A 72,089-nucleotide genomic window follows, 5' to 3' on the forward strand; every position below is an offset into this window, starting at 1 on the left:
GGTATTGGTTCTTAAGCATAAATTAAAATTTATCCTGCAAAATATGTTGCTAGTGTCTTCACGCATAGTGTGTTTAAAAAATTCGGTGTTATTTAATCATTTTTGTTTTTGTTCTGTGATCGCCATCATGCATCTCTTTGCAGGCTCGGCGCTTCGTGAGGCTAATGTGCAAGAGCTGGACGTAGAATTTGTTTGAATTCAGTCCGACAATCCTCTTGCAAGAAGAGTGCAACGATTACTTCGGATATGACAGATCACTGACAGTTCACTGGAGGACAGCTCCGTTGAACACTTTATGGATGCCTTAGCCGTGCCACAGCAGCTTGCCGAGCTGCGTGGTCCAAATTGAATTATCTGCACGCACAAAACTTGAAAATAAATTCTTTTCCCACTGCCTCTGCCACCATTTTCTTGGGCCCCCTTTCTTTACTCCCCAGGGTGGCTGGTGGTAGCGCAAGCCATCCTGTGTGTGCTAGAAGCGTGATTCCTGTAATGAAAAGCAGTAAACGTGTATTTTTCTGGAATTCTTTGGCACCCTCATTTATGAAATTTGCTAGGTAGAATGGTACATCCACAGTACCGGTCATTGGCGAGTGGATTAATTGCATATGCCAATTTTCGAAAGCTGGATACCAATGCTCGAAACCTGGATACCAATGCTCAAAAGCTGGATACCAATGCTCGAAAGCTGGATACCAATGCTCGAAAGCCGGGTATCATTATTAAAAATCTGGATACCATTATTAGAAAGCTGGATACCATTACTAGAAAGCTGGATACCATTATTAGAAAGCTGGATACAATTATTAGAAAGCTGGATACCATGATTCGAAAGTTGGGTGCCAGTATGAGATCTTCACTGGCCCATGCTGCCGAACGAACGCCGGGCCTGCGTTGGCCGCTCGAACGGGCGAACGTTGGCCCTAAATTGGCATGAAAGTAGGGCCAATGTGTTAAAATGGTAGCGCTCGGCCCAAATGCCAGCGTAGGACCGATGTTCGTGCCAGTTTTGCCAACAATTGCCCCACATTCGCCCAATGGTGTTGTGCTGCCTGTGTCCTCGGCCTTTGATCAGTCTTTAAAGATCTTCAGTGCACGGTGGCTGAAATGGTCTACAGGACTACCGTCCCTTTCACAGGCGAGTTCTTCGTTTCGACCCGCACCCAGGACATCTCTCCGCCTACCTGTGTTGAACAACTATGGCTGCTTCTTTAGGCGCCTGCAACCCGTCCCCGCACGTCCATCGACTCTCAAAGTCTTCGTGAGCAGAGACCTCGCCACTTCCACAGACGTCTTTGTGCGTCAAGACAGCATCAAGCCTTCGCTCACCCCTCCCTACGATGGCCCTCATCCCATCCTGCAGCGAGGTGAGAAAACTCTGTAGCTGTCCGTTCATGGAATCGAAGAAATCGTTGCCTTCGACCGCTTGAAACCCGCCTACATAGCGCATGTTTCTCCTTCAATCCGACAACACGAAATGTCAAGCCCGAGTTCTTCCACTGGCTCGGTGCGCGCTGTCAGCGAGAATGTTTCATGAGTGCTGTACTGTTGACTGCCATTCTCCTTATATCCGCGGGGGGGCGGGGGGGATGGGAGCCCTGTAGCATCAGCAGTGCTGCGCCGCCTCGACCCGGGACATGCGCTCGCGCTGGCTACATAGAGCCACATGCGGTGTAGAATAAAGACAGTTGATACTTGGTTTCCGGCATGTTCGATTCGTCCGCGTCGCGCTCCGTTTAATTTGTAGGGGCTAAATCCTTGTCTCTCTCCACCTACCACCTGCGCATTTATCGTACGTCGTCGTTGGACTGCGCTGCTCACGAAGAGGGTTGTGACCTGCGCTTCAGTAAGTGTAATCGGTGCATATTCATAGCTGACACGGAGTAGCAGTGAAAGAGCTTCCGCGTGGCACGAGTCAAAAACTATGCCTGAATTCTTCCTTGATTCGCAGGTGAGATCACGCAGGATCGAGTCGACTACAGTATGGAATAGATCATGCAGGACACCGGCCAGTACAGCGAGTGGGCAGCCGCCGCCTACGACCTGGCAGTTCAAGACACCCCGGGCGTCTACAACGCTGCCGCAAAGCCGTCATGAGTCCATGGGGTGGACGGATTCGTCAGGTTCGTGGAGGCCTTCCGCAGTTATTTCAGCGTCCTCTTACGACGCCTCAGTGAGTAGCTTTGAGTCTGGTTCCGCCCTATCTTCACGTCGAGACGAATGGCAAGCACTGTCGAAGAATCTGCGGCTCACTGCCGTCGGAGCCTCCAATTCACCGACTGCTGGGGGGAGACCGAGGAATGCCGTTTAAGCGCCAGTGCTCCAGAATGCGCTCTTTTTGCAAATGAGATGCGGCCGTCAACTAGTGAGATATCCTCTAGTTCCCTGGAGAACCTGGACGACGGCTGTGACCAGCTGCCTGCGGTGTTCCAACAGATAGCTGTCAACGGTACTGCCTATGCGATTTGCCCTGAACGGCAGCTCATGCGTATCTCGCGCCATCGAATCAGACGAGCGCTGGAGCTCCCAGAAACCACTGCAAAGTTACATCTCCCTCCTGGAGTCTTGGGAAGCGGCGACCAGAGCTGGGAATCCTCAGAATGAGCTGGCATTCACCTGGTAACTGCACTAAAGTTGTGAAGCGTATTTAATGCTTGCACATATTCGCGGTCGATTCTTGGCTATGGGCAGGTGCTGCTTTTTTATTATTTTTCTGTGATGTCGGGTTGATGTGTTATCCGTTGATGCGTTATCCGTTGATGCGTTATCCGTGCCAAGAATAAAACTGCGTTTTATCCTTGGCACGGGTGCTCAGGGATATTCTCAGTGAAGGAAGAGTCTATGTGGGTTATTCTATTTCAAGCCTGACGGAGTTGCTCTGTGGAAAATATCTTGCTCACACAACGGATTATGCTGTGAAGTTGCATGTTCAGTTATATGTGCTTCTCATAGAATCCTAATCAGCATGCTTTTTTTCTTCATTTTTCTATTATAGTGAGCGTTTTGTTCTTCTCCCTGCGGGACTGAAGCATGCGGCTAATCCGGGCCTGTGATGACGGTGGGCAGTGCCTCGCTTGCAGTGTACAGCGGAAGTCTTGGTGCGAAAGTAACCTCTACATTTTCCTCGTTTTTAGCAATTTTAATAAACTGCTTATTTTTTCCTTTTCACTTTGCGCCTTTGTGTATTCGGCGGCATGCTCTGTCTGCTGCGCTTCCACCTCAATCCGGCATGATTTTAACAACGGGGCTAAAAGAAAGTAACAAATGCGTTGGCGATACCAAGGATCAATGACTTTGCACATTCGTGTGGCATTTTATGATTGTACGTTGTACCCAGTGGCTAGCGGCCATTCCAGGCCGTAGCTATTAGGAGGGCTATGATGGTGAATAATCTATAGGGATGCGGAAGTCGCCTTAACCCTTTGATGCCCAACGTTCGTGGGCAAGGACTCATCAAAAATGAACTGTTCTTGGACGCTGCGCATGCTTTCAACTAGTCAGCACTGTATCATGTAAACTTGAATACGACTACGCGCCAACAACTGAAAAAAGAGCGCGGCGCTCATGCTCGACAGCACACCTTTTAGCAACGCCAGTTCTCGTACAAAATGTGATATATTGCTTTCTAGAGAAAACTGGGCGTATTTTCCAACTGATGTCTATGTACAGTGCGATTTTTATGAGACAGGTAACATTCCAATGCAGGGTACCGGAAGAAAGAATTTGTAGCGTTATTACGCACGGCATGCAAACAAAGTTGTTGCTCGGGAGCAACATCGGGCGCTTGTGGGTAATACGTAAAAACGGGTATGACAAAAGGAGGCGAGCTCGCACAAATGACCAGCCGTTACTTACTGCGAAATTGCTTTCTATTTATCTATTTACCAGTTTTTGTGCTTACATGAGGTGAATAAATGCGATGCCTTATTCTTAGACTGAGAGATCGAGATCGAGATCGTGGGGTCTACCCGCATGCGAGGAGATGCGGAAGACGATTTTTGTTTGCCAGATGAAGAAATATTTGTCGTCGACCGCGACTAACCGGAAAAAGAATATGACGCAAGATGAGACGGCTCTTTTGTTGGTCTTCGCGCTCTCAAATTCATTAGGAACATTCGCAAAAGCAACAATCCACGGGGCAAAGACAACGCGGCGGTTCTTCGAGATTGCAGTTAGGCACTTCTGAAAATTGCAGGCACGCAAAGATAGGCTAGGAAAGCCGACGTGGATTTGGCAGCACAGAGATTATATTATGGGCACTCTATTGAAAAGTCACCTGGCACCTTCAGGTGCGCTCAGTGGTGCCCCAGGAGCAACATTTTATTACTTGATAAAGAATAAAGTTTTTGTTTTGCTTGTCTTATGCTTTTTTCGTGCCAACCACATTGGTTTCTTTCGCTTCTTTCTGGATTGCAAAATAAGTTTTTGGTCATCGGACGCCTGAGAGTGGAATGCGTTAGCTTTCATGCAAGGGAGTGATTACTCATTGTCATCCACCCCAGCGTAGCTCTACGGCTACAAAGGAACGCTAGGCAGCTTTCTCACAAAATTCGTATTTTGTAAAGATTTGACCGTTAGATTTCAATCTGTCACAGCTACTGTTGCAGCTGCCGTCTGTGTTTTCGTCAGCTGGTCGGCAGTTGTCAGATCTTCAGCCGCCATGTTCGGGCTGCTAGCTGCAGTAGAAAGTATCCGCTATGCTGTTCCGGCGCCCACACTTACATGTGACAGATTTTTTCTTATATATCTAGGTCGCTCACAACATGTGGAGCAGGTTGTCATGAACTCAGGCACCCAAGCGACCTCTCTCGCCCAAACAGGGCAGTTTGTGATGGTGGCACAAGATCTCGTAACGTGTCCCGGCCATTCAGCGACTTTTTTCTCGGATATCGGGAGAGTGGTGCGGAGACAACTCTAATCCTCACGCATTGAAACGGAAGCTTCGTGCAAAGGTCGCAGCGGCCGAATTTCGATGGAGGCGAAATTATAGAGGCCCGTGTACTGTGCGATGTCGGTGCACGTTCAAGAACATCAAGCGGTCGAAATTTCCGCAGCCCTTCACTACGGCGTTTCTCATAGACCGTGTCGATTTGGGATGTTAAACCCCATAAAATAAACCAAACCGTCTATAATCCCAAAGAGGAGCTAGCGAACGCTATTGAACGTCAGGAAACGAAAGCAAGGATGACCGGTGAGCGCGCTTCTTCCTAGGGCTTAACTCGGCACCACATAAAGCATGCGTTGTTCCGCTGGAAGGGAAGCTGCTGATGACGGCCGACCCACAAGCCGCGCAAGCACCCATGATATGCATGCAAGCTGCCGATGTCATCATCATCAGCCTGAATACGCCCACTGCAGGAACTAAGGCCCCTCCCGTGTTTTTCTATTAACGTTGCCCTTGGCCAGCTGCGGCCACCGTATCCCCGCAAACTTATTAATTTCACCCGCCCACCTAGCTTTCTGCTGCCCCTGTTACGCTTTCCTTCTTTTGGTATCCAGTCTGCTGCCTTTAAAAACCAACGGTTTACTGGCCTTCGCAATACACGCTCTGCCCAAGCCCATTTCTCACTCCTGATTTCGAGTGTGATATCATTAAACCGCGGTTGTTCTGTCACCTAATATGCTTACTTCCGATCTTTTAATGTTACACCTGTTATCTTTCTGCAGATCGCTGCGTTGTCGTTAGCTTAAGCTCAGCCCTTTTCGTTAACCTTCATGTTTCTGTCCCAGAGGTGAGTACAGGTAAAATACAGCTGCTGTGTACTTTTCTCTTGTGGGATATTGGTAAACTGGTCTTCATGATCTGAGAGAACGGGCCATAAGGGCTCCACCCCATTATTATTCCTCTAGTTACTTCCCTCTCGTGATTCCGATCAGCTGCCACTACCCGCACTTCTAGCACTGCGCTACTAATTGTGAACTTCTGTTCCCTTTCGGGACTGCTGAACATTACACTAGTTTTATGCACGTTAATTTTTTTTGCCGCCCACGTAGAAGACAAGGAAGCGGGCGAGGTGTTTGGGTTGGTCTTATAGGGGTTTAACGTTCCGAAGCGACACCAGCTGTGAGGAACGCAGTCACCTGTGTGAAAACATCGGTGCAGCGGAAATGTATCTTCGGGAGCGGCATTTCTTTTTATTTACTGCAGGCTGTGCGCACATTTGCCTGCAATATACGTCGGCGTGATGAATGGGTGACTGAACACTGCCTCTAGTCATTTCGGTTTAGGTTGTGACAACATAGTATTACGCGATTACAAACAGGAATCACTGCCGCATTTAAATCACGGCTGGTTGAGAGTGTACAAAACTCTAATATGGGCCAACTCATGAGTCTGCTTTTCTTGAGCACAGAGCAAGTTGGACATAACAAGTCCTGATGAAAAACAAAAATATATTGAGAAAAACTTTGCCATTGCATTTTTTCTCTTTTTGATAGCAGTGTTAAGTCAATATTGACAAATACTTTGCAATATGAAGTTAAAGTGAGTTATTGGTGTTCACTGCAATCAGAAAAATTCAGTGGTCTTGAAGCACCTCATGAGAAATGACAGTGTTGTTGATTTTGCTCACTGGGATTTTGCAATCGGGAGGTCACCGGTACGAAACCGGATGATGTCACAATGATATTGTTGCAGAGCTGGTCACGAAATCGGCTTTATTGGTGTTAAGCGGCTGTTCACCACCACTTCCTGGGTCAGCTGCAGCAGTTTGTTTAACAAGGCATTCTCGAAGTCTTGAGAAGATGTCGTCGATGCACTTGCATATGTCTACCTGCTACCTTCATTTGCCTGTGGCTGATTGCTGCAGACATGATTACTTGAGGACTGCAAAATCAGCCCAGTGGAGCTGGTAAAGCCATGCTAGGAACAAAGATGACGAGAACAACAGCAGTGCACAGGGTAGCAATTCTTGCTCTGTCGTCGTCCCTTAGCACAGTTTCAACATGTCAACTTGCCCCCAGTTCACCCCACAGTACACTATGGTCAAGCTCTGCGAAATTTGCGGAAAGCAACAATGGGAGAGGAAACAGGGACTGTAGGCATATCTAGTGCATGCTGTGCAGATAGTTTCCTGCCTCATCATAGCTTGGCCCCTCTGTTTCTTAGCCTTAATCACCCAGCACCTATGGCGATATATGTGGCATTGGCATGTGCTGCAAATCACCAAACACATTTCATACTCTCACCCCTGCTAGATTGTTTGTCCCATTAAGTTGTTTCATCCAGATCGGCAAGCTTTTAGAAAACATTTCTGCAATAGCCCACTTCCTCTTCTTCTTCACGACATGCACCTTGACGGCAACATCCCCCTACCATGCTTTTTTCTTTGTTTGAAAAAGCATGCGACCCCCTTCTTTATCCAAGGCTGGTTTTGTCCTGCTTTAACTTGCATCCAATAGCTCTAAAATGGATCCAACCTTAAACAGGCAGCCGTCGGCAGATTTCCCTTCTGAATTGTTATGCATCCTGCCTTTTCCTGCAATCTCGGACGTCCTCCAAGGCACTCCCTTCGGCCTAAGTTCTTCATTACCCATATTATGACCTTCACATGAGTGTTTTGTCACATGCCTTCCCTGATAGCTATAAGGATTCTGCCATCTTACAATCAATATCGGCATTTCAGTTCTCCAAAACAACATTTTGCATGGTCTGGAATGGCCTGTTTACTAAAGTTACTAAGAAGCCACAAATAAATTTTTTTATTCTCAGCATTACATTTTGCCAACTCAAAAGGACTTGGGATAAAGGCATGTTTTCTGATACTGGTTCGAATACTCACCAAACAACCTCATATGCCCACCCAGAACCTAGGATATTTTAACCACGACGTGTCCTTAGTAGCACTGTCCTCCAAGTTACTTCCGCACCAGCTTGGGAATTCTAATGGCACATAGCCCAAATCTAGCTTAACTAGAATCCCAGAATTAGTTGAGACCTGAGACGCTTGTTTTATTCTCTGAAACTATTTTTGAAGCTCCAGTGTAACGGCACTAAAGGTGAATCTTCAAATTTCTTCATGTCGTGCAGAAACTGCAGTTTTTTTTTCACTGTTTACCGTGACATAACTAATTAATCTGTTCTGGCTCATGGTTCCTTCTGCACTAGTCGCACAAGCAGTGTTGCGCCTCAGTTAGCTGATGCCACTGCATTTGAAGATTCGTTTTTGTGTTTGCCACAAAAGGCTCGAATGGCCTTTCACCTCAAAGGGCTTACTAGCCTCTTGCCCTTTGAGCTAGTCCAGGCAGAAATCGATGCAGTAAATGATGATGTTCATGCACTGATTTAGGTAAATCTCCCCATGCGAAGATTTGTGGTAAGGGAGTAATTACTCATTAGAATCAACCCAAGTGAAGCCACAAGGCTACAAGGAAAACCTACAAAGCTTTCCTTTGTAGCTGTATGGCTGTGCTTGGTTGCTAATGGTTAATTTCTTCTTATTAGTAAATTACATACTCATCAAATTCCTACTTGCCATATAATGTTAGCTCATCACTGAAGTATTATCATTTAGTACTATTTAGGTATATTAAATGTCAAAATAAATTGTTCTAATCAAGTGCTTAGTCACTTGCACAGCTCAGCAAACCAATACGATGTTCTTTTTTAAACGCAAGGTCTTTCCCCACAATCTATTTAATTAATATCGGGGCAGACTTACACCATATTTTGTCGGACAGTATACGGTTGTATTTAGGCCAACTTGCACACTGCACAACTTAGGTATAGCAAGCTAAACTCGTGCACTGAAAAGCTAAGCATGCATTATTGTGCCTATCTGTGTCAGACTTTCCTTGGCGCTTGTCTTTTATCGTATCTTCAGCTAAGCAAGACATCGACTTCATAACATGGCTCAGTGAGAATGCTGCAAATGCATACATATGCATGTGACTTTTATATATTCAGGATAGTAGTTTACAGGACTGCTGGTTCATCTTAAACACAAAAGCCGTCAACTTAAAGATGCAGCAAAGAGATGCCAGAAACGATAAAAGCCATCACTGTTTTTTCTGTTTTTCTTCGACATTTGGCGGCCTAACTTCATATTGGTCTTTTCTAAATTCTGATGCCTGTCCATGCCTCAGTTAATGTCATTCTTTGAAAGCCGACTGGCAGTGATATAGGAATATTTTGCTGAATATGTTGATAGTCAGCAACTAATAGCACTCTAAAATTCAGCACATGTCAAAGTGGTATGACTAGTTCCCAAGGTAGCAAATAAAAGTGAGCATTGCTAATCGTTAACTGATGTTCACAGTTGCATTCAGCCATTCTACATTGTACTGATTAGTAAAAATAACTTTAAGCATTGCTTTAAGGCTGTATCAGAGAACACATGCATATGTGCCTGTCATGTACCTAAACGGCTTATTTTTAATTTAATTTTATTGCACGACGTCATAGCTCCTATATTGGAAATCTAATTTCACAAATTCTGCTTGAGATGTTAGTGTTAGCTTGTAATAACCAGATAATATGGCCATCGTGCCCTGTTTCCCTGGCCATACAAGTAATCTTTCTCAGCCTAAGCCAGGAGCTGTTTCCATATAAACCCTCAAAATTGGCTGTTGCATTTACTCTACCTGTAATCCAGTTTACTGGCTCCGACATCGCATTATATTTATATTAATCAGAATGGCATGTACAGTCCTTTGTGCAATAGAAAGGCACCCACTTTGTTTGGCATTCACAGCGACATTTCAGAACGGTTCCGAGTTGCACAGAATATATGCCAGCTTGTTTTCAGACGGCAACAGTGACACGGCCTGGAGCAGAACATACCGTACTTGTTTTCAACGCTGCATTCTGGGTTGTGTAACTGCAATGTCAGCTGAGGAAGGAATGCTAAAGCACAACTTGATGGTCCGCTGTCACTGTGCAGAACAAAGCCATGCACTTTAGCCCAGTGATGGACGCCTAAGCTCCTTTGCAGCCACACTGTGCTATTTCTATTTTGGTTTTAATAATGGCCTGAAAAACGTGAAAAATAATTCGCTGTTGTTGCATTATCACTCTTCTTTGAAATGTAGAACTGCTTTAGTTACCACTGATTTTACCCGTTCCAATTAGCTGCAAACATAATTTCTCATGTACATTAGCATTTATGCTTGACAGCACTGTTTTGCTAAGTTGTAAATTTTTAATGCATGCACAATTCACACACACACACACACACACACACACACACACACACACACACACACACACACACACACACACACACACACACACACACACACACACACACACACACACACACACACACACACACACACACGCACACGCACACGCACACGCACACTCACGCACGCACGCACGCACGCACACACACACACACACACACACCTTATATATTGGATAAGTAAGCATGCCTTTTACAGTAACAGTATAGGGAGCCAAGGAGAAAGCCGTATACATTTACAGTGACTGCAAAATTCTTGGGAAAGGCTGCGAGTGCAATTATTTTTTTCTCAGTCAGGAATGCAAAAATACTGCAGCGTGGTATTTTGAATAACGGGCTAAAATTTTAAGTATGTAATCTTCACTATATAAAAAATGTGATTATCAATATTATAATTACGAACGGTTGTTAGCAGCCTGTACTGCAGCCTAGCGCGAACGAAAATCCGCAGTAAGAATTGCGTCGTCGTTCCGAAATTCTCGGGGCAGCGTAACTTTCAAAGCAGGCAGCATTTTGTGATTTTGTGCCAGCAATCACACAGAGGCCGTTGTGAGAAGGTATCGTCGAACGAGCAGGAGTACTCGATAGCGATGTGGCGCGTTTTCCAGTCTCTTAAGTAAAAATGGTCCAAACACGTATCGTTTCCCACGACATCGCTTCAGATGATCAGATTCGCCTTCGATGTTGCAAAGTTATGTCGCTAATTCGTTCGTGGGCGTCCGGGTGGGTTCAACCGAGATCGGTGCCATCGCAGCCGACTACGTTTTTATGTTCGACAAAAATGCCGCGGCAATATAAACGTTCACGCAACGGATATGTTTTGAATACGCCGCAATTAATAATGTCAATTTCTACCGCAAGATATCTCTGTTTCGTTACAAACACATGCCTGTACCGCCGCACGCGATTAGACGGGAGGCACAGCCGGGAGCGCCACTTGGAACGTTCGAACCATCAGCTCGTCCGCAAGCAGCAAAGCGATCGTACAACGCCTTTCCGCCCCATGCCCGGGCGGAGGCTGAAAACGAGCGGTCCGCTTGCTGGCGGAATCCTTCCAAAAACAATCTCACGACGGCCTTAACTGAGCAACCTCCTGCTTATTTCCTTCTTCTTTCACTTCCATCTTCCTCCCTTCCCCTATGGCGTGGTTCAGGTGTCCACCGAGATGTGAGACGGATACTGAGCCATTTCCTTACCTCAAAAACGAATTTTTCAACTTCCTCTTTCGTCATTTCTTCTTTCACTCCCTCCTTTATCCCTTCTCTTACAGCGCGTGGGAGACCTCATTACTGTGTACACAGCCACCGCTGCGCACGACTAACGGAGCAAGCTCCGCCTTATTTCTCTTTTTTTTCTTTCACTCCGACGTTCTTCCCTACCCTCACGGCGCCTTTCAGGTGTCCACCGAGATATGTGAGACAGATACTGCGCCATTTGCTTACCTCAAAATCGAATTTTTCAACTTCCTCTTTCGTCATTTCTTCTTTCACTCCTCTTTTATGCCTTCTCTTACAGCGCGTGGGAGACCTCATTACTGTGTACACAGCCACCGCTGCGCACGACTAACGGAGCAACCTCCAGCTTATTTCCTTCTTCTTTCACTTCCATCTTCCTCCCTTCCCTTATGGCGTGGTTCAGGTGTCCACCGAGATATGTGAGACAGATACTGCGCCATTTCCTTACCTCGAAAACGAATTTTTCAACTTCCTCTTTCGTCATTTCTTCTTTCACTCCCTCTTTTATCCCTTCTCTTACAGCGCGTGTGAGACCTCATTACTGTGTACACAGCCTCGCTGCGCACGACTAACGGAGCAAGCTCCGCCTTATTTCTCTTTTTTTTCTTTCACTCCCACGTTCTTCCCTACCCTTACGGCACTTTTCAGGTCTCCGCCGAGATATGTGAGACAGATACTGCGCCATTTCCTTTCCTCGAAAACGAATTTTTAATTTTCTCTTCCTTCATTTATTGCTTCCTTTCCTCCTTTATCCCTTCTCTTACCGCGCGTTTCAGGTGTCCACATATATGTGGGACGGGTGCTCCGCCATTTACTTTCCACAAAAACCAATTTTCAATTAACTCTTTCATCATTTCTTCTTTCACTCCCTCCCTCATCTGTGACCTCTTACTGCGACCACAGCCACCACAGCGCAGACTAAGGAACAATCTCCCGCTTAAACAGCATGGCTGTTAAAATGTACAGAGGAAATGGATGATTTTAACTTGTACACTGGCTCGCTGGTGGGCTCTGCACCTGGCCCCGTACCTACCGGTGTGCGTGCACAGCACGCAATCCCTAATTCTGTATAGATGGCTTGCACTGACATCAGAGTAGCCGCCATGTTGTTAGACACTTATAAAAGTCCGCTTGCATATCTAAACAGCTGATCGCCATCTTCTCGGTATAGAGTCATATGCATGGCTTGCTCTTGTAACAGATTAGCTCTGCTAAAATTCTCCAGTGTTTGCATAGCTCATGTGATTCTTTCTCCTTTAATTTTCAAAGCGTTACTGAAGCCATCCATCCATATCGTAAAACGTTTTCTGCGTCTATTTGGTAATTCTCCTCCTTCACACACACAAAAATATAAAGACGCTCTTTACTCTTCTCTTCACGCCATCTTTTCCTCAATTTCCTCGTATGGCAGAGAGAGAGAGAGCTCCTCACAAGCAGCGAACTCTTATTGAGGAGCTAGTTCCGGCTGTGTTGATCCTCCGGGCCATAGCACAGGGTGCCGTTGAGCCTATAGCGAGGCATCTGACTGATGGAGAGATGCGCGGTAGCTTTGACAGGCTTTATGCTTTCCTCATTTTTGTCTATAATGGCACTCCAGCGCATCATTCTGTGTATAATACTGGAGTCACGACAGACGTGTCATGCAAATGGTCCTTTTTACTCCCGACGGTAGATTTGTTACAAACAGTTTTGCACATGTTTCCTGCTGTAATCGAATTTTCTATTCAGAGTCAAATTTCTACTTCATGCCCTTTTTCCTGCAGCGCGTTGATAAAAAAATGGGGAAAAATAAAACATTTTGCATCTTAATCTTTCCCGAAAACTCACGAAGACCGAACAACATATTTTGTGTTAGTTCGTTTTTATAAAGCATGGAAAACGGCGCAATACTACACTGAGTACACTGAAAGCTAAGACAGCTCCTGTCTACCGTCCTCTTTCAGTGTACACTGTTTGGTGTTGCGGCGATTTCTATCCAAGAACACTCCTTTTTCAGCTAACTTTTCTCCTAAAATTCCTCGAAAAAGGTTAAATGTCCCGAATGAAACGTCACTACCTCTACACCTGTTGATGGAATGCTATAAGTGCGCCGTTGAACAACTATGCGTGTTGGGAGGAATCGCAGACAGTAAGGGTTTGCTCATACTTAATTTGTTTTTGTACGCGACCCATGGAGATTATTTCCATCCATTAGTTATGCAGGTTGCACGGAAACCTCTCCGTTTAGGAGGGCAGTTGACAGTTAGTTTTACCAATGATTCAGTATACTACTTTTCCTCGTTATACGTTCGCTCTCGGTTCTTCAAGACACGTGCTGCGATTCGGCGCACAGGCCGAATGGCAGCTTAAGCCGCGTATGAATTCAGCACATCCGTCAATCAGCCCCACCCCGCCCGCCATGGCGCCTGGTTTTTCTTTTTTTGTTTATTGGCAAAATCCTGTAGTTCGGCGTTTTATGGCTTTGTTGTCGCTTGTCCGCCGGCAAAGATACGAAGGGATTTGGATTCGAAGTTGAAAGGCATTTCCCCGCCGCACTGATAAAAACTCGGGACTCTCTGATGAGGAAATTCCCGAAAAGGGATGTAAACTGCTGGCCGCGAGCGGTGCAGCCTAGCGGCACCCGGCCGGACGTTGATGGCCTCCGTCAGCCGTCGCTAGATTCTTCAGCGTCACTTAATTAACGTATGCATCAGAGTTACAAAGGACCCCGTTCCCGGTTCCGACAACGAGGCTCTCGCAAAGAACTGCGGCCTGCACTTTAGAGACTTCGACCTAACACAGAGGGCAATGCTCTTGAGGGCTGAGGCAGAATAGTTCGAGTGTCGAGGAGTCGGCAGGAAGCCAAGGTATTGTGCGTCAGTTCACACCGCCGAGCCACCGTCACGACTGGTGAGTACAGCCTGGTACGTACGGACATATTTAAAGTCTGCAATATTAGTCCTCGTAGTACTGCTGGTTATGCAGCCCAGAGTATTGGTACGCTGACGAAGCGAATATGCCGAGTGGTGCGTTTGCCAACGTGGAGGTCCATGCAACATTACCTAGCTACAGTTTTCCTCGTCGTAGGTACGTGCCGCGGCATGAACGTTGTCCGAGGAGCCCTTAAGCGGCACTGGGAGCTCCGCTGCTTCTCCGCACTTGTAAATCGACGCGCATCAACAAAGAAACCACGCAGGCACGCATAGCGCATCCACGGAACACCAAAACATACCGAAAATCAGCTGGCCGCCTGTAGGGCCGACAGTTCTAGATTTTCTTTTCCTTCAGACGTTCAGGCTGTTTCTTTTCCTGCTTTCTCCCGTGATAAAAGTGCACTAGCGATTTCAAAACAAAATTTAACTTCGGTATCCAAACGCGTATCCCTTATCCAAGTTGGTCAACCTCAGAGATCCCTTGCTTTTCAGCTATTCCGTCATCGCGCTTGTCCACTCTTAGTTGGAATGCGCTACCGCATGGCCGCACTCTTCAGAGGGCCACCGCGTGCGACACAGTCACTCATCGCAGGAAAGTGGCGCAGAAGGTGTACCTGGACGTGGTGCTTCGCGTCATCTGCCACTTCGCTTCGATGCGCCGCCACTTCGGACGCAGTGACCCTCCAAAGAGAACGGCTATGCGCTAGCGCATTCTAAGAGTGGGGGACCCTGTACCTGCGTGATTAGCCTGTGGCGGCGATACCTGTATTTTAGTTCTTGCTCCTTTCTACCTTACAAGACATTTATTTGCAGTAAGGTTGGTGTTTTTGTGATCAGGAGCTGGTATTCTATCGGTACAGCTTAAATTTCTCCTGCGTTCCTTTAAAGATATCCAGTTTAATTTTTCGTTCACGGGATGTGATAAGATAAAACAGTTTTTGGCATTAAACTTAAAATATAATTAGCATTCTGAGAACACAATGTCTCACAGCTTCACAGTTTTTGGCATTAAATTTAAAATATAATTAGCATTCTGAGAACACAATGTCTCACAGCTTCACGGTAAACAATGCAAGTGAATGCTGGTTACTTTGTGAATAAAACGTGCTGTACAAAATTGAGTAAAATTTACCCAATAAATGTCCTATATATGCTGTACAATGCACTTACACTATAAATGCGCAAAAAAACACGAAACCCAAACACCTAAACAGATACAAGGAATTTGAGATGCCTCTTCGAAAGTGCACTAAGAAATCAGAATGCCCAGTGAACGCATGGAACGGTGCCCGCAAGGTTCTTTTCAAAATGTTGTGCACACTACTGTGGTGTCCGCATTCTTCGTGATCCACGGGTGGGACAGCACCTCGTCCAAGGAAATTCGGTCTGCCGGACGTTTCTGGACCAGCTGCGACAAAAAGAGAACATGTTGCAACCCTTGGCATATTCAAATTTAAACAGCATGTCCATCTCCCTACTTTACATACCTATTTTTTCTTAGCAATCCTTATGCATCGCACCCTAGCCTAAATACCTTTTCGTATATTGTCCACCTTGACCTCCCCTTAACTAGTGTACTTACGCTAATTAACCTGCCTACACTAGCGCGTCCTGAACTGTCTTACCCTATCTTGCCCTAGGTACCTTACCAAGCCTAATATATCCTATACTGCCTACCTACCTTATCTTAACCTAACCTACCTACCTGCCAGTTTATCTAACATTGACTATCAAAAACTGAATATATTTCAATAAAATAAGCGCATTTAGTACAAAGAACGCTGCTTCTGAAGAAGAAAACCATATAAGCACAGGCCTCTCTAAGTGCAATATGCAAACTTTGCTATGCAAAATGTGAGGTACAAATATGAACAGAAAAGAACTGGGCTGTGGTGGCAGCGTATATCTGCAGTGCGGGCAGGCATACCAAGTGCACCACGTATGCTTCACTGACAGGCGTGGATGCAACCTGCAGCCACCAGCGGCACACTGTTTCACGCAATGCGTGCTGCTAACCTTTCCGATGATGTCACGAGCATCGGCGCCGACGTGGTGCGGGAACTCAATCTCGGCCACCCATATGCGCTCTTCTGAATCCGACTCAAAGGGTAGGGTGCCCACCACCATCTCGTAGATAACGACGCCCAGACACCAGTGGTCCACCTTCTCGTTGTATACGGCGCCCGTGATCATTTCCGGCGCCATGTACTCCAATGTGCCGCACACTGTGCGTCGCCTGCAGGCAACATTGAAAGATTCAACATGCGTATATTTCCAGCTTGCACTAAGAAGCAATCAACCGCTCGCTATTACTAGTCATGTGCTTACCAGTTATCAAAAAACATTTAGCTAGCTGCTGCTCCGAAGCGGTTTTGCAGCTCTTTTTGCAGTCACTGACTATCGCTCGAAAGTAGTTCGAGTCACTTTTGTTCTCTTGTTTCAGCATGGTGAGTCGTGACGCGATAGCAGGTGTGTCTAAGCCGTGATTTAGTTGCACTGAGGCTAACCGAGGGTCGAAGGGCGAAGCTGCACTTACTAGAAGCGGATTATCTATGATGACATGCCTATAATGAAAACATCCCCTATGCTCCTTGGTTTCAGTGACTGTCGGCTTCCGTCATTTATGTGATAACAAGCCCTTTTTTGCCTTCCCCCGTCTGCTCAATAGCTAACGACGGCCTCGATTTCCCTTACGCCCTCACCGTTCGATCACGTTCCTACGTGGAACTCGCGGGAATGCAGGACGTTCTACGTCCGCCGCTATGGACGAGGATGGCGCTGATGAACACCCTCAAGGTTCGATGACACTACAAATTAATACCGACGAAAGCATAAGATTGGACAGCCGTCGCCTTCGTTTAGTCGATAGGGCACCGGACGCGAAATTGAAAGGTCGTGGGTTTGGACAGCACTGGCTGTAAGTAGTTTTTTTCTGCTTTCTAGTCAATCATATGTGAAATATACCATATTAGTCTCAAATTGCAGGACGCCACAAGTTAAAAGAAAGATACCTTGTGCTTCCTGGATTGAGTGACTGTTCCCCGGCATGCCTGTCATAAGGGGCCCCTCTTTTCTCTTTCCTTGTCTGCTCAACTCCTATGACAGGACAATTTACATTTGCCGACCCCTTTGTTCACAAAAATTTCAAACACTAAAAAAACAAACAGTATAGTTTTTGAACTTAGCCCCACACCTCTGTTTCGTTCGTTCGTACAAAGCAGCTGTATGCAGGGTGCACTGTATTTATCTGTCCGGGTTGCAAAAATTTGTCCTGCGGAAACTACTGGTTTTTGGTCTTAGGGACACACCGCAGGGCAGCTTATGACAGTCTGCGTTTTCCGATAAATAACTTAGCATCGGAACTGACAGGAGTTGGCGAAGAACTGCAGTCGTCTGCGCATAGAATTTTCGTCGAGGCGAGCGGAATAGCCGATTTGAGAGGCTGCGCCATCTGGCGAACTGCGAGAAAAAAAAATAATCCTGCTTTGAGCAGGGGCAGGCTCACACTACCCCAGATGGTGCCGCTGCTCAAATTGGCTATTCCACTCGCCTCGACAAAAGTTCTGTGTTCAAAATACTGCAGTTTTTCGCCGATTCCAGTAAATCCAGGTAAGTTGTGATGTGACGTTATTTATCGGAAAACGCAGACTATCGTAAGAAACCCTCTGGTCGGGTCCTGAGCCCAAATGGTCCACTAGTTTGTGCAGGATAATTTTATACAACGTGGCCAGATAAACACGGCGCACCCTGTACAAGAATACAAGGCCAATATAATGGAAAAAAGCACCACAGCACTGTCAGCATGTATAGCGTCTGCAGACAATCAAGCATGCCAAGTGAAAGTTAGCCAGTGTGCCTACCTGAGAGAGGGTGAGTGCACGGACCAGCCGAAGTCAGCGATCTTGATCTCCCCATTGAAGCCAAGGAGTAAGTTCTCCGGCTTGATGTCCCGGTGCATCACCCTTTGGCTGTGGCAGACCTTGAGGGCCTGGCACAGCTGGTAGGCGTACTGTAGGGGAGAAGGTGGGCGCGCTTTGTAACAAAATCAACGACATCGACCAATCGTACAAGGGGTCGACAATATGCGACTGATGGACCAGTTAGGGAGTATATATGGTAGTCATGTAGAGCGATATTCTCTTGAGTTGTATAAGTTAAGTACGAAGTAAGAGTTTATTCTAGTCAATTATAAGCTCAGTTTCTCGGAGCCTCTATTAAGAAGTGCATTATGATTGAATAAAGCTCCGTATTGAATTCTTAGCTTTTTCTTATATCACGTTACTTTTAGACGGCGATGGCGCCCATCTCTTCAGGCATCTAATTCCTGCTTGAAATACAAGCGTAGCGAGTAGCACATGGAAAATTCCAGCCCTTTCACCTTCACTAATCTCTACTGAAACAGAAATGATTAACGAAAAAACCAACAACGCAAGAAAAAATGCAGCAATTTTCCAAATCACTCCAAGCTATAAGAGCCGAAAATACGAATTGTTTGGTCCAAACTAGCTAATTTTATTTGTAACACAAAACTATAAGCCCTCCGCCCCACAGTATGCTGCCGAGATCGGACAGCCCGATACTGAGGCTTGAGTCCAGCGATCCGGACCATTCTTGTGGCGGCGTGTATATTGCTCATTATCATCATCATCATCATCACCACCACCAACCTGACTGCGTCCACTCAAAGGCCTCCCCTATGTCTTTACAACTAACCCTTCAGAGCCTGTTGCGGCCACCGTATCCCCGAAATCATGTCAGTCTTATCCACCCACCTAACTTTTTTCCGCCCTCCGCCACGCTTGTGTTTTCATGGAATCCACTCCGCTACCTTTAAGCACCAGCGGTTGTCTTGCTTTCGCATTACATGCCCTGCCAAAGCCCATTTCTGCCCTTTGATTCCGGCTATCATATCATAAAGTCGCGTTTTTTCCCTCACCCACTCTGCCCGCTCCCCGTCTCTTAATTTTACACGGGTCATTTTTCTTTCCATAGCTCACCGCGTTGTCTTCAACTTACGCTGAACCCTCTTCGTTAGCTTCCACGTTTCTGCCCTATAGGTGTCTACTGGTAAGACACATCTGTTGTATTTGCCGACATTCCCCAATAGGAAAGTACACAACAGCTGTATTATATTGCTCATACCTGGCTAACAAGACTGGACAACGCGGCAGGGCACAGGCTGTTTTAGCAGACCGTGACTCGATGCCCGATCTCGGAGGTCGTGGCTCATACAGCTTTCACCCCTCTCCTCGTCTGAGATGCGGCGATAATTTAATCGCTTTCATCATCAACAGAGAACCAACTTTCTTATACCTATAACACGACCGCCGCAGATGCAAAAATTCTCTTTTACGTATAACATGACGGTCATAGAGTTATTACACTGATTTCGTGCTGCGTCCTCCTTTTTGAGATCAACCTTGTGTCTCTAGGCAGCTGCAGCTGAAACTCCACAATGTGTAGCGCTGTTTCGCAGCACCGCCGCTATAGCTGTTCGCTGTTTCACACGGTTATTGGTTTTGTAAAGATGTTGACATCACCCTAGAGAATATTAGTAATATTTATCTGTCGATTCGAATTTGGTTCGGGCATGAGAAAATACCAACCGCCCTCCCCTATAATCATTACATTCTCTAAGATCAGCTCCACTCTAGAACATGAGGGTCGTAAGAATTAGCTGCATAAACCGGAAGCTATATGTTGTCAGCTTTGCTCCTCAGCCTTATCGTTTAATTCAGCCTATTACGCCTCCGCCTTAATCTGCCTTTAAACCTTTTATAAGCGTTAACATTGATGCTCCCCAACAACCACATTGTTCAATACCCCTTCCTTCACCCGTTCCTCAACGTAAAACTAATTTCTTCAGAAGAACCACCCGCCATCAGTAACCGGCCCTGGAGATCAGACTACTGGCTTCTGCCCAGAGGCACAGCGCTTTTCTCACAGCATCAGAGGATGGCCTGTGGCATCACTGAAACCTGTGGTGACGGCAGTCATGGGGGTGAGGCATGGGTGAGAAGAGGAGGGTGCACTCACGGTGGCTGCTTGCTGGTCGGTGAATCGCCCAGCGGCACGAAGGCGGGGGTACAGCGCCCCCTGAGGTGCATACTCCAGAATGAGGTAGACGCGGGTACTGTCATGGAACCAGTTGTAGAGGCACAGGATGTTTGGGTGCCTGCGAGGGAAGGACCAAAGTGGCCGTTGGGCAACTGAACTAGTCTGGCACCGGTGGTCACTCGCAAAGCAAACGCTGTGTTAACGTCCATTGAAAGATAAAGTAACGCAAGGCAAGGGAAGAAAATCGAGGTGCTCTGAACATAAGCTTCAGCAACCCCGTAGGCATTCTACACTGCTATCAAACTGTTCGACAATTCCGAGAAATGTTGAAGTGCGTCCGAGTTAAATATTATTCACACAAGCACTGATAACAGAGCAGACGCACAAAACGACAGAACAGATGGACGCTTAAAAATCACTACACAGTGTAAAAGCCCTGAGAAATTTCAACACTGTTTTACGCGTGCATTTCCTGTACTTTCACGCGAAAAACATTGGCACTGGTTTAGCTCTCGTTAAGCCTGGAGGATTGCGAAAGCAACGAGGAGAGAGGGGCGTTGGAGAGCGCGCGGGAGCGGCGGCGGCTCCAGCACGCTAGGTATCTCTGCGTCGCTACTGCGCATGCGCAACTGGCGAGCGCGGTGGCAGCACCTCTGAGTCACCCGCGCAGCGACGGCGGCGGCGCGCCAGCTGTGCTCCTCGCGCATGCGCAGTATGGCCATTCGTTAGCTCCGACAAATGGCTCGGACACTCGTTTAGTGTTGCTTTCGGAAAAAAAAGGACATCAATGCACTTATTTTGCCCGCCTAATATCCTCGCCACAAGAGCACACTTCACAGCAGTTAAGGTAACCCCTTTTTTTGTTAAGTGTGGATACGTTAACCGAGGTTAACAATTAGCATTATTCTTCCGTGCGCACAACAGCACCATGCTTAGCGAAAAACATGGTTATTTTAACCGAGGTTACGCACGCCGGTGCGTCACCGTGGCTGCTTTGAACGATGAGTCAGAATACAAAAATAAGCAAAAAATTGAAGTTGACAAGAATGACAGCATTGTATTCTGGAACAACAACTTTTTCACCAAAACTGCTGTACTTTGTGAACAGAAATGCGATTCATTATGGCATACCTCAAGCCATGGAAGTTATGTGTGAAATTTACATAAGCAAGGTTTCTGGTACCCTTCTTATTCTAATCATGTACCACTGCAAATTTTTTAAACTTACTGGTGGAGCGTGCCTGGTGTAAAATTTCAAGCATTTCGTCATACTTTTCACTTTTCCACGTCGAAAATAACGAAATAACCGCCCCAGTCACCCGTACAAAACCACGTGTGATATCTTGTGAGAGCCACCATGCTACATCAAGAGCGCATCAGTTTTTGTTCCATAAGGAGGTTGAAAAACCAACATAGCAGCAGCATTAGTAGTTCGAACAATAACAAACTCAAGCGTACTCAAAAGAGGCCGTGTTCTGGACATGGGCTTTGAAGCGCCTTTCTCTGTAGAACGTGTTGACTTCACTTGCGTGCTGTCATGAGTTTTTCACGTCCTGGCTGGCTGCAATCCGACCTGGTAGTGGCACGTATGCACTTTGTCACCCAAACTTCGCGCACTTTTAAGCGGGAAGTTCCCAGACACCCTTATAGCGTGTGGGGGTAGCGGTCTCGGACTCAAAGGAGATGCCCTCGACTAAGCGTGGCAAGCTCTGCGGAGACCAGCTACCAAGTGACAACGGGTTTTTGGTCGTTTCGTGCCCAGCTTTCACCTGTGGCGAGCCAGAGAATGGGTCGGAGTCAAGGGTTCACAAACAAAACAGAGTTTATGCAGCAATGAGACGATACAGAGGATTACACAATCACTAGTACAAACACATACAAAGTGATTAAGAAAACAAAGCAACTCGTGAAAAGTTAAACTCGAGAGAGATTACAACACAAACGGCATATTGCACCTAAAGTTCACTAGCACAAGAGAGAGGCAAACAAACAAAACACAATTTGTTCACTGGGCACTGCGACAGTCCGACGACCAGAGGTCCACGACGATGCCTTAACTCAGACTGGCGCACGTTGCTTCGTTGGTCCTTGGCTGGGCGAGTGGTGTTTTCCCAGGAGTCGAACGGGTGCGCTTCTCTGAAGCTTAAACGACGGCTCAGACTAAACTGACAGCGGTCAAAGTCCTTGCTTTATAGGCAGGGGCCGCGTCTGTTTGTTCTACGCGCCAAAATAGGCGCGCACATACACACAGTGTCGGCCGTGCAGTCTCCCTATCCCTCTCGCACCGGCCGCGCGTCTTCATCAGTCAAAAGCCGGGAGTCGCTTCGTGGAGCTTCTTGTAATTTCTGGCGTGGCACCGCAGCCGACGGGCGCAGGGGACATGTCTTAGCGCACGCAAGGCTACGCCCTTTCCGCCAACACCACGCAGAAACAACTCCGGCGTTCTAGAGAAATCGACGTCGTGGCTGACTCATTCCCTCCGGTGAGCGGTGGTGGAGGGCGCAGCCACACACACACACACAAGGCTACAGTCGCTCTCCACGGGTTTCTTTCTTCCCCATTTTACGACCGCGCTGTCGAGTTGCGCCCGCGCGGCGCGCATTTTGTTTCTTTGTTTCTAAAGTGCGCCTAATTTTGTGACAACTTTCAACAAGAAAACAAAAGTGCTCAAAAGACAGTGTCAGGAGAATATCCACCAGCTTCACAGCTTCATCTGATAGCAAGCAAGTGATATAATTGCAGAAGAAAAATCTTTGAGATCGCAGCGGCGACCCGCATTGGAGCAATGCGAAAGCAAAATGTCGGCATACTATATCGACGTCCATTGCTGTTCTGAAGTCCGTGTACGATATCGATGTCTAAGTGTATTTTTGAGTGTTTGTTCGTGTTTAATTAATTAATAACACCTCATGAACCAAATTTTTTCACCGGCAACATTTTATCACATACTATGCGTCAGACTAACACTTTAACACATTTATCATCAGAGAACGATATAATCGCTCGGACAGAACGGCGGACAACTTTTGCTGACGCGACAGAGCCGTATAAAGGTCTCGCACTAAACAAACGTCAAAGATAAATAAAGAAGTGCAGTTAATGAGCGCGCTCAGGCCATAACTAAACCTACGGAAAAAAAAATTGCGGACGATTCCGTTACTTCCTAATCCGAAATTGTGGGCATCAGCTGTTTCAGCTTTTCGCTAGACTGAGGCACAGGAGTCGAACAAGACATTATGTATATAGAATTAGAGACAGCTTCTTATTTCTCACAGATATTCCTTCTTCAAGAAACAGTCCATTAACTGCTCTTGATTGTCACGAAGGAAGCTTAGCGGTCGGAGAAATAGATGAATATCTGCTCGACTTGCTGCACCATTGCCTGGTTCTCAAAGACTTGGTCTATGCAAGTATTTCGCGAGTTGGTCACAGCCAGGGGAAGCGTTACGAGCAATAGGAACGAAATATTCTGCGGCATAAGTGGTGTTCCTGTTTGCCTTTGTGTCTACATTAAAGTACACACCAACCCTGCCACCCTGGCAGGTGGCAGTTCTCTCACCGTTGTAAGGGCTAACGCATACAGCCCACATCTCTATCTAATCACTCCACGTTCCTATAAACGTGATTAAGGCGTCCACTGGCCCAGTGAGCCAGTAAAGCGCACTTCCTTCCCTTTAAATGATCAGAGTGTATTAAGTTGTCAACGCCAATGAACACAACGAACGCCGACAGACTATGGCTTCAGCGCCGCGTTTCTGGCACAACGTTGTCAAAGGCAACGCATGCAGCGCACATCTGTCACTACCGCCACGTAGCTTAAAGCACGACTCAGGTGTCCACTGCTCCAAAAGGGAAATTATGCGCCTTCCTTCTGCTTTCCAAGCTCCCGCTCGAATGGTAAGGTGTCCACTGCTAGTTATAACGAACAGTGACGGCGACGCCACGAAACGAAGAAATGATCGCCAAAGAGCTTTGCTCTAAAACAACAACACAGAGAGGGATAACCTTCAAACAAGAATGTAGCACAACAAAGTGTGCTACAAGGTGTACTCATGAAAATGCAGATCTCAAAGCAAGCAAGCTCACCTTAGCTGGGACTGGATCTCGATTTCCCTTTGCAACTGACGCTCCACATTACAGCGCTGCAGCTTAGACTTGAACAGGACCTGCACGCACAACGTTGACGATGAAGCTTGCCGGCACGTTTTAAGGGAAGATTTGGACAGAAAACGCCATGGAAAACGCTATTTTCATCTGGACAAGGTGGCGTCAAAGACCCATTTGCCAAGCATTTCATTCTATAGAAGTAGGACACCAGGCAAGGCGAAAGCTTGTACCAAATGCAAACTGATGGTTACGCGCGGCGGCAGTAGTGTCTGTATTCCGCACCTCTCCCTTGCGAGGCCGATGCCCCAACCGCTAGGCCACTGCTGCTGTTTCAAGCACAACGTTTACACACCAGTTCTTCGTGTGATTAGGGCGTGTGCTGCAAAGAACACTCTATCTAAAGGCCTTGCATTTTCAACACAAGGCGGTAGAAAACACCAGAGCAAGAAAAATAATGCCAGAAGCCTCCAAACTTAGATGATGTGCAGTTCTGACTGTGACCAATAAATTTAAAGAATTTGGGTTGGCAGTGTTACAGCCCTCGAGCGCTGCTCTCTTTCGTTGTGAACACAGAAGCATTAAGGCGAAAGCCTTTAATCGCTCATCGTTGTCCGTCCGTCCGTGAAAACTGTCACACTGTAGCGCTCAATCATCTTGATACGTCACCAGTGGTGTAATTGGCCGTTACCAAAAATCATTGAACTCATCTTAAAATAAAATAACATGAAATTACAAGAATCAACGTAAGAATAACAAAAATAATAAAAACAGCAAATCATAAAAATTAAAGATAAGAATAAAAATAATGACAAAGTAGATAAAAAGGGTAAAAGGGATAATAAAAATAAATGTTAAAGGAAACAAAGAATAAAAAATGTAAAATTAAAAACAAAAAGTTGGTTGGTTATGGGGTTTAACGTCCTAAAGCGACTAGGGCTATGAGAGACGCCGTAGTGGAGGGCTCCGGAAATTTCGACCACCTGGGTTTCTTTAACGTGCACTGACATCGCACAGAACACGGCCCTCTAGAATTTCTCCTCCAAAGAAATTCATCCGCCGCGGCCGGGATTGAACCCGCGTCTTCGGGTCAGCAGCCGAGCACCATAACCACTGAGCCACCGCGGCGGCTAAAAATAAAAAGTGTAAATTAAGAAAAACTATTGACGTCATCAATTACGTAGTATGTCGTAAACGAAATTGTACTGTGCATACGTGTGACGTCACCTCTGACGTCCTGACCACAGTCTATATATAGAACGCCGACCGCTGCTCAGACTCCACCCTGGCCGCTGCGGGCACACGCGTGTGACGTCACCTATGACTTCATCACCACAGTAACTGGGGCAGCAACAGAGGCAGAAGTGGCTTTCGCCTCATCGCACTTTTGTAATAACAAAGTGCTCCCCTTTCCTCCCCAGAATTTTTATTGTTGGCTGCCGTATGCAGACTTACAATGAATTTACAAACAGTACAGCGCAACCATATGCAAATCATCCAGTCAGTTTCAGCTGTCAAAATATGGCCAAGTATGGTATCGGCAGGCGATGGACAAGGAAGACTGGCAGAACTGCTGGAAACTTGTACGTTGTTTATTGTGCGTCCCTGTGTCCGTAAGTAACCCTCTGTCCCTGTGTGTGATCACAATGTGCCCGAATACAATAAGCGTACTATCGCGCTCAGATTGAGCTACACCGCGCGAGCGCGTGGCCAAGCGCTCTGCAAAGTTGTACAGTGGCGCAGATCATGACGGGTTTCCGAGTTATCGGAAGAGGGTTTGGCTGTTCCAACAGGCGCGCTGGAACCCCTCGGCCCCGTTTATCTGAAGGGCATTGATTGCTATCATTTCTTCTTGTTCACTTTGTTTCCGCTGAAGAAGAAACTGCAAGGTGATACAGCGTTTTTGCCACCGACTAGGCATGGCGTGCGAAACTGGTCAAGGAATGAACGCTTCTTTCGTGCCGGAAGGGCTATGCGATCGCTTTAGAAAGGATTTCAGCAATATTGGGCACCAGGGGCATGCTGCGAGCTGACGAACGCATTGCTCTTTACTCTGGTCACTACAGGCAGCCACTTTCGTGCATACTAGTCTACGGCGCTTTAGCTCAATGTTCTCCGTTCACTACAATGATGAACCGCCAAGTGGCATACTAAATATCGACTGTGTGAATCGAGACGGCGAGCACACAATCGACGGCTGCCATTATCATTTTCGAAACTGATATCACAACAAGACTAATTAGCGAGGGTGAAGGCGAAGCAAGTGGGGGTGATGTGCGCTTCCAAGAACAGCTGCACTTTCTCCAGATAACTCGGAAACCCGGCACGATCGGCGCCACTGTAGAACCTTGCAGAGCGCTCGGCCACGCGCTCGCACGGTGTAGCTCATTCTGAGCCAGATAGTACCTGCTGGTTGACGAAGAACAGCATCACCGTCGCCCTCACACAACGCTCAGTTTGAAGAACTTTCGAGATAAGGTTCGAAACACACTTACGACAATCTCCAACGTCGTAGAAACCATTGAGAGCGGCTACAATGTTTCCATAAATATCGGGTCGCCTCTTGCGTCGCAGTGTGATAAGGCCACTTGGCGTTGCATTCGAGCATTCACAAATGTTACAAAGTTTCGCGATAATACAACATGTCCTGAAGCCTGTAGACGCTATGGTTCTGTGCACGATGTCAGTTATCACGTCAGGAAATTTCTCTATGCGCTGAAAAAGAGTTTCTGGAGCTCTTAAACAAAGCCTTCTTATTCAGTGAAAAGATATCCTAGCAGAAAGCAGCAGCAGGACTCGGAGCAGGCGCTGAGCTTTGTTCAGTTCTGATAAGCCATGAGCGTGGGTGCTTGAATGCAGTATGCACACAATGTTCTCGTTGTATGAAAATGGCTTCAGAATAGAGTAGGAGCCGCAAGGATGGACAGTTGACAAAATCATGCACAGCGCCGTGGTCTTAGGTTGGCAAAGAGCGCAACGAAAAGGAAATAAGAACAAAAGCAACAAATCTCAACGCAAAAATAGGTTATAAAGTTTTCTATCATCGCAGAAATTTATTTTATGTTCTTGCCCATTACCTTGTTGCAACACAAGAAATTTTTCTACAAATGACAGAATTTTGCATCGTTACTGCAGAAAAGAGCTACAGAACTACAGACTATAGAAAAGTACTCCACAAAAAAAACACAGTATTAAAGAAAAAAACAACAAAACAAGAGAGAAATCTGTCGTTACGACAACCCGGCAGAATATTGCATTTCTGAGGCTGTTCTGCCGTTTTTATCGACTAGGATAAGCGCAAAGATCGGTAGGCTTTCATCAGCCAGATAACAGATATCTGCCTGTGAAAGGTTTATTTACCGGACAACGTGACTGGAACTGACTTACACACGTTGACGAAGCTTTGATAAAGTGATACGGCTCCGCAATCTCACGCGTGCCCCGCAGCGGTGGCTAAAAAGAAAGCTTCTGAATTGAACTGCGCCATGCTAAGCATTTGCGCGCGTAAGAGGACAGGCGGGTGGAACAGCCTCTCTTTTTTGCATATCGGTGCACTATTGGGCGTGCGTTTGAAAAATAAACGCCTTGCAGTGTTATGCTGCTGTTACCGTTTAAATCCGCGCACTCTAAAGAGCCCAAAAGCGGAATAGTTTCGTCTTCTCATGATCAACACTTGGGTCTTACCACAAGGCCCAAAGTATCTTCCATGGGGAGAAAATTGGGGCTGCGCGCGGCTGGACCTGCGGCTATTCATTCGGGAAAGCCTCTAAGCAGTTTACAGAAAAAATGACTAATTTTCGGAAGCCTAGAAGAGATGACTTTGGTCCTCAGAAAATAAGAAGTATCGCAGTCCTTCTGTACATTCATCGCATCACACATCTATAGAAGGTGGAGGGAAGATACGTTGTTTTTCCACCCTCGGTAAACTTGCATGTGTGTACCTTGTGTTTCAGTGATTGGGGTAGGTAAGTAGCGTTTCTACGCGAGGTTTTTACACTCTGAGAAATTCCACAAAGTACGTGAGCCAAGTTGACTATCGCTCAAGCACAGATACCGTTTTCGCGGGGCAGAACACACTTCGACCAGGCAGGCAGTTGCACGAACATACGCCTCAATGAGCATGAATATGCACACGTGTTTTCTCCACTGCGCCTAGTATGCTGCGTGTCGAAGCTCGTAAACACGAGTGGTCTTTCCAGCCAAACCATTGCGCACTAGTGAGCCCACGACAGCGTCAAGGCTTCGCTAGTGCGTCCAAAGCTATCCATCTCTCTGTCGGATAATAGGTCGTACTATGGCCTTCTATACAAAAATGCGAAAGAAATTAGAAAAGCAGTCAGCCTGTAACTGTGGCCCCAAAAAATGTCTAAGTCGCGCCTAAATACAAGCGCTTTCGACAGGCTCAAAGGCAAAGCGGCCCCTCAAGTGAGCATAATCCGTCCAACAGCCAAAATATGTTAGGCTACAGCACTGAGAGCAACTTCGTTTTAGAAATTGGAATTTCTCATATAGATATTACCCAAGGCGATCTACACGCCTCTTGGCTAGGAGAGTAATAATTGTAGTTAAAAAGGTAACTATTCAGTATAAGTCAAAAAGCCGACAAGTTTAAACGTCTTATGTGTATTCTGATGCGCTACACAATTGATAGTCTTAGGTCCTTTAAACCAAAAAGCCTATTTTTAAAAATAACAGAACAATTCAGGTGCATCGCCCTGTATATAAAGGACGAAATCGAACCCCCGCTGATAACACATATGAACTGCTACCGCACAGCAAAATGGAGGTAATGTGGCAACAATGACGTGCTGTAAGAAAACAAATCTCACTTAATCAATGCAATCCTGCGACACCAACTGTACATTAAATGATCTCAATTCGCACTGTCTACCCACCTTCAGAGCAACGAGATAATGCGTCGTTTTTTCTCGGGCAAGGTAGACCATGCCGAACGTGCCCGTTCCCAGTGGCCGGCCGATGTCAAAGTCGCTGAGGGACCAGATCTTTACGCCTTCTTGGGGGCTGCAATCCGGTACAAATTCTTATAACATGGATAGCGCAGCACAACTAACAATTCCACCTACCAAACGAGTGAAAGTCCCCAGAGTCTGAAGCACTACGGAAGCACGAGTGCTATATCTTCTCTAAGGATTGCCCAAAATGAAGCACATGGGCAGGAAAAAAATGACACCATCCAGGCTGGTGGCACCTAGCATCTTAATGTGCATGTTCCATTCTGAGCTGTATTTGAATAGATTTGCCAGCTTCCAGATAATAGGCGCCAAAATCCTACGCTCTGCGCCGTAATGTTGCAGTAATATGGATACATATTTATACATTCGACTATACGGCTTCCAGGCAAATGTGTCCGTAGCTCTGCCAAATTATGCCCATGCGGTAAGATTAGGCACTTATAAAAGGCGCGCTAGCGTACAAGTGGGACCAGCATGGCACAAGCGCAACGGAAGTCAGCTGCCAGGGTGTGTTTCCCGCAATGCAAAAGTGCAAGGGGGCAAGCATAAATAATGTCACTGCTTTTTCTGCAGCCCGCGCAGCCTGTGGGCCTAGAGGCAGAGGGGACGAGAAGAGCGGAAGAGGCGAGGCAGTCAGCTACCAGGGCTGGTTCTCCGCAATGCACGCGGGGATCCATAAAAATAGGGCGACGTTTTAACCGGAGTACTTGTAACCTGACGGCCTGGAGATTCGGGACCCGTAGAGCAGAAGCGTAGAGGCAGCCAGCTGTCTGGGTGGGTTCTCCGAATGCATAAATGCACTTGAGAAAGCATAGAAAATGACACTGCTCGGAGCACGCCACGGAGGAAGGAAAGAATTTAGGAGAGGCTGTTGGGTCACATTATTTGATGTTAGACGTGAGTTCTCCCCCTCGTTTGGTGGCGTCGTCTCCGCGCTTGCCCATGCACAGAAGATAATGCAACAGACCATGCCGCTGCCCCAACGTGACTATTGCGGCGCCGTCGGCCAAACCTCTCGGTTTTACTTGTGAAAACACGTGACTAACGGCGCATTTGTGGCGCGCACCTCGGACGGCGAAAGGAGGGGGTGAAGTTGTCCATACCTCCATGCCGACACGAATTACAGAGAATAGTGTCAGTTCTTCATTCAGTTACGTTCATAGCAGTTGTCGGGTGAATAACGACGCATTAATCCCCATGTCAACAGATGAACCAAACAAGCGAGCGCGGAGGGTGTTCGCATGGAATCTGCTTCACGCATGGACTGATCCATAATGGGCTCGCAACGGCAGCTGGGCTGGTGTATCATTGTCCGCCTGCTCTGCTCGAGGTCGCGAGAGGCGCGTTAGTGGTTTCCGCACACCATTTCATTGCTCTTGTGGAATGTTAAAACTTGTTGCGCTGCTGGTCAACGATAGTAGCGGCAGCTCTGAGCCAGTGTAAGAAAGGTTGGTTTAAGGAGTTTTAACGTCCCAGAGCGACTCAGGCTATAAGGAACGCCGTAGCGAAGGCCTCCGGACACCACCTGAGGTTCTTTAAAGCTAGGTGGTCGAAATTTCGGAAGCCCTTCACTACAGCGTTCTTCATAGCCTGAGCCGCTTTGGGGCGTTAAACCCAATAAACCAAACCTTCTTACATTCGCTCAGCGCTGCAGCGACCCTCGTTTACCAGCAGTGCAACCAATGCAAGAAGAACAGAGAACATATCTTCCATTCTTTTACTGACGCGCATACCCTTCAAGTTATTTTCAGTCTAAAAGGGATATATATTTCTATAATGTAGCATTCCCTAAAATACAGATGTGTCGACGCACCAGAGGCGTTAAGTTTCCCTCAGACAGCGCAGCTCAAATTTTGAGTACGTCATTTCGAGCATCATTCACGCAATACATGTGCGATTATTCCGTGCATAGTGTTCACGCGATGCAAAGGTATTATTCTGTGCACAGTGAGTGCACGCAATTTAATGCGTGCACGATGTCCCTTATAATCGTAGATAATTTCTAAATATTGTTTAGTGTAAACATGTGAAAGCAAACCGCTATCACGCAATGGCTTTCACTGTCCATGCTAATATATGTGATGCCAATAGAATTCTGTTAGCATGCAGTTGCGCAAACAGCTGCCACGACGTGCCGACTGGAATCATAGCAGTGAATAAATCATAGTTCATGATCCACGGCGCCGAAATGAGCAGTGGCTGCCGAGAAAGGGAGCGCAGATAGAGGCTCTCGTCAAATGCGTGCAAGTCTCGCTGCATTCTTCGCAATTTCGAAGGTCAGGAGCCCAAAACCAAACACCGCCGTAGATGTCGCTGCGCAGACGTGACTAACGCATGAGGGAACACGACATCAAAAAATTTTTTGGACAGGCGCCACAAAGCAGGCGACAGCGCCCGAGATAACGCGACTGATGGAAATTCGAATGAAATTGAGAAAGAGAGATGTTTCCTAATTTCAGAAACTTCTTCCTGTTTGATATCCCTCTCTTTTTTTACAGATGCTAGCGCGAATACCGCAATCAGTTGCGTTCACAGCGGATAGCGGACCAGTCACTGCTTCAGAGGAGGTGTTTCCAACCAGCCGGGACGGAAGTTGCCTCCGCTTTCCTCCCCCTGGCGAGGGCCTCTCCTAAGCTTTCCTTCCCCCACGAACCACGTGGGCCCTGAGGGCCTCGAGGAAGGCGACGGCAAGTGAAAATCGCTGAAGCAGTAGGTGGCCGCGCCGATTTCGTCACAGCACACATGCATAAGGGGGATAAGCATCGTAAAACGAGGACTCTGGGCAGGACTTACCTTGTTTGCTGGAGGGCAAAGTGCATGCGTTAGAAATTTATTTCCCGCTAAGTTCAATGCATATGTGAAATAACCAACGAGGTTCTATTGCATATGTTTGAAAACGACATTTGTGATATGCTTGAAACCATGCACGGTCTTCAATGCTCTATACCTGCCGCGGTGGTTCAATGATGGCTCAGTGTAACGTTAGGGCGCTCGGCTAATGAGTCGGGTACGTCGGTTCGAACTCGACCACGCCGGCAGCGTTCGGATGGAGGCGACACGCAAAAGGCGTCTGTGCGCTGTGCGATGTCAGTGCACGTCAAAGATCCCCAGGTGGTTGAAATTAATCCGGAGTCCTCCACTACGGCACCTCTTTCTTCCTTTCTTCTTTCACTCCCTCCTTTATCTCTTCCCTTACGGCGCGGTTCGGGTGTCCACCGAGATATGTAAGACAGTTACAGCGCCATTTGCTTTCCTCAAAAGCCGATTTCAATGTTCCTACTATGATTTCAAAGTCACCGTGGATTCAGTGCATGTATGCACTCGGTACGGTGTCACAATCACTAAAGGGCGAAAATGCTCAATTGAAGGAAAAGCGACACAGCTGTCTCATTCTCGATGAACACCTCCTTTACGCCGTCGGGAAATGTATGCATAGAGGGATACAACTGTAAAAAACAGTAGTTGCTAACACTTTCCGCGGTCTACGGCGTCCTGTACTTCTCTGATCGCTAATCGTAAAGGTAAATGCGATCAGCTTTTTAATCTTTTACTATATTAAACGAGCGACGTATAAAACCTCTAGAGCTTATTTTTTTTGTTCTGCTAAGCTTCTCGCTTGCGTAACAAAGAAAGTGTCGACAACGGACTTCTTTTTCGTCGTGGAGGAAGCCAGTTCGGTGGTCGTAAATATGGGCGGAGCTTCACTGCAGACTTAAGTTGTATCCGACAGTAGTAAAAGCGGGAAGAGAGAAGGAGGTGCCGTAGATCAGGACACCTCATTAACTTTGACAACCTAAAGATCGCTAACTTATATACAGTGACATTGTACACAGAACACGAGACTTTTGCACTCTGCCTCCATCAAAATGTGGCCGCCGCAACTGGCATTTCTACCAAAATGCGGCCGCATTTGGTCCCGCGTCGTCATGATCAGCAGCCGAGTTCAGTATTCCAGTGAGCCACCGCGGCGGTCACATAGTATCAAGGGTCAGTTTCAACAGTCGTTAATTCGAAAGCAGTATGCAGCCACGTTACGGCCTGCAACCTGCATCCAATAGTACAAGCGCTGTACGGAGAGAAGTCCGTGGCCATCGCTATTCGTACAGAGGTGTTTTTTTTTTCGACAGAGGCTCTCCAGGGAAAGGCACATTCTGTATAAACAGTTCTACGAAACGGGAACATACGGGACTGTACAGAGGTCTTAATACAGTGTTTCCTGGGAGTAAACATTATATCTAAAATATCAAGAGCGTCCCAGTGTTAAAAAGACAGTAGGGCACACAACACCAAGGAAACGAAAACACCGGCTAAAAGTAGCCCCAGCGCTTACGATTCTTTGACAGATTCTTCTGACCTGCTCGTGGAAGCCTCTTGATCGTCCTTGCCGCTGCGAGTCCCGCTCGAGGGTTCCTTCGTGCCAAGAGCGCTGCGAATTGTAACGTTGAAGGACGAGGAAGAATAAAGACAAATATGAAAAGTTGTAATGCATGCGCTGTCGCAAAAAGCACCGAGAGTGGATTTAAGGAAGATAGCTGCAGTCGCCCCTTTCCAGGCTCAAGCAAGAAATTTAGTTGAGAAAAACCGCGTTGGCCAACTGTGAGACTAAAGGGGGAGGAGGGCGCATCTCTCACTGAGGACGTTTCAGTATGATATGTACGAAAAATCCTATTTTTCTTTGGCGAAGTCCACGAACTACACTACATCTTAATACGCTGTTTGCTGGGATGATCATCATTAAGGCAAAAGCCTTCCTTGGCTATGTCGACGACTTAGCGTCCGCAAAAGGTCCCGGCAGGAGTAGCAGGGAACTATAGCGAGTAATGCCAGGCAAAAAAATTTGATGCCAATCGGATCAATAGTTAACTAATTAGGGCCAAAAAGACCAAAAGTGGGCGTGGTCGGTTGGCGAGTGGCCCGGATTTTAATTGCAGGAATTGTCCTACCACCTGTCGCCCCACGTGACCTACCACGTGACTGGCCCACGTGAGCGCATAGGTGGGCGGAGCCAACGCGCTGCCCGAAATTTCAATGTCCGAAATAAATACCGAGGTGAAACGATCGGGGCTTTCGAGTTAATCAAAATCTAATCAATAATGACAAAAAATAGAAACGCCAGTAGTAACTGAAGATGAATTAAGATGCATTACACTTAATTAAGGTGGATTAATGTGGGTATAATGGCACTTGATGATACATTGGAATGTATTAAAGGTGAGTTAGAGTAAACAAATTGTGAATTGGTTGTGAATTAAGTAGCAATTAAATGAATCAAGTCTGCAATAACTGAATTAAACGTGGATTGTGCGAGAATTGTGAATCAAGTGTAATAGGCGTGAAATAAGTAATTTATTTTAATTAAATGCGAATTAATTATAGAGTAAGGCGCATAAACTGTGGTTTCAGGTGAATTATGTGATTCGATTGGAAGACGTGACTTCACAATCGACATAGATGCAAATAGGAGGAAATAGAGGGGGCGAGGAGGCGTCAGTGCTTTCGCTTTTTCCCAACGTGATTTCCAGAGTGCCCTCTAACGCTTTTTTTTTAATATCAGGAGTGTCACAGAATTACAAAGGCAGTGGCGCACACAACACGAAGGTAACGAAAACACTGGCTGAAAGTAGCCCGAGCGCTTACGATTCTTTCAAGAACTCGTCCGAGCAGCTCGTGGAAGCCTGCTCCTCTGCCATGGCGTTGCGAGTCGCGGTCAGGGGTTCCTTCGTGCCCAGAGCGCTGCGAATTGTTACGCTGCAGAACGAGGAAAAAAGGAGCAAAATGGAAAGCTGTAATGCGCGCGCTGTCGCACAAGGCACCAAGGGTGGATTTAAGGAGGACAACTGCAGTCGCCCCTTTGACTCCTCAAGCAATAAATTTAGTTTGGAAGAAATCCGATGACCAACTGTCGGACTAAAGGGGGGGGGGCGCCTCTCTCAGCGAGGACTTTTCTGCATGATATTTATGACAAATCCTATTTTTCATCGGCGAAGTCCATGAACTACACTACATCTTACTTAGATGTTTGCTGGGAAGATCATCTTTAAGGCGAAAGCCTTTCTTGGCTATGTGGACGATTTCATGTCCGCAAAAGATCTCGGCAGCAGTAGCGAGCAGCTATAAAGAAAGATATCCCCTAAAAAGTGGTCATAAACGAAGAGGGGTGGTGTGAGGATGCCGGGCGAAAAAAATTGGTGCCAATCGGATTACGAGTTAACTAATTAGAGCCAAAAGTACGACTAAAAGTGGGCGTGGTTGGGCGCGAGTGGCGGGAATTTTGAATCTCCGGAAGTGCGTACCCGGTATCCCCCCCCCCCCCCTCCCCGCCCGGGACTTACTATGTGATTGGCCCACGTGACAGGAAAGCTTGGCGGAGGCAACGCGCAACGCGAAATTTAAATGTCCCAAATTAATACCGACGTGAAACGATGGGGGCTTTGGAGTTAATCGAAATCTAATCAATGACAAATTATAGAAACGCCAATAGTAAATGATTGGTTTGGTTTATTGGGGTTTAATGTCCCGAAGCAACTCAGGCTATGACGGACACCGTAGTGAAGGGCTGCGGAAATTTCGACCACCTGGTAAATGAGGGTGAATTGAGGTGCACTAGAATGAATTAAGGTGAATTAATCTAAATTAAGGTGGGTGCCGGAATAATGTGACTTACTGATACATTCGAATGAATTAAGGGACCCGTGCTGGCCCCAGTCTTATTTGACATCGCTCGGCGTTCTTTGGCATGACAACTGGCTAATATTCCGATATCTTTTATTTGATTATGCGAATGATGTTACCGTTTGGTCAGTACACACGGACCTTATTCACTAAGAAGGCCTTCAGACCGCTCAGGACAAGACCTCTCAATAGTGCACCAAGATTGGTCTGGCGCTGTCGGTTGAAAAGACAAATTCTATGTCTATCACAACCAGTGGGGTAGACGCCGCCTTTTCCTCACACCTACACAGCTGTCGTTGAAACCTTGAACGGCCAACTATTTACTACAGCCTAGTTGATGCGGGTGCTAGGTGTCGACCTGGACAGCTCTGGTTCTGCAGCACCCTGGGTTCGATCTGCCCGACAGAATGCCGCAAGCACGCTGCACCTGTTCCGTCGAATTGCCCGGAAAACAGGTGGCGCATGCTTTAATATGGCTCGGACGTTAGTCCGCTCTCTTTTGCAGCCTCGGCTCGTTTATCCAGCTCACTTCCAACGCCTTTCCCCAAGAGATTGGGACCGACTGGAAACAGTCAACAGAGAGGTCATGCGAGTTATCACTGGCCTTCATTCTTTTACCCCTGTTCACACATTACAAGGGGAAGCTCAGCTGAATACGAATGATTATCTCGTGGAGGAGCGGCGTAATGCGCGCAGCTGGAAATCAACAGCAATCCCGGCGGCATCTGCTCTCGCAAGTTATTTTGACCCTACATATCCACTTCTTTACACGACGCCTTTGGAACTTCCTCCTTGTCAGCATACCCAGGTGACCGACAACCGACCCCTACGTGTCACCGGCACAGCTCATCGTTCAGTGAGAGAGCCAACGTGAACCCAAGCTCAGACGGTCACATATTGCACACCAGTCTCCTCTGTTCAGCTCTACCTAAATACGCCAGACACGTTCCTGCATCGCAGAGGCGCCGCTTCCCACTGTGATAGCAGAGCTCATTGACATTCGTGACAGCTTTTACGCTTTAAAGGACGTACTATCTACTGCAGCGAACTCTCTTCTCCTCTACACGTACTCACCACAAGCAGTAGGGACTCTAGGGCACGTATGCTGTCCCCTGGGAATTGTTATTGATGTGTGCACCATCGTGCAATCGTATACATGCCCAGTCCGAGTTTTGTAGCCTCGACGCAATACGCAGGGAAGCGGACAGTGCGTCCCACCCACTGCAAGTTCCTTACTCTCTTCCTCTACTGAAACTATGCGCAGGAGACGACATCCTGCCTAACAAGGAATTTCTCCGCCGCGCCCCGAGTGCATTAATACCACCGCGTCGATCCAACCTTCCCGGCGATTTAACTCGTCGTGAGGAGGTGGCGCCGAGGGTGGGTGCTGCGCTGACGCCTGCCGTCAGGGCCAGCTGGACATCGCAGACCCCGCTTCTGAACTGCCCCTTCTGCCACGCTTCTGCTGCAGACGCAACGTTAGACCACTTACTTTAACTTGCCCACGACTTCGGGAGGCACCCAAGCGACACCTCGGCATTCAGGGTTCCCACCCCAGCCGACCACGGGACACACTAATCTGCACTGATGGGCCGCCGTACCGGACCTTGGTGGCATCTGTAGCCGCCACCGGTTTGCATATGTATATCTAACTCTCTTATGCCACAGGGCATATTTGCGCAAGTAAGAAAAATAAAGGTGAATTTCAGCAAATGAATCGTGGATTAATTGTGACTTAAGTGGGATTTAAACTAATTAAGTGTGAATGAAATGGTTTAATTGTAGATTGTGTCAAAATTGTGAGTTTAGCGAGTTAGGTGTGAATGGAATGAAATACTTTTTAATTAACTGCGAATTAATTATAGAGTTAGGTGCATTAACTGTGGTTTAAAGTGAATTTTGTGATTCTATTATCAGACGCGATGTCACCATCGACATAGAGGCAATGAGGAGCAGCTAGAGGCTGCAAGGAGGCGTCAATGCTTTCGCATTGCTCTAATGCGGTTTCCGCAGTGCCCCCTAACGTTTTTATTTTTTGAATATCAGGAGCGTCACAGAATTACAACGGCAGCGGCGCACACAACACGAAATAAACAAAAACACGTGTTAAAAATAACCCGAGCGCTTACGATTCTTTGGCGGATTCCTCCGACCTGCTCGTTGAAGCCTGCTGGTCGTCCATGACGTTGCGAGTCCCGCTCAAAGGTTCCCTCGTGCCAGGAGCGCTGGGAATTGTTACGCGGCAGGACGGTAAATAAGGAGGAAAATATGAAACGTTCTAATGCACGCGCTGTCGCACAAGGCTCCAAGGGCGGATTTAAGGAGGAGAGCTGCAGTCGCCCCTTTAACCCCTCAAGCAAGAAATTTAGTTTGGAAAGAATCGCCTTTGCCCGCTGTCAGACTAAAGTGGGAATTGGGCGCATCTCCCTGCGATGACTTTTGTGTATGATATTTATGACAAATCCTCTTTTTTTTGCCGAAACGAATCGGTCTGTGTGCCGATACAGCGCAGCAGTTCATACGCACGACATAAATATCCTGAAGGAAATTGCTACGTTGCCAGCAGCCGCCACAATAGCCTGAAAAAGAGGATGCTGGCAGTGTCTTCTTATTGGCTCGCTGGTGACACGTGACGCATGGAGCAACGGTATGGAGCACGAACACAATGCTGTGTTATAGAGGATACGTGGCTTAGTTGATTAGCACTGCGTTTGTGGACGCAAAAGACCGCACTTCGGAGCCCCCATCGAGACGAACTTTTTTTATATACACTCCGAGATTCTTTGGTTTAGGTTAGAGTGCCGGCTAATGGAAGTATTTTTAGTAGGGCATTCTGCAAGCAGAAAAGTTGGAAAAAGAGAATGCCGGCAGCGCCGTTTCAATGGTTCTGTGCCGCGATGAAATCGAAATGGGGTCATACTATCGGCATAGTTCTCTGCAGGTTATTTGGTCGGCTGCCGGCACAGGAAGTCTCGTCCCATACTTAAAGCACAGTGTCAGGAAGCTTGACGTCGATTAGGGCAGCTAAGAGCTAGCATCAAAGGAAAAAGATTCACTGAAAAATTACGATGAAAGGTGATGCGAAATACAAGCTCAGGTGTCGACGTATTTGAAAGATAGGCGACAGCATGACGAACATGCAATGCCGAATGGCGGCGGCGTTTGGCGTCAGAAAACATGTATTGCCAAGCAGTTCAGAAGCGGGCAAGCCCCGCCCTTCCCCCCTCCCCCTTACATGCCACGAGGCAACGCTTAGAGGGCTGCCCTCACAGGCCAAAGGACAACCCATGGAGGGCTACCCGCTTGAGGGCATCTGTAAATATCCGGCGCTGGTCAGCAGCAGCGGAGCTGGCCAGGAGAGTCTACCAGTATGACTCCGCCGGGGTCGGGGATGGAAGGCATGGGAAGGTAGGGCTTCTGAGGAGGACGTGAAATCTCCCGATTTCCTGCGGAGCCTACAGGAGGAGATGAACTTATAGGGGTAGTGGATATGAAAGAGAATAGGGATGAGAGCAGTACTGGTTTGTAGTCGGCACCAGTGGGAGGCCTTTGTTAGGATTAGGGAGGGAGCCGGTGGTGCGTAAATGCTCCAGGTATCTCGGTATCTCTGAAGGTAAGCAGACGCTCCAGGGATAGCACAGGGGGTCCAACTCCAGCCCGGAAAGTGAGACCTCGGGTGAGGGAGTGGGCCACCTTGTTACCTGGAAAGCCTGCGTGTGCATGCCTCAAAAAGCGCTGTAGCTGTAACTCGATCTTCCTTCTCTTCCCTCCTCGCGCAGTCTTCTTTCCCGCCGTGATTTCACCCGCTCCTGCGCTCCTCGCTCGCACTTCCGCTTACGCCAACGCAGCTCAGGAAGAAGTAGCGCTCTTAAATATTCCCAGATATCCTACGGGCTAACCTTGACTAGGTGGCCTGATCTTATATTCCCCAGTGCCCTCAGCTGATCTCCTGCCGTTACGACTTGGATGCAGAACAGTTCAGTGTGCAGAAAGCTCCTTGTAAAACGCGAAACCAAACGATGAGGAACAACGTCCTACGTGCAAACAGTAGACGCTCGCTCAGCAGTTGCAGGCAGCAGCTGCCAATGGTCTGGTTGTCAAACGCACCACGAAAGTGGCGAACGCGCGCCCGAAGCCTTAGCCTTACGGGCATTTGGGCCACGGGCTCCCGCTACTGGCAGCCATTGCAAACTGCCGCCGACTTACGTGCCAGTTCCAGGTTGCTGCCACCAATGAGCCTGGACCGAGCCGTCGAGCTGTGTTTGGTTCACCGCGAGGACTGCGAAGTCCGTTGAGAACACGGGCGTGTGCACGAGGCGAAATCACGCGACAGCTGTATGTGACGAAGAAAAAGAAGCAAGCACAAGTCTCCAACAACACAAAATATGCCTTTTTTTAGGTTTTCAAGCGCGCAACCGCGGAACCGAGCTCATATAGAATGGCAGCTTGATGTCTGGCCCCAGAGAAAGTGCTTTTTCTGGCGTCACTTGTTCTGTTCTCTTGGTGGTGTGAAAAAGTTTGGTTGGTTGGCGTGAAATAGAAAGGGCACATACCAACTATGCGGGAGTGGCCAAGACATAGGCGAAGAATTGCTGAAAAGAAGAGCGTTTAACGGGGGAAAAGAAGTAGTAATAGGGTATAGGCTGACAGACTGAGCGACGCAACGAAAGGGGACCTGTTAGCTTGGAGATTGGAGACTAGACAATGGTTTCGTGTGCAAATTCAATTCGAATACAACGCAAGCAATGTTTCACGTTTGCACTGACTGAGAGCGGGGAGGCGAAAGAAAAAAAACCTTCAGAATGGGATTCGCGGAATTTCTAGAAAAAAAATTTTGGGCAGGAGAGCGCATCCTTGTGACGCTCCGTCCAATCCAAGAAGCGAATTTAAAGAAGGAGGAGGATGTAGAAGAGGAAAGGCAGGGAGGTTAACCGAAAACAGATGATGAGTCTGCCGCGTCCACTGTCATTGTTCTTTAAATGTTTTCGGTTACATTTAAAGAACAACCACAGTGGACGCGGCAGACTCATTTCATGAAAGGAAATTCGTAATAGGCGCCTCCTAGAAGAAGAGAAGCGGGTGCAGAACAACAGGTAGTGATCTACTGTCTCCGGTTCGGCACAATATGTGCACAGTAGGGAAAACGCCAGGCCAGATCTGTGAAGGTAGAAATTTAGCAGTGGAATCCGGCAACGCACACGCGTGAAAGAGTCCTCCAGCCTGACGAGCGCTATTCTTTGCTGCTGCAAGGATGCAGAAGATGCTGAAAACCGGGTGAATAAGCAAGAGCCGAGGCAGCAAATTCCTGAAATATTATGTAGCTGCGAAACCTTACCGCAGCAGTAAACACACAGACTGGCAGCACAGCAATAATTGGGCCACAGAGAGAGACCCCTGATAAGGAATTTGCATCCTCATTTAAGTGAAAACCGATGTGCTCCGGTACTCAAGGTAACCATACTGAATTTAAATGGAAAGGGATGAAGAACTTAAAGTGATGTAATGCCCGAGCCCCGCCATGGTGCATGAGTGGTTATAGCGCTCGACTGCAGGCCCAACAGACGTGGGTTCAATACAACGAACGTAATGCCCGAGACTCAGTGAGTGTGTGTATGTGTGTGTGTGTGTGTGTGTGTGTGCGTGTGCGTGTGCGTGTGTGTGTGTGTGTGTGTTAGCGTGCGTGCGTGCGTGCGTGCGTGCGTCCGCGTGCATATTGCCACGTATCATCGTAGTGGCCGTTCCTTCGTACTCAGTGCCGCAGGAACGAGGCTTTATCATTTTGTTCGTGACGCAAAAAGTGACCGGACTAATCTCGACTGATCACAGCCATGAAGAATGCATCTACGTTTTTCGAGATTACTGTAGTTGATTTTGACCTTTTATCTCGATGTTTCCTTGCCGGCTTTAAATTAAGCGATGCAGCAAGCGACGGGCATCCGTAGTTCGACGACCGCCGAGCACGCTTGTTGCTGTCGTCCGAGCTCCTCCAGACCCAGCGAAGTTCTTTTTCGGCGCTGGCTAGTTGAGAAGTGTCGAGAACAAGTGCAGGCGGGCCCTGGATCCACTGCAATCCGGAGGTTCCGCAACCAGCCTCCCAGCCCAGGCACCGTGCCTTTGCCGATGCACAGGCCAACTACTTGTCTTTCGTGCTAGCAGCAGCCCAGGCGGCCGCCCGTGACGTCATGGCAGGCCCGAGGACCTGCTGCCCCTCCGGTGTTCTGTGCGCCGCCCCCAAAGGCGTACTGTTTCCAGTTCACTGTTACATCCGACGCGACTGCGGACGACATCGTCGACGGCATCGAGTCGGTTGTCGGCCCGAAAGGGCCAGAGAGCCTCCAGCCCCATGGAGGCATGAAGTTCTGCGTCGCCATGGCCTCGGTTGCGGCGGCGGAGAAGATGCTCTTGGAAGGCGCCTTCACCCTGAACGGCACTTCCGGCTCAGTAGCCTGCGTGGGTCCCGCCGTTGTCCACGTGACGGCTTTTCCTGTGCCGGTGTTCGTAAGAGACGCGGCGCTGGCGGCGGCACTAAGCTCTTATGGCAAGGTGCTGTACATCACCCATCCCGTCCAAAAGGGCCGTCGTCACTTTGGAAACGGGAGGCGCGTGGTCCCGATCGGAATGAAGCAAGCGATGCCGAACTTCCTGACCGTCCAGGGTCATCGCGTCATGTTTGACTACCGAGGCGTCCGGAAGGTGTGTTCCCGCTGCGAGCAAGACGGCCACATCAGCGCGGCGTGTCGAACGCCGCTGTGCGCTCGCTGCGAGGTGTTCGGCCACGATACGGCCGAATGCGGAGCGGCTTGCAGGCGCTGCGGTGGAAGCCACGCCACAGCGGACTGCCTGCGGCAACGCTCCTATGCGGCTACAGCCGACTTGAGGAAAAACCCGAGCAAGGAAAACGTGGCCGCAGAAAAACGGAGCACACCAGCCGTCCGGACGTCGGTTGCCGATGCGGACCCTACAACCAGCCACCCGACAGAGGCCGAGTCCGCCACGGCGACGGATGTACGCGGAAAGGAGCAGCACGAGGGGCCACTTTCAAACGAGGTGGAGCCCTTCGCTGCAGTTTTCGCCGAACCCTTGCCGCCGCCTCCCGGCACAGAGACCTACGACACCGTGAACAGCCGCGACGAGTCGAGTGCGACGTGGAACGACCTGGACGCGGTACCGTACAACGGCGCTCCGCTTCGCCCGACAGGAGACTTGACTGCGGGCAGGCGTCACGGCCGACGACTCCTCGGGGTGCGGACGACGCGCGCTTCACGTCACCAGCCAGCCACACCATCTCGTCTCCCCGCAGGGGGAGAGGTTTCCCGGCCGTCCGCAGGGACATCCCCGCAGGGGATGATGGTGAGCAGTGCGCCACCACGCACCCGAGCATCCGCGTTTAGCCATGCGTTGCATCGCCGTGTCCGGGGAAAAAGGGATCCTTGTGGTTGAGCCAATGCCGAGCGTTTGGACTTTTAAGACCCCTCGGCGGAGGCAACACATTACTTTGGACTTAGCTTCCTGTAGACGGCACCTCCGGCCTGACCCGACCGGGGGAAATGGGCAGTCGCCTTTTCGTGTTTTCCCCTCTAACTTTCACTTTCCTATTCCTTTCTCACAACTCTCCTGTCTTCTACTCACTTCTTGGTTTTTTCCTTTTTCCTGGCGGCGAGGGTTGCGTCATATTTCGGTATGGTTGGGGTGTACAGCTGGCGTGGGTAGCGTTTGCTTGCAAGTACGAGGGGGTACCCAAAAGAAGCCGGACTTATTTTTGTTTGAACTTATTTGTTCACATTTTAAGCACAGACCTTCAATCTCCTTCAAAGTATTCCCTACTTACAATGATACGCTTGTCGAATCTTTCATTCCATTTTTCAAAACATTGTTTAAATTCATCTTTTGTGATGCTTGACAGTGCCTCCGTCGTTTTTTTCTTCACCTCAGCAACATCAGCGAAACGCTTTCCATTCACCTATTTTTTCATTCTAGAAAACAACGAAAGTAGCATGGGGCAAGGTCGGGAGAGTATGAGGGTTGAGGAATAGGAGTTATGCCATATTTGGTCCAAAATTGTCGTAGAGACAGGGCTGTGTGAGCAGGGGCATTGCTATGATGGAAAAACCAGTCACCCGACCGCCAGAAATCTGGCCGCTTCCACCGCACATTCTTGCCCAATCTTTTGAAAACATCCGAGAAGAAAGCCTGGCTAACTGTCTGACCCTGCGGAACAAATTCTCAATGGACGACTCCTCTCACGTCGAAAAAACAAATCAGCATGGTTTTGAGGTTTGGTTTCACCTGACGAGCTTTCTTGAGGCGAGGTGAATTTGAAGTTTTCCATTGGCATGATTGTTGCTTTGAGTCAGGATTCGATTCAGCAACACTTCAGTTGTCCCCATAGCATCGTCCTTGTACGTCTTTCTTAATATTTCAAAAGTTTCCATTCAACTTTTTCCGAGCAAAAATCAGAATTTCACCGGCGCACTCTGTTCACGAAAATCAGCCATTGCAAAAACGACGTTCACACAAAACAGTCGTCACTCTGAAGCTCTGCATAAACTAGTCTCACCTCCTTCTACGACGGAACTCGGCTTATTGATTATGGAATGTTCGTTCTATGCGCTCCTAGTTGCAAAACGCGGTACCACAGAAGCTTTGCCGACCAAAAAATTTAGTCCGCTTTCTTTTGGGTACCCCCTCGTACCTGTCATGTCCTCATTGTTGGGCTGCATGGTGGGTGGCTGGCACCGTAGCCGAGCAATACACGTATCCTATGGCTCCCCCTCCTTCATCAAACGATCGCACTCTCAAGAGAGCGCGGACCGAACTAACGAAGGAGTTTCTAAAAACAAAACGAAAGAAGTCTTCCCGAAGTATCACGTAGTCCACAGTGAAGATCCTGAAAAACCAGCAAGGAAAATATCACCATTTATGGTTGCGAAGAGTCTCAAAGAAGCCTTGGGCCCCGGTTGCAAGGTGACGAAACTAGCTAGCGGAGACTTGCTCCTAGAAATACCGAAGAGGAAATGTTGTATGGCCTAACCGACCAAAATGTTACCAAAGTTCAACGGATCAAAATAAGGAAATAAAACAAAGAAATTTCAACGAAGCATCTAATACTTACTTTCACTTGTTGCACACTCCCCGACTCCATCGAAGTGGGGTACACAAAGATTGCCCTGAGACCTTACATTCCCAACCCCAGACGCTGTTTCAATTGCCAAAGATTTGGCCATGGATCCCAGAGTTGCCGTCACCGCAAAACGTGCGCGAAATGTGCTTCAAAAGAACACGCCTCAGAAAACTGCGAAGCAGCATTCCGCTGCCGTAACTGCTAAGGCGAACACCCAGCCTACTCCAGGTCTTGCCCATCGTGAAAGACGGAAAAAGAAATCATCACACTGAAAACGAAAGAAACCATTTCATTTAAAGAAGCAAGAAGACGTATCAGAATGGTAAGCAATTTTGCACTCACTGTGCATACAAGCTTTGCCGATGTGGTGCGACGGGGCGACCCATCACACCGGCCTCTGGCACCTGCCCAGACCTCACGCAGTGAGGCTGCGGCGGAGCCATCCTCGCCCCAGGTGGAAGTAGCTAACACTACTCCACCACCTCCAAAGGAGGTCATGCTGCCTCTCGAGGCAACGGACCTCTGGACCTCTGGCCACGAGGCGAGGTCTGTCACAAAGAGCCACGTGCAGTCTGCGCGATCGTCCAGCGCCTCTGAAGAGGTGATGGACACGAGCCAGGGTAGCTCCGTGCCGTAGACGTCACAAGTAAGGCGGAACTCCCTGGATCAGAAAAAAAAGAGACAAGCCCCGAATCATGGGGCCAACCTAAACCAGTCTCACCCTCCACACAAAAAGATGGCATTCATAATTCCTTGGAACTGTAGGGCACTTTTAAATAATTTCATCGACATAAAGGACTTCCTAACTTCATTCTTCCCTGTTGCATTGTGCCTGCAGAAAACTAACCTAGGTCCGCAGCATAAAAGCTACTAAAAAATATAAATTATTCCGGCGTGACCGAGAGCATGCAAACAGGCTATTGGAAGGGGTAGCCATCATCGTGCAAAGTGGAATAGCAGCCCGTGAGGTGAAACTTACTACTAAATTAGAGGCTTTAGCAGCCCCTCTACTTACGTACAAAACTATTACAGTGTGCTCTGTATACCTGGAACCACACCTTAAAGTCACAAACATAAAGCTAGAAAACCTTTTAGCGCAACTACCAGAACCTTATTTGGTAGTTGGCGATTTTAATAGACATTCGTCTTTCTGGGGAAGTGAAAAAACAGATCTATCAGAGGCCAAATTATAGAGGATCTTATTGTTAGCTGTAGTATTTGTTAATCTCGGGTAAAAGTACATATTGCTCCCCAACCTCGGGGAAAGTGAGTTGTTTAGATTTGCCTTTTAGTTCACAGTCTGTTTTTAATGATTTTAAATGGGATCTCATTGACAACCCATATGGCAGCGGTCACCTTCCAGTCTAACGTCTAACGATTAGTCTAACGTCTCCAACAGAAATTATCCCAATAAAACCGCGCTGTTGGAAACTTCATTTAGCAGGCTGGGAACGTTTTAGAACAGAAGACACTTTAGAAAAAATACCATTAGATAATCTTAACATCGATGAGATAAATAAAAATTTCACAAGTTGCATTCTAGCTGCCGCACACTTAGCTATTCCTCAGTCTTCTGGAGTGGTGCGAGAGAGCCACAAACTATGGTGGACACACGACTGGAAGGAGGCGAAAAAACTACAAAACAAAACGTGGGGTACATTTCGCAGGTACCCGACGCAAGAAAACATCATAAATTTTAAAAAAGCCAGAGCTAGAGCTCGGTACATTCGTCGCAGCGCCGAGAGAGCATCATGGCAAAGTTACGTCTCATCCATAAACAGCCAGGTCACATAAAAAAAAAATGTGGGACCAGATTCGAAAATTGAATCGCAGCTTCTCACCGTTCACAATTCCTCTTTTGACAACACGTGGTACACAAACAAGTATAAAAGAACAGGCAGACATATTAGGGGAGCACTTTGCTGCAGTTTCTAGTTCTTCACATTACACGCAGTCATTTCTAAACTACAAAGATATAGCCGAGAAGCAAAGACTCCCAACTAGTTGCAGCACAAATGAACAATACAATAGTCTCTTCACACTCTCACAAATAAACAGAGTGCTGTCTTCCGGAAAACTAACTGCTCCGGGGCCTGACGAAATACACTATTCAATGCTGGCCCATCTCTCCGAGCCTGATATAGAGGCACTTTTGAAATTTTTCAACAAAATATTGATACTAGGGAGAATACCTGAAGATTGGAAGAAAGCTATAATTATACCGTTTCTTAAACTTGAAAAACCACCAACATCCCCAAGCAGTTATAGACCAATAGCCCCTACGAGTTGCTTAGCCAAATCCTTCGAAAGTGTGCTTAATATAAGATTGAATTTTGGTCTTGAATCGCGTGAACTCCATGATATCCATCAATGCGGGTATAAAAAAAGATCCTCAACGACCGACCATCTAGTTCACCTTGAAAATACTGTGCGCGAAGCTTTTATACACAAACACGACTGCCTAGCCGTATTTTTCGATCTGGAGAAAGCATGCGACACAACATGGAGGATTGGGATTCTTCGCGACCTCGCAGAACTTGGCATTCGCGGCAGGATGTTAAACTGCCTAAATGATTTCCTGTCAAGCTGCTCTTTTCAAGTACGCCTCGGATCAACCCTTTACTGGAACTTCATTCAAGACAACGGGGTTCCTCAGGGGTGTGTTTTAAGCACAACACTCTTTGTTTTAAAAATGAATTACATAAGCAAAATAATCCCAAAGTCCATTATGTATTCTCTGTATGTCGATGATCTTTATATAGCCTCCACGTCCTCCAAAGTAGCAACCTGTGAGAGACAAATACAGCTAACAATAAATAAACTGGCAACATGGGCAAACAAAAATGGATTCCAATTCTCCACACAGAAAACAGTGGGTGTCCTGTTCTCACTAAAACGAGGCCTACAATCCAACCCCACATTACATCAGAACAATACCGAACTACCTATAAAGAATGAAAAAAAAATTTCTAGGCATTACTTTTGACCAAAACCTAACTTTCCTACCTGATGTTAACGGTCTCAAAAAGAAAGCCTCTCGATCGTTCAACATACTTAAGGTACTCTCTCGAAAACACTGGGGTTCCAGTAGGACCTGTCTTTTACAAATTTATCGCACTGTAGAGCGCTCTACCTTCGATTATGGTTGTATAGTGTACGGGACAGCGAGACCGTCGTATCTTAAACGACTGGATCCAGTACATAGCTTAAGTATACCTCTCTCCACTGGTGCATACAGGAAATCCCCCATTAATAGACTGCATCTAGAAATTAACGAACCATCACTTACACACAGAAGAGCCATGCTCACATTCTCGTGCGTCCTAAAAATTCGGTCACTGCAGCAACATCTATGTTATCCTATAGCCACAAAGTGCCCATCTACGATATTCTTTACCAACAAACCGCAAGCTACCAGACCACTACTACTGCGATTTGAACAGATGTGCCAGGATCTCAGCGTACTAAACACATTGCCTGGTATTACGCAAAGACGAAATCCACTGCCACCATGGTACAATTTTCCTGCAGTCTTCAATTTCACTCTTACGCAGTTCCATAAAGAACAAACTCAACAACAACATATATTACAAGAATTTCTTGCACTTGAGGAAAAGTACGGTACTTTCACAGCATTTTACACAGATGGTTCAAAAACAGTTCTATATGTTGGAAGCGCAGTGGTACAAGGGAATTGGAATCAAATAGTAAGGCTTCCGTAGTGTGCATCCATCTTCACTGCCGAATGTCACGCCATCTCTCTAGCCATAAAAAAATAGTAAATGAGAACCTCGCAAACAGTATTATATACCGAGACTCACTAAGTGTACTTAGAGCCATCCACTCAAGAAATGCAATCAGTCCACTACTTCGTGACTTCATACACAACATAACAAGAGCTATAGGTCAAGGACAGAACATAAAACTCAGCTGGGTAGCAAGTCATATTGGAATTCAAGGCAACGAGAGTGCAGGCTTGTGTGCTGCTAAAGCCTGTAGCAAGCAAATAAACAAAGTAAACATAGCCTTTAATGATTGCATGCACTTAGTACACCGTAAATTAAGGAGAAAATGGCAGTTAACTTGGAACAATAAATTAAGTAACAAACTACATTTGATAAAGCCAGTTTTAGATGAAGGGAAGTCTTGCATACACCAGGAACGTTTTAGGGAAGTAATTCTCTGCCGGCTTCCTATAGGACATACACATCTTATACCCCTGTCACACGGGACGTTGCATGTCATTCGCAGGAAATGACATTCACACCGAATGTCATTGAGAACTGGCGTTCCTGTTCTACACGGGTACACAAAATGGCATTTGCTATTCATGGCGATGTCCATCGGAGAACTGCTATGATAACAAAACGTTATAAGTCATGGTTTTCATATACATATGTTCTGTTTATTGTTAGTAGCACACTGTTAAACATGAATAGACTCTTTAAAAATTCGTTGCAACGCCATGCGACAACAATAGTCAACAAGCAATCCACTGAAATATCCAAAGCAAGACAGCCTCAAAGCCGCTCACGATCGTCCCTCCCCTTCCCTCCCGCCCGGCATTCCTTCATAGTCGGCATTATGGAGGGAGGGCTGCGACATCAGTGCCGAATTTTTTACAGTCGCTAATGAGCAACAATGTAAGCGAGCATTACTCCTTCTGCAGCTATTAAGGATGAAGCGCCGGAACCGGCTGCAGCGGCTGAAGCTTGCAATTAAAGAACGCGCCAAGACGACGAGAGATTCAGAGCTGCGTCTGCTGGCGAATACGTTCATGTCGGCCGCTGTTTGGGCGTCCACTTCGTCAGGGTTTATCCGCGAGCGGTGGGCCTTCCCAAGAAATGAGAATTGGTTCGAATACACGTTGCCTAACCTCGGGGAATCCCATTTCAAGCAGGCGTTCCGCGTGAGTCCTGCCTCGTTCAGGTACCTTGTAGAATCGCTGCAGTGCTTTTTGCAGCGTCAGGTGGCCAACACGCGGACGCCGATTTCCCTGGAGAAACGTGTAGCCGTTGAATTATATCGCCTGTGTTGCAGCGCCGAGGACCGGACAATCGCGCATCTTTTTGGCATCGGCCGCTCGACTGTGAACATTGTGTACCGGGAGTTTTGCCGAGCGATCGTCGATTTTCTCGAAGGCGCCTGGGTACACATGCCGAGGGAGGCGGAGATGGCCGAGCACATGCGCGCGTTTTACGCCGTCACTGGTTTCCCGCAGGCCATCGGCGCACTAGACGGCTGCCACTTCGCGATCTCACCGCCCAAGAAAGACGCAGCTGACTACTACAACTACAAGAGATGGTAGGTCTTTTATGTTGCTTTTAAGTTTGTGAGTAGCAGTGCAGGGCAATGACAAAACAGCAGATGACCGAAAACTGCGTTGTTCTTTAATGCACAAATCATTTACTAGGACTTAATGAAAGCAGGTGGCATAGAATTAATCTTTATCCAAAAAGAGTGGCGATTTGGGATATTGAGGCATATGTAGCTTGGCCACTAAAATGCACGGTGTTGCATCGGCACTTTTATTGGCAGATGCGGGCGTTTAGTTTTCTCTGTGCATGCTAAGTGGCACACGAGAACTTTCTTTGCACAGTGAACAGCATGCAAGTTCTAGCATCCGTGACTAATATTTCTTCGTGCACACTAGTGCAGTAGGTATTTTCTTATGCGCCCAGTTTTAAGTGTCAGTTTAAAATTATGCCCACAAAAGAGTCAACTTAAAAAGCATCTTTAACCAGTGTTTTTTTTTAGGCAACAACATGACCTACGAATCCTGTATAAGTGGAAATATTTCTGTATATAATCCGTTCGTATTTTTAAGCTCAATGTTCACAGAATGCTTCAATTTTTTATTTCACTTCAGACAGTGTCTTCATCGTGCTGGTAACCTCTTCTTACATGCAGGTACAGCATCATACTGCTGGCAATCGTCGACCACCGCTACCGTTTCCTCTACCTGAACGTGGGGAGCCCGGGCAGGTGCCACGACGCCCGTGTCTACGGCCGGTCACGGCTGCAGAATTTTGTGGAGAGTGACCGCTTCAAGTCACCTGTGTCAGTGATTGAAGGCTCTCCAGTGGCACGACTCATACTCTGTGACCAGGCATTTCCACTGACGCCGCATTTGCTCAAGCCGTATCCTAATGCCCCGAGCGGTACCAAGCAGGCAATATTCAACTATAACCTGTCAAGGTCAAGGCGAATTGTGGAGAATGGGTTCGGTCGTGTGAAGGCCCGCTTCAGATTAATCATGAAGCGGATGGAATGCAAACTGCTGAACGCAAAGCAGGCTATTAGGGCGTCCTGTATTCTGCACAACATATGTGAAGCCTTTAGAGATAATGTGGAGGAGCAGTGGGTGCAGGACGTGCACAACTACAATGCTTTGTACGAGCAGCCTTCACACAACACTGATACTTGCATTAGTGAAGGCCAAAATGTAAGGGCTGCACTTGCCGAATACTTCGGGAAACTGGCCCAGTAATTTCGGTGCTACACATGTAGCTCAGGGATATGCTTTATTTTTCGATATACTTAAGTAGCGCCTCAGTGAGACGTTTCTCTGTTACGGCTGATTCACGGAGAACCTCTAACTCCATTCTTCTCAGTTCCATTTCTTCTTTTCGGCTCTCTTCGATGTCGGAGCATAACTGCCGGTTCGTGCTGACGAGCTGGGCCAGCAGACTCTTTTGCGTGGAATGCCGGCTTTGTTTTGCTGCTTGGCGGCCTGCTTCCACTGGTGGAGCCCTGCTGCTTTCCTCTGTGTCCGCTACTGGTGAAGAAGTTGAGGGCACTGCAGCAGACTCCAACAGCACTTCATGTGCTGGTGCCAGAGGTGTCAGACCAGCACTGCCATCCATTGCACAGTCTTCATCAGCTGCTCCTCCATTTTGCATGCTATCAATTATCTGAGAAAGCAAAAATATAGCGCATGTAAACATATTTGTGCTTCCAAGAATACACATGCAGCTCAAGCAACACTATTTTTGTAGGTACTTGAGAAATAATTACCTGTTGCATGCAACCTTCACAATCTGAACAGGCGCATTAAACCCATTCCTATACTGAATATTCTGCACTACTTTAGCATTTTGTGGTGAATGTGACATTTCTCATGAGCAACTTTCATTCATGTGTTCGTGATTTGAACTCATATTTTCTCAGCGCAGCGGCACACGCGCAAGGAAAGAAGCAGGAAGGGAAGGACGAACACAGCGCTGTTCGTCCTTCTTCTCTTCCTGCTTCTCTTTGGCCGTGTGCTGTTGCGCTGAAAAACTATGAGTTCAAATCAAGTATACCAACTAGCCCAAAAACTAACTCTACTGAAATTCATGTGTACATTTTTACTCACCCGCAAGAGGCGCTGTGGGTATTGAATCAACGAATATGCCAAGTTTCCATGTGTCATGCCATAGAGGATCAAGACGTCTTGTTCCTGTTAAGTTGCACAAAAAGAAAGATGTCTCCCTCACGCTGGGTTCACAGCTAGGAGCCCCGCATTGAACTATAGAAGCGTACTTATCATTTCAACAGTGGCACCATCGCCACCCATGGTCTCCTCCACAAGGCTGCTGTCATTGACAGGCAGGCGGCCAAGAAACCTGGCAATTTCTTTATAGAAACGCCATGTGATGGCGCCTCGCCCTGTAGTTTTTCGGCTCAGCAACCTGCATGAAACGTATGACTTTGTAGCAGTGGTGTCTATAAGCTGCAGAGGACTCTACATGACTGCTGCTAGGAAAACGGTCGCCTCTTCTCAACATGCAGTCACTGCTGATCTGCCCAGCAATGTGTTGCATGTATGTACTTTTAGTGCTTACACTAGGACCAGTCAAGGGGTGTGAATTGCAAGTAAATATTTCGGCACCGCAATGCTTCTGCGCAAAACTAATACATGTGCACATGTATTATGCACCAAGTAGTCGCCACAGGGAACGGTTTAGAAAAAGTTTGGCATCCGAGACACAAGGTAAAACCAAGATGCCTTGCAAAAAGAATCAGAAAATTAAAATAAAGTGGCAGTTGTGCGATAAAAATTACGCACAAATACATGAAGCATTTACAAACCTGGCTGAAGTAAACGCAAATATCACTACTACGCTGCGGTGTATGTTCAATCACGACTAAAGGCATGAATATAGAATGACACATTACTTATAATTACCGCCGAGTGAACGGCGAAACACAAAACGACGAATGTTTTCGGTACTGTTTTAAAACGTGGCGCTATAGCACAAGCTGCTGAATACCCAAAGAGATTCGGCACGCGAACAAAATCAACCGCCACTTGCGTCTATCGGTGTATACTCTGCGCTAAACAGCGTGCGACGATGCAGGAGTGCGATCTCGCATATGAAAACAGCACGGTGAATGAGCAGCGCACTGTAAAACAACGCCACTTACCGGTATCTGTTTCCAAGGTTTTCAATCTTCGATTTTATCTCCTTTACGGTCTTATCAACCCCTTGCGCACGCAGGCAGTCACAAATTGCAACGTATACGCTCATGTTGCGCTTCGCGTGGCGCAAATCGCTGAGGTGGTCTTCCCACACTTTAATCAGCGCCCGCGTTTCATCGTCGGTCCAGTGCGTCTTCTGCTGGGCTGGCCAAGCTGCGGGGTTGTCTTCCATGATATGGTAATCAGTGACCACGCTGCTCAACGAAGGAAGGAGGACAGCGACGACGGTTTGTAAATAAACATGGCCGTCTCTATGGTAGCCGTCGGCGACTGGGAAGAAGAGTATTGTTGCGGAAATTGCTTCAAATACCCTGTCTTACATCGAAAAACGATTCAAAATTTGATTACAGCAATTAATAAAAGCGTTTACTTTGATTATATTCTGTTTTTACTTGTAAATTTTGTGAAATTTGACCAAAGCCGCTGTCGTCGAGATTACACAGGTCGCGCTTGCATGAGTTCAGGAAACTCATTCACTGGGCGAATGTAGTTAGCGGTGAATGTCATTGACTGTGACCATATAGCAGCAAAAAAAAACGCCATTAACACGTAATGTCTTTCGCTGCGAATGACATTACATGTGCCGCTTGACAGGGGTATTACTCATAACTTTCTATTGGCAAAACAAGCAAAACCTCCTTGTGGTTGTAAGGGGGCAGTAAGGAATATAGTATAAAAATTTGTTCAGGGCCAGCGCTTGAGCAAGACGGCTGGCATGTGTCTCGGAGAGGCCGGCATGTTTTAAGACTACGCGGCGGAGTAAGTGTGTGATTGAGTGGCATTTGCGTATGGGCTGATTGATGGCAGAGGTGAAAGTGTTGGAGGTCAGTGGCATACCCAGGATGCGACAAGAGTCGACACGGGGGATGCGTTGTCCGGCTAGGGTGAGGGTGATGGAGGGGTTCATCGTGCGTTGATATTTACTGCGTGTTTTGAGTAGAAGTTCAGATTTCTCCGGAGCGGGTTGCAGGCCCGCTTGGGAGAGGTGTGAGGAAATGGTGTTAAGTGCCTGTTGGAGTGTAGTTTGGACCACTCCTGGTGAGCCAGTGGTTACCCACAAGATGAGATCGTCTGCATAGAAGAGGAAATGAAGGTCGAAAATATCGGCTAGGGCCCGGGCGAGCGGGACCATGCCTAGAGTAAATAGAATGGGAGAAAGGACGGCCCCCTGTGGAGTGCCACGAGTGAGTGGAATGGGCTTGGACAGTTTGTCGAGATAGCGGATACGAGCGGAGCGGTGGTAGAGGAAAGCTCTTATGTAGTTGTATATGTTGTGTCCGCATTGCGTGTCAGCTAGTATGGTGAGGATGTGGTCGTGTGATATGGAGTCGAAAGCCTTGCGTATGTCAACTGTTACTAAGGCTTTGACCTGCGCAGCGTCTGGATCATTTGTGTTAAAGAAGGTGTGTTGAAGGAGAAAGAAAAGGTCTTGGGTGGATAGTGCTCGGCGAAAGCCAATGAGGGTGGGGGGAGATAGTCGGTGGCCTGAAGCTGGGAAGTGAGGCGGGCAAGCACCATGTGCTCCATGAGCTTGCCCGCGCAGGAGGTGAAGAAAATAGGACGGAGATTATTGATGGTGGAGGGTTTATTGGGTTTCGGTATGAATGAGACCAGGGACGATGTCCAGTCCACTGGCAGGGTGCCAGAAGTCCAGGCGTCGTTCATGACAGTAAGAAGAAATGTTTGGGCTTCGGGAGGAAGGTTCTTGAGAGTTGTGTATGTGACTTTAATTGCACCGGGGGCAGAGTGTGTGTTACAACGTGTGAGTGCTGTGTCAAGTTCTGTGCGCGTGAAGGGGACGTCTAGTGCGGGAAGCGCTGGAAGCTCGCATTCTTCGCCGAATACAGTTCAATCTCCTACGTACACCAGCCAAACTTTATCTGTACCGGCACACTTCCACACCTCAGTGCCCAAACTGTCCACATATAGGTATATGCAGACATAGAACACTGCCTTACACAATGCCAGGTAGCCTTCCAGTCCCCCGCCTATCCTTTCCCGCCACCCCCACCATGGACCATCTGGCTTGCCTCCTGGGACCTGAACCCGCAACGCGCCCTCGTCACCTTGACCCAGGACCTATTGAACGCCTAACATAAAGGCTGTTAATAAAAAGTGTCACACCACCACCACCTTGTGAGATGTGCGGAGAGGAATTAACAGTAAATCACATTTTACTCTCATGTACAGAAGTAGAAAAACTAAGGCAAATGTATTTTGCAAAATTTTATAATTGCTACGTTCCTTTGCACCCGATGTTATTGCTGGGAGAAGATGCAATTGTTAACATAGCTTGCGTGTTCGGTTTTTTAAGAGAAGCAGGTCTGCTCAACAGTCTCTCAATTTTCATCCACTGTCTCACTTTACTTTAAGATGCACTTCAGCCACCGTCTCATTCCTGAGAAAGGGACTGAAGTTTTTATTTGGTTGGTTTGGAGGCTCAACGTCCCTGATCATCCAAGGATGGCCGCGGAGCCTACCTGACCTTTTTAAAGCTTTTATCATTAACCATTTATAAAACTTTTCCCTCTATCGTCACTAGATAACACATACCAATGTTATAGGCCCTCTACACCCGCGATTATTTTAGTATTCCTGTAAAATTCTGCAGAGGACAATTCCCGCATACCCTGAGCTTGGCGAATGATGGCCTGAGTTTCAAATGTGCCATAAAACCCAACAAACAAACAAACATCCTCTCGTCGGCAACCCTGGCGTTGGCATCGGCTTCAGCTGCGAGCGTCGCCAAGTCCAGGCAGCAACCAGTGAGCGAGGCCACAAGCGCCGACGACCCTGAAACAAATGGACATTACCAGGCCCGACTACAAACGTGCCCACCCTCAGTCATCGGAATTCGAAGGGCCCCATACCGAACGTTGTTGTAAAAATGTGCCGCGCGCGACAAGCGCCACCCATGGCATCGCTCTTTAGGTTGTATGTTATGCCGTCGGTGCTCTTGGCAGTCATGGCGGTTGTGCATCTCCTTTCCCTGAATGTTCGGGGATTTCAATCTGTAGACAGACAGAGAGAGGTGATGCACTTTGACAGGGCTAGTGGCGTCGACATCCCGTTTTTAAGGGAATGCAATTTCTGTACTTCACTTGCTGTGCTGAATTTCACCGCCCGGTTTTCTGTTTTTGCTTATTTTTCGTTGACTGATTTTCATATGTGGGGTGTTGGTGTCGGTTTTATAAACCCCCGCATGCGCGCGGGTGCTGATTGCACTTTCGGGCTGGACGGCCGCACTCTTGGGGTCGTTTTCGCACTAAACCAGCGGTGGGTACATGCGTTGGTTGTATACGCGCCAGCACGCCAGTCTCCGGTGCCGGTGCCGGCGCGCTCCGCGATCTCGTGATTCATTTCCGCTTGTCTGATGCGTGGGTGCAGCTTCATGGGGATGCCTTTGGAGCGACGTGAGAGACAGCACAGTCAGCCAGTGGGATAGATAAGTTCCATTTTCCACCAGAGCTCACTTCTTTTGACGTCAGCTGTGAGGTTCTTGCATTCCCTGCAGGCACGCCGCTGATTTCCGATCACACTTTGTCAGGCAGGCTCGACGTTGGTGAAGACACCCCACGTACTGTTACGTGGCGTATGTATACGAGTCTACTGGAAGACCCAGACTGGCAGGCTCCTTCCGTCCGAGCTGGTCAGAACTGCCTCCCACCCCTCCTGCGTTGGCTGGTTATTAGCAGTGGCCGCCTGACTAGACCCGCACGCGGCAGCTGCGTTTTGATGCAGGCAAAACTAAAAAGCGCGCCCGTGTGCTGTGCGATGTCAGTGCACGTTTAAGGTCCCCAGGACGTCGAAATTATTCCGAAGCCGTCAACAACGGCACCTATTCCTACCTTTCTTCTCTCAGCCTTCCTTCATCCCTTGCCTTACGGCGTGGTTCAGGTGTCCACCGAAATTTGTGCGACGGATACTGGGCCATTTCCTTTCCCGAAAACCAATCTCCAATTTTCAGTTTTTCCTTTCGTTAAACTTTAAGCAGCGCTAACTTTTAGGACGAATACACAGAGGACATGACAGGACGGGCGCTGACGTCTTCACTAAAACACACCACGTCTAGCCAGTCTTGCAACAAACGCACTTGCGTCGATATCTCTGCTCTTAACACCTTGCTTACGCGTCTTGCATGCCCAAAAGACGGTGTAATGGACCCAAAAAGGGCGCTCACTTTTACAGGTATGAGTCCTTTCCTGAGACAGAAGGCGATGAACCTTGCTCTACAGGTGGCGGCTGCGATGGCGCTCACAATCTTCAAACGGTCAGGCTTGACGGAAGAAACACAAAAGAAAGGGCCCACAGTAGAAGAAAGTTCACTTAGTAAAACACGTTGCGGGGCTAGTTGGTTATGCATTTTCTTTTGTTAAACTTTAAGCAGCGCTAACTTTTAGGACGAATACACAGAGGACATGACAGGACGGGCGCTGACGTCTTCACTAAAACAAACCAGGTCTAGCCAGTCTTGCAACAAACGCACTTGCCTCCATATCTCTGCTCTTAACACCTTACTTACGCGTCTTGCATGCCCAAAAGACGGTGTAATTGACCCAAAAAGGGCACTCACTTGTACAGGTATGAGTCCTTTCCTGAGACAGAAGGCCATGAACCTTGCTCTACTGGTGCCGACTGCGATGGCGCTCACAACCTTCAAAGGGTCAGGCTTGACAGAAGAAACACAAAAAAACACGAGGTGTTAAGAGCAGAGATATGAAGGCAAGTGCGTTTGTTGCAAGACTGGCTAGACCTGGTGTGTTTTAGTGAAGACGTCAGCGCCCGTCCTGTCATGTCCTCTGTGTATTCGTCCTAAAAGTTAGCGCTGCTTAAATTTTAACGAAAGAAAATGCATAACCAACTAGCCCCGCAATGTGTTTTACTAAGTTCAATTTTTCCTTTGCGATCTCAGATTTTGTGGAATTAGCTTTTGTTGACGCGTCTGCGTTTAAATTCACAGTGCGCAATGTGCGTCGAAGTCGGATGGGGTGGGGCAGACGTGGTTGCTGCGACGCGCGTCTGTTCTTTCATCTTTCCGGTCACATCTTTCGACTCTGCTTTGTCTCCACCTGGCAACGATTGTGGCTCAGCTCGAGCCAGTGGGCAGGCCCGTGGACTTTTCTTTTCGTCCTTCAGTCGCAACACCACCAGGGTCGAGGTCGAACGCTCACAATGACACACTAATGCTTTCTCCCCGCGTTTGTTCTCTCACCCACTCTGCTCGCTTCCGATGTCTTAATGTTACACCTACCATTTTTGTTTCCATAGCTCGCTGTGTTGTCCTTAGCTTAAGAAGAATCGTTTTCGTTAGGCTCCATGTTTCTGCCCTATAGGTGATTACCGGTAAAATACAGCTGTTTATACTTTTATCTTGAGGCATATTGGTAAACTGATATTCAAGATCTGAGAGAACGTGCCACAGGCGCTCCACCCCATTCTAATTCTTCAAGTTATTTCTGACTCATGATTCGCATCAGCTCTGACTACCTACACTAAGTAGACGCATTCCCTTACCACTTCCAGCACTTCGCTATCAATTGTTATCTTTTGTTCGCTTTCGACGGCTGAACAGCACAGTAGTTTTCTGCATGCTAATTCTTCTGGCGCCCACGCAGAAGACAAGAAACCGGGCGAGGGTCTTAGATTGGTTTGTGAAAGTTTAACGACCCAAGTGACTCAGGCTATAAGGAACGCCGTCGTGAAGGGCTCCGGAAATTTCGACCCCCTGGGGTTCATTACCTTGCACTGACATCAAACAGTGCACAGGCACCTAGAATTTCGTATCCATCGAAATTCCACTGCCGTGGCTGTGATCAAGTCCGTGTCATGTGGGTCAGCAGCCGAACGCTGTAACCACTGAGCCACCACGCCGGGCGGAGGAGAGGCTGCGGCCAGACCAGCAGTGAAACAATCTAGCAGTTTTCCGCCATCAGTCAGGTGCTGGAGAATGCGCTGTGCCTTTCATACAATGCATATCATGCTTGCACAACCTGGTCATTTCTATGGATATTAAATGAGTTGTTTTCTGCCTATGTCGGCAATCCTTGCGACGTTTGCATCTTTAATTCTTCGAAATTCGTACGCGATTTGATTCAAATGTTTTAACATACTGAGGAAATGCATGATTTTCACCTGTGCAGTGGTTCTACGGTGTGATCTGCACCTGGCCCCACACATACCGTTGAGTGAGTGCGCACAGCACGCAACCCGTAATTTTGTATGGATGGCTTGCAATGACATCATAGTAGGCGCCGTATTGGTAGACACAAAAGTCTGGGTGCTTATCTAAATAGCTGATCGCCACCTGCTCGGTATACAGTGAGTAAACTTATCTCATGTGCAAGCCATCTATACATGGCTTGCTCTTCTAACAGATTCACTATGCTAAAGCTCTCTAGTGTTTCCACAGCGCACATGTTTCGTTTTCTTTTAATTTTCAAAGCATTAATCAAGGCATGCATTCATCTCGTAAAACGTTTTCTGCGTCTATTTGTTCCTTAATTCTCCTCCTTCACGCGCACAAACAAATAAAGACGCTCTTCGCTCTCCTTTTCATCTTTTCTTCAATTACCTCGTATAGCACAGAGCAAGGAACTATTATTGAGGATCTAGTTGCCGCTGTGTGATGCACCGGGCGATAGCACAGGGTGCCGCTGAACATATAGCGTGGCATCTGACTGATGCAGGGATGCGTGGTAGATGGGACATGCTTCATGCTTTCCTCATTTTTGTCGGTAGTGGCACTCGAGCGCATGATTATGTGCATAATACAGCAGTCACGACAGACGTGTCATTCAAATGCTCCTTTTACCCCCCACGGCAGATTTGGTACACACCGCTTTGCACATTCATGTTTCCTGCTGTAATTAATTTTCTATTGAGACCGAAAATTTCCTACTTCATACCCTCTTTCCTGCAGTGCGTTGATAAAGAAAATTGGGGAAAAAACCTGATAATTTTCTATCTTAATGTTGCCTAAAAAGTCAAGAAGATAGAATAAAATATTTTGTGCTAGTTGGTCGTTCATGAATGATGGAAAACAGCGGAAACCACACATAGGACGCACAAAGGAAAGACAGTTCCTGTGTATCTTCCTCTTTCTGTATAAACTGTTTGGTTCCACGGCAATTTCTATCCAAGAAGTTTGTTTTTTTTTTCAGGTCAAATTTGCCGAATGAAACATCTCTCTACACCTATTCACGAAACGCTACAAGTGCACCCTTGAACAACGGTGCTTGGAAGAATCGCAGGCATAGAGGTATGCTCAGACTTCATTTGTTTTTGTACGCGATCCATGAAGAACCTTTCTTGCAATTAGTTATGCAGGTTTTGGGAAAGCCGTTTCGTTTAGGAGCGCAGTTGATAGTCGTACTGTGCCTCCACCCCCCTTCGCCTGCCATGGCGCCTGATTTTTTAAAGCCTTTTATGTCGCATACTCGCGGCCAAGGTCACGTCCGGTGTAACGCTGTCGTCCACGAATAACGCGGCAAGTAATCAGGACAGGACGAAACAAATGGCAGCATCAGATAAAGGAGCCAAAATGTAAACCCGACGCCAATTTTTATTACTGCATAGTGCTTTGTTAATTAATGCCAGTTATAGCTAAACAAAACAAACAACGAAATGCGTCGATAGCGCGGACGCCGAGATAGCGACGGGAACGATGTGACGTGAGATCCAATGGAACTCGTTGCAGCATACTGAAAATTATCACAGAATAGTCGAAAAAACGCCGTATTTGGGCCAAATTAGATTGACAAATGCGTAATTAAGCGTAATTTGCACTAAAATCGCCGAAAGATCTATAATTTGGGTAAAATGTTTTCAAAAACGAATAAAACTGAATGATGACGTTTCATCCGACGAAAGGACGTCCAAGCAGTGTGATCCGCCACCAAGCAACAACCGCCGAAGCGCTGCGCATGCAGCGTGACGTCAGCGCTTCCTCTCGCAACGCTCTTCTCTATCGTGGAATGAATTCGAGCGCGGCAAATTCAAATGAGTGCACTGAGAACCCCACCACACTGACAAAAATTCGCGATTGTCTGATGACGAACTTAGCGAAAAGTAACGTAAACTGTGCCGCCGTTGGCACCGCAGTTGACACAAAGAGCCACCGTCACGACTGGTGAGTACAGCCTGGTGCGAAAGTACATATTTAAATCCTGCAATAATAGTCATCGTAGTACTGCTGGTTATGCAGCTCAGAGTCTTGGTATGTTGACGAAGCAAATTTGCCGAGCGGTGCGTTTTCTAACGTGGAGCTTCATGCAATATTACCTAGCCACAGTGGTTTTCCTCGTCGAATGTGCGTGCCGCGGCATAAACTTCGTCTGAGGAGCACTTAAAGCGGCACTGAGAGCTCCTCTGCTTCTCCGCACTTGTAAATCGAGGCGTATCAACCACAAAACCACGCAGGCACACATAGCGCATCCACGGAGCACCAAAACATACCGAAACTCAGCTGGCCGCCTGTGGCGCCGACATTTTTAGGTTTTCTTGGTCTTCCAACATTTAGGTTGTCTTTTTTCCGTCTTTCTCGTGCGATAAAAGTGCACTAGCGGTTTCCAGACAGCATTTTACTCCGACATCCGAACGGGTAACCTTCATGCACTCTGGTGAGCCTCAGAGATCCATTCCTCCCTTTTAGCTATTTCGTCATCGCGCTTCTACCTGCGAGACTGGCCTGTGGTGGCGATACCTGTATTTTAGTTCTTGCTCTTTTCCACTTTAAAAGAGGTTTATTTGCAGTAAGAGAGATATTTTTGTGATTAGGAGCTGGTATTCTATCGGTACAATTTAAATTTCTGCTGCGTTCCTTTAAGGATATTCAGTTTAATTTCTAGTTCGCTTGACGTGACAAGAGTTGCAGCATTTAATTTAAAATATACTTAGCGCTCTCAGAACACAATGTCTCTAAACTTCACGGTAAACAATGCAAGTGAATGCTCGTAACTTTTTGAACACAGATATTCTGCGTTTATATAACCAGTATTCTAAAAACGTGCTGTACGAAAGTGGGGAAAAATTTACCCAATAAATGTCCTATATGCACTCTACAAATGTACTTACATTATGAATGGGCAAAAAACACGAAATCCAAAAACCGATACTGGTACAAGGAATTTGAGATGCCTCTTCGAAAGTGCACTACAAAATCAGAATGCCCAGTGAACGCAATGAACGGCGCCCTCGAGCTTCTTTTCAAAATGTCGTGGACACTACTGTGGTGTCCGCATTCTTCGTGATCCACGGGTGGACCAGCACTTCATCCAAGGAAATGCGGTCTGCCGGACGTCTCTGGAGCAGCTGCGAAAATAAGAGAATCTATTGCAGTCGTTGCCATATTTAAAACTAAACAGCATGTCCATCTCGCTACCTACCACACCTATTTTCACGCACCAACCCTTACCTATATTATCCACCCTTACCTCGCCTTAACAACCCTACTCACCTTCATTAATTAACCTGCCTACACTACCGCACCCTGACCTGTCCAAGCCTATCTTGCCATACGTACCTTACCAGCCCTAGCTTACCCTACACTGCCTACCTACCTTACCTTTAACTACCTGCCTGTCAGTTTTTCTAACTTCGTCTATCAAAAACTGAATACATTTCTATAAAATAAGTGCATTTAATCGTATAGGGACAGGTCTCTTCCAGTGCCATATGCAAACTTTGCTAGACGAAAGGTGTGGCACCAATATGAAGAGAACAGAACTGGGCTGTGTCGGCAGTGTATATCTGCAGTGCCGACAGGCACAACAAATTCAGCACGTATGCTTCACTCACAGACATGGATGCAACCTGTAGCCACCAGCGGCACACTGTTTCACGCAATGCGTGCTACAAACCTATAAGATGATGTCACGGGCATCTCCACCGACGTGGTGCGTGAACGCAACCTCGGCCGCCCTTATGCGCTCAACTGAATCCGACTCAAAGGGTAGGCTGCCCACCACCGTCTCGTATATCAGGACGCCGCCCACCAGTGGTCATCGTTTTCGCTGTATTCGGCGCCCGTGTTCATTTCCGGCGGCATGTACTCCAATGTGCCACACACTGCGCGTCACCTGCAGGCAACATTGCAAGATCCAACTGGCGTATATTACCAGCTTGCACTAAGAGGCAATGAACCGCTCGCTATTGCTAGTCATGTGCCTATCAGTTATCAACAAACAGTTAGCTAGCTGCTGCTCTGAAGCGGTTTTGCAGCTATTTTTGCAGTCACTGACCCTCGCTCGAAGGTAGTTCGAGTCACTTTTGTTCTCTTGTTTCAGCATCGTGAGTCGTGACGCGATAGCAGGTGTGTCTAAGCCGTGATTTAGTTGCACTGAGGCTAACCGAGGGGTGAAGGGCGAAGCTGCACTTACTAGAAGCGGATAATTTATGATGACAGGCCTATGATGAAAATACCCCATATGCTCCTTGGTTTCAGTGACTGTCGGCTTCCGTCATTTATGTCATAACAAGCCCTCTTTTGCCTTCCCTCGCCTGCTCAATAGCTAACGAGGGCCTCGATTTCCTTTACGCCCTCACCGTTCGATCAGGTTCCTACGTGGCACTCGCGGTAATGCAGGTCGTTCTACGTCCGCCGCTATGGACGAGGATGGCGCATGCGAACACCCTCGAGGTTCGGTTACACTGCAAATTAATACCCACGAAAGCAGGAGATTGGACAGCCGTCGCCTTCGTTTAGTCGATAGGGGACCGGACGCGAAATTCAAACATCGTGGGTCCGGATAGAACTGGTGGAATGTAGTTTTTTCTTTTGCTTTCTAATCAATTATGTTTTAAATATACTGTCACGTTGTAGTGACCGCAGTCCAGCGGTCAGGAAGACACAAAGAAGACTTGGAAACGAAGCTCTTTATTTGGGCTGACTTGCGCCCGCAAAAGAACTGAATGACTCGGCGGCGGCGTAAGCAACAAACGTGCACGTCAGTCGTCGAACTACGAATGCCCGCTGCTCACGGAATCGTTCAATTTAAAGCTGGCAGGGAAACTTCGAGATAACAGGTCGAGATCATCCAGAGTAATTTGGAAACACGTAGATGCAGATCGGCATGGCTGTGATCAATCGAGATTAGTCCGGTCGCTTCTCGCGTCACGAACAAAAACGATAACAACCCTTTCCTGCGGCCTTGCGCGAACGAACGGATATTACAATGATACGTGGCATTATCCCCCTCCGAAAGAAGCATCGTCTCGATGCATTAAAATGAAAATAAACAAAGAGAATGCAAACTTCAAGTCCTTTAGCGTTTACAATATGGCTTCAGGCCTACGACATGTACGACTTCCTGGCGTGTGCGGCGTTGCTGAGATGCTGTCGTGCCGTCGGGGATGACTTCATAGTCGAGGTCACCGATGCGACGAAGAACCCTGTACGGGCCAAAGTGGCGTCGCAGCAACTTTTCACTCAATCCACGGCGGCGAACTGGCGTCCATATCCAAACACGATCACCTGGCTTGTAATGCGTGTCTTGTCGGCGCAGATTGTAGCGTCGGGCATCGGTGTGCTGCTGGTCTTGAATGCGAAGCCGCGCAAGTCTTCGGGCTTCCTCGGCGCGATGAAGGTAGGCGGTGACGTCGAGATTGTCTTCGTCAGAAACGTGCGGGAGCATTGCGTCGAGTGTTGTCGTAGGCTTCCTGCCGTATACCAGCTGGAATGGGGTAAACCTGGTTGTCTCCTGGACGGCAGTATTATAAGCGAAGATCACGTAGGGCAGAATGGAGTCCCACGTCTTGTGTTCGGCGTCGATGTACATGGAGAGCATGTCTGCGATGGTCTTGTTCAGACCCTCTGTGAGTCCGTTGGTTTGTGGATGATAGGCAGTTGTCCTCCGATGGCTTGTCTGGCTGTAGTTTAAAATGGCTTGCGTCAGCTCCGCTGTAAATGCAGTTCCTCGGTCTGTGATGAGCACTTCGGGGGCGCCGTGTCGCAGGAGAATTTGTTCGACAAAAAATTTTGCAACTTCTGTTGCGGTACCACTAGGAAACGCTTTTGCTTCGGCGTAGCGGGTCATGTAGTCGGTGGCCACGATGATCCAATTGTTACCTGATGATGAAGTCAGAATAAGGCCGAGGAGCTCTATCCCGATTTGCTGAAAGGGCTTAGTTGGCGGTGGTATGGGGTTCAGGAGTCCGGCTGGTCTAGTAGGAGGCGTTTTGCGTCGCTGACACTCACGGCACGTTTTCACGTAAAGGGAAACGGCGGTAGCTAGCCGCGGCCAAGAGTACTTCTCCTGGATGCGGTGCAACGTGCGAGCAATTCCGAGATGCCCTGCAGTCGGCTAATTATGACATGCCTGCATAATTTCTTGCCTGAGATTTTTGGGCACGACAAGAAGATGCACGTTCCTGGTGGGCGCGAAGTTCTTCTTCCGGAGGACATTATTGTGAAGGACGAAAGACGACAGTTGGCTCTTGAACCCGCGGGGAGGCGATGTGGTCTTGCCTTTCAAATAATCAACTAGGCTTTGCAACTCAGGATACGAGCGCTGCTGCTGCGCGAAACAGATGGCGATTACCGGTCCTAGAAAAGCGTCGCCGTCTTCCTCTTCCGGTGCTGCGTCTACGGGGGCTCGCGATAGGCAGTCTGCATCGGAATGTTTGCGGGCAGATTTGTAGACTACAGTTATGTCGAATTCTTGAAGACGCAGGCTCCAACGAGCAAGGCGGCCGGAGGGATCTTTCAAATTGGCCAGCCAGCACAGAGCATGGTGATCGCTCACAACCTTGAATGGTCGTCCGTATAGATAGGGGCGAAATTTGGACGTGGCCCAAATAATGGCGAGACATTATTTCTCTGTCGTCGAATAGTTGGCTTCGGTTCTCGACAGTGAACGGCTAGCGTACGCGATAACTTTCTCCTGTTTACCATTTTTCTGAACAAGGACACACTGCTTGCATCTGTCTGAATTTCGGTTTCGGCGTTTTCATCAAAGTGTCCGAGCACAGGAGAGGACTGTAGGCGGCGCTTTAGCTCTTTGAAAGCTTCCACTTGCGGCGTTTTCCATTTAAAAGGCCCGTCAGCCTTTGTAAGTTGGGTCAAAGGTTCAGCGATGCGCGAAAAGTTCTTGACGAATCGCCGGTATTAAGCGCGCAGTCCAAGGTATCTGCGTATAGATTTCTTGTTATTAGGCTGTGGAAACTCTGCGATCGCAGCCGTCTTCAGAGGGTCTGGGTGAACTCCATCCTTGCTTACGACGTGGCCAAGGAACAGCAGCTCCTCGTAGGTGAAGTGGCACTTCTCTGCTTTCAATGTTAGTCCTGAAGACTTGATTGTTTCCAGCACTGTCCGAAGCCTTCTGAGATGGTCTTGAAAGCTTGAGGAGAAGACAACAACGTCATCCAAATAGACTAGACAAATTTGCGACTTCAAGCCTGCGAGCACCGTATCCATTACTAGCTGGAACGTCGCTGGGGCAGAGCAGAGGCCGAATGGCAGCGCCTTGAACTCGAAGAGTCCGTCTGGCGTGATGAACGCAGTCTTCTTGCGATCTCTATCGTTGACTTCAATTTGCCAGTACCCGCTCTTCAGGTCCATCGATGAGAAGTACTTAGCGTTGCATAGCCGATCCAATGCGTCGTCGATGTGGGGCAGGGGGTAAACATCCTTCTTCGTAATGCTATTCAGGCGGCGGTAATCGACGCAAAAGCGAAGGGTGCCGTCTTTCTTTTTTTACTAGTACGACTGGAGCTGCCCAAGGGCTACTGGATGGCTGGATGACGTTGTCACGAAGCATTTCCTCAACTTGCTTGCGGATAGCTTGGCGTTCTAGCGGGGATACGCAGTAGGGGCTCTGTCGCAAGGGTCGGGCGTGTTCGACTGTGACAATGCGGTGCTTGGCTAGCCGGGTTCGTCGCACATTCGATGCTGATGAGAAGCAATCGTTGTACTTTTGAAGAAGGCTTCGTGTTTTCTCTTGTCTGCTCCGTGGTAATGCTGGGTTGATTTCAAACGTTGGTTGATGGCCTTGGTCAGATGGTTCTACAGGTTGGTCGGGTAGGGCAAATATGTCTCTGATGTCGGCCAGCTCGTCGAGGAAAGCGGTCGTCGTACCTTTGTTTAGATGCCGGTATTTTTCGTTGAAGTTGGTTGGCAGCACCTGGGCTTAGCCATTTCGGATTTGGGCGACTCCCCTTGCAACGCCCAGTCCTCGATCAAGGAGTAACTGGGTGTTCCCCTCGACTACGCCTTCGGCAGTTTCGATATCTCCTGTACCTATGCAGGCGACGACACTTGATCGGGGCGGCACGCTCAGTGCTTCGTCGAGGACGTTTAAGGCAACGCGATGAGTTGCGCTCGTCGCAGCAGGTATGGCTTTGTCCGTGGAAAGCTTGATCGACTTTGATCGAAGGTCGATGATCGCCCGATGTACATTCAGAAAGTCGATTCCCGAAATCACGTCTCGCGAGCATTTCTGTAGGACCAGGAAGATTGTAGCATAGGTTCGCCCATTCACTGTAACTCTCGCAGTGCAGCGTCCTGACGGCGTAATAAGGTTACCACCTGCGGTGCGGATCAGCGGGCCACCCCAAGTTGTTGTCACTTTCCTGAGTCGAACAGCGAATGGCCCGCTCATGACGGAGTAGTCAGCTCCCGTGTCGACCAAGGCAGTAACCGTGTGACCGTCGACCGTAACTTCAAGGTCACTTGTTCGCGTTCTTGTAATGCACGTTGTCTTTGGTGTCCGATCTCGGCTTCGTCGGGTAGTGAGGCTGCGGTGGGCGTACTACGACGCTACTGCTATGGGCAGCGGTAAAGGCGTCAAGTCTGGCCGCGTCGTCGTCGTCGTCGGTGTTGTCGTCGGAGGTGTCGTCGGAGGTGTTGTCGGAGGTGGAGGATCTTTGTTCTTGCGCTTAGAAGCAAGCTCACCTCCAGAGGCTGCTTTATTCAGTTCGGGGGCTGGGGGAGCGTCCACGCACGGCGTAGCCTCGGCTAGGAGATACGAAGCGCGGTGACGATGGCGACGAGGAAGGTGATAGGCGGCTGGGCGTTGAGTATTCTTCCCGACGCAAGACCCCTTCGATTTCGGCTGGTCACTGCCCGGGTCGGGGTCGTGGGGCGTCGTAAGAGAACCCTCGGGTGCCCATTCTCCTGTATGGGGAGTACCGGAGAATGTGACGGGCTTCGCCGCAGTGGAGGCATAGCGGTCGGCGCTGGTCGGGTGTTCTCCACTCGTCGCATTTCCTCGGCCCTGTGCGATGCTCGTAGGACGGGCGGGTAGGGGCGAGAGAGCGGCGGTCCAGCGCAGCTGGCTGAGGGCGATAGGGGCTTGGGTCCCGTCGTCGAATTACAGGACGACGCACTGCTGCGGCGTAAGTCGTGGCTGGGGGCTCCATAGGCTGCGTGGTGGTCGGCGTCACACCCAAGGCCTATTGAACTTTGTCCCAGATTAAGTCAGTGAGTGATGTAAGCTGCGGCTGCGTTACATTTGGCAGCAATCGTCGTACCTCTTCTCGTACAACCTGGCGTATAACCTCCCGCACGTTATCAGTGTTAAAGGTGTCCAGGCAGCTTGCTGAGAAAGCGCTCTGCTGGCGGTCATACTGGCGGGCTCGGGCATCAAGAGTTTATTCCATCGTGGATGCCTCTGCTACGAATTCCGCGACGGTTTTCGGTGGGTTGCGGACGAGGCCGGCAAAGAGTTGCTCTTTAACTCCTCGCATAAGCAGCTTCACTTTCTCTTCTTCCTTCATGCTCGCGTGGGCACGCCGGAAGAGACGCTTCGTTTCCTCAATGTTCACTGCAACGGTCTCATTTGAGTGTTGTATGCGAGACTGTAGCAGCTGCTGGGCTCTCTCCTTTCTCACCACGTTTGTGAATGTCTTGAGAAGCCGCTCCTTGAAGGTTTCCCAGTTGGCAAGGCTGGCTTCCTGATTCTCGAACCAGACTCTTGCTGGTTTCTCCAGGGCGAAGAAGACGTACCTAAATTTCATGGCTTCGTCCCAGCTGTTAAAGACAGCCACACGGTCGAGCTGCTCCAGCCATTCTTCGGGGTCGGCGCCAGGCGAAGCGTGGAAGGTTGGTGGCACCCGGGGCTGCTGCAGAATGATTGGAGGGGTTGTCTGGGGCAGGCTCATGGTGGACGTTGCTACTTGCTTTCGCTTCCGAGTAGGGTCCGCCAGAATCCCGAACTCAGGTGCGTCCCCTAGCAGACGTCGGCTTGCGCGGTGGACTGGACTCAGGTCCTGCGGTGAATGACTCAGAAGGCTGGCCTCAGGACTTGTAGGGGGTGTCCGGAACATGGAAGGCTACCCCGCACCTCCACCAGATGTCACGTTGTAGTGACGGCAGTCCAGCGGTCAGGAAGACACCAAGAAGACTTGGAAACAAAAGCTCTTTATTTGGGCTGAATTGCGCCCGCAAAAGAACTGAATAACTCGGCGGCGTCGTAAGCAACAAACGTGCACGTCAGTCGTCGAACTACGAATGCCCGCTGCTCGCGGCATCGTTCAATTTAAAGCTGGCAAGGAAACTTCGAGATAAGAGGTCGAGATCATCTAGAGTAATCCGGAAACGCGTAGATGCAGATCGGCATGGCTGTGATCAATCGAGATTAGTCTGGTCGCTTCTCGCGTCACGAACACAAATGATAACACCCCTTTCCTGCGGCCTTGAGCGAACGAACGGACACTACAATAATAGGTGGCAATACCTTATTAATCTCAAATTGACGAATGCCATAGGTTAAAAAACATACCCTGCGCTTCCTGGTTTCAGTGGCGTTTTGCGTCATGCATGGCCTAACGTGCTCCCCTTTCCTCTTTCCTTGTGTGCTCAACTCCTATGAAAAGAAAATTTACATTTGCCGAACCCTTTGCTCAACAACTTTCAAACACTAAAAAAAAGCAAACAGTATCGCTTTTCGATTTAGCCCTAAACATCTGTTCGTTCATAAAAAACAGCTGTATACAGGGCGTTCTGTATACTTATGGCCGGGATGCACATATTTCTCCAGTGGAAACTGTTGGCTTTTTTGGTGTCACGCACAGACCACAGGGCAGCTTATGATAGTCTGCGTTTTCCGATAAATAATTTGACATCAGAACTTAGCTGTATTGACAGGAGTTGGCGAAGAACTGCAGTCGTCTGCGCATAGAATTTTCGTCGAGCCGAGCGGTATAGCCGAGTGCTGCGCCATCTGGCGAACTGCGTGAAAACCAATGACCCCGCTTGGGTCTGCGGCAGGTCTCATAGTACCACAGATGGTGCATCCGCTCAAATTAGCTATTCCACTCGCCTCGACGGAAATTCTCTATGTAAACTACTGCTGTTTTTCGCCGATTCCAGTAAATCCAGGTAAGATCTGATGTGACATTATTTATCGAAAAACGCAGACTATCGTAAGCTACCCTGTGGTCTAGGCCTGAGCGGAAATGGTTCACTGGATTGTGCAGGGTAGCTTTTTACAACGCGGCAGATTAAATAGGGAGCACCCTGTACACAGCATACCAAGCAGATATAACGAAAAAAAGCACCACAGCCCTGTCAACGTGTATTGCGTCTGCTGACAATAGAGCATGCCAAGTGAAAGCTAGCCAGTGCCTACCTGAGAAAGGGCGCGTGCACGGACCAGCCGAAGTCGGCGATCTTGATCTCCCTATTGAAGCCAAGGAGCAAGTTCTCCGGCTTGATGTCCCGGTGCATCACCCTTTGGCTGTGGCAGACCTTGAGGGCCTGGCACGTCGGGTAGGCGTACTGTATGGGGAAGGTGTGCGCGCTTTGTAACAAAAGCAACTACATCGACCAATCGTACATGGGATCGACAATATGCGATGGATCGACCAGTTCGGGAGTATATATGGTAGTCATGCAGAACGATATTCTCATGAGTTGTATAAGTTAAGCATGAAGTAGGACTTTATCCTTGTCAGTTACAAGCTCACGTTCTTGTAGCTTCTATTAAGAAGTTCATTATGATTGAATCAAGCTCCGTATTTAATTCTTAGCTTTTTCTTTGATCACGTAACTTTTAGACGGTGATGGCGCCCATCTCTTCAGGCAGGTAATCCCTGCTTGAAATACAAGCGTAGCGAGTAGAACATCAAAAATTCGAGCTCTTTCGCCTTCACTAATCTCTATTAAAACAGAAAAGATAAACGAAAAAAACAATGACGCAGGAAACAATGGAGAAATTCTCCAAATCACTGCAAGCTATAAGAACCGAAAATACGAATTCTTTGGTCGAAAGTGGCTATTTTTATTTGTTACACAAAACGAAAGCCCCCCCACCGCCCCACAGTATGCTGCCGAGATCGGACAGCCCTGCACTCAGGCTTGAGTGCAGCGATCCGGTCCATTCATGTGGCGGCGTTCATATTGCTCATAATCATCATCATCACCAGCACCACCAAC

At 47.9% G+C, this 72,089-nt stretch overlaps 1 protein-coding gene and 1 pseudogene across 1 annotated transcript; both read right to left on the bottom strand.

The window, feature by feature from the left end:
* Positions 1-15,631: 15,631 nt before the first annotated feature.
* Positions 15,632-43,467, bottom strand: LOC149356432 (aurora kinase C-like). Its single transcript, XM_089576341.1, has 9 exons — positions 43,308-43,467; positions 40,341-40,413; positions 35,100-35,210; positions 29,385-29,511; positions 24,472-24,551; positions 20,365-20,503; positions 18,189-18,337; positions 16,345-16,564; positions 15,632-15,736 (listed from the first exon to the last, which is right to left on the bottom strand). Exons 1-9 carry the CDS (start codon positions 43,465-43,467, stop codon positions 15,632-15,634), a joined length of 1,164 nt encoding a protein of 387 aa, XP_089432467.1.
* An 8,370-nt stretch (positions 43,468-51,837) lies between these two features.
* LOC149356433 (uncharacterized) lies at positions 51,838-53,891 on the bottom strand (annotated as a pseudogene).
* Positions 53,892-72,089: the final 18,198 nt, after the last annotated feature.

The sequence above is a fragment of the Amblyomma mixtum genome, chromosome 3 (genome assembly GCF_055824585.1).
Source record: "Amblyomma mixtum isolate Tamu chromosome 3, ASM5582458v1, whole genome shotgun sequence".
Lineage (NCBI taxonomy): Eukaryota > Metazoa > Arthropoda > Arachnida > Ixodida > Ixodidae > Amblyomma > Amblyomma mixtum.

Coding starts and splice junctions, on each gene's coding strand:
- LOC149356432 (XM_089576341.1), bottom strand. CDS start 43,467: ATGTCCCTGCGGACGGCCGGGAAACCTCTCCCCCTGCGGGGAGACGAG. Junction 20,504..24,471: donor GAGATCCAGTCCCAGCTAAG/GTGAGCTTGCTT, acceptor CTTCCCTCGCAG/GCACCCAAACATCCTGTGCC. Junction 16,565..18,188: donor GTGCACTCACCCTCTCTCAG/GTAGGCACACTG, acceptor TGTTGCCTGCAG/GCGACGCACAGTGTGCGGCA.